General features: G+C 32.1%; 4 protein-coding genes and 1 long non-coding RNA gene across 5 annotated transcripts; 4 read left to right on the top strand and 1 right to left on the bottom strand.

Moving 5' to 3' along the window:
* The first annotated feature begins 1,311 nt into the window (after positions 1-1,311).
* On the top strand, positions 1,312-3,071 carry LOC109119473 (ubiquitin domain-containing protein DSK2b-like). Its single transcript, XM_069294331.1, has 5 exons — positions 1,312-1,360; positions 1,411-2,136; positions 2,586-2,773; positions 2,923-3,012; positions 3,063-3,071. Exons 1-5 carry the CDS (start codon positions 1,312-1,314, stop codon positions 3,069-3,071), a joined length of 1,062 nt encoding a protein of 353 aa, XP_069150432.1.
* A 7,781-nt stretch (positions 3,072-10,852) lies between these two features.
* Positions 10,853-13,576, top strand: LOC109119476 (ubiquitin domain-containing protein DSK2b-like). Its single transcript, XM_069294641.1, has 2 exons — positions 10,853-11,344; positions 12,610-13,576. Exons 1-2 carry the CDS (start codon positions 11,098-11,100, stop codon positions 13,362-13,364), a joined length of 1,002 nt encoding a protein of 333 aa, XP_069150742.1. The 5' UTR covers positions 10,853-11,097; the 3' UTR covers positions 13,365-13,576.
* Positions 13,577-20,318: 6,742 nt separating this feature from the next.
* Positions 20,319-35,401, top strand: LOC109119475 (ubiquitin domain-containing protein DSK2b-like). The gene is made up of 3 exons (XM_069294330.1): positions 20,319-20,500; positions 32,398-32,549; positions 33,828-35,401. The coding sequence occupies exons 1-3, from the start codon at positions 20,319-20,321 to the stop codon at positions 34,580-34,582; spliced, it is 1,089 nt and encodes a 362-aa protein (XP_069150431.1). The 3' UTR covers positions 34,583-35,401.
* Positions 35,402-37,072: 1,671 nt separating this feature from the next.
* LOC138342305 (uncharacterized) lies at positions 37,073-39,583 on the top strand. Its single transcript, XR_011215154.1, has 4 exons — positions 37,073-37,130; positions 37,447-37,478; positions 38,967-39,059; positions 39,148-39,583. It is a non-coding gene; the product is annotated as an uncharacterized lncRNA (long non-coding RNA).
* Positions 39,584-49,420: 9,837 nt separating this feature from the next.
* On the bottom strand, positions 49,421-51,590 carry LOC138342138 (G2/mitotic-specific cyclin-1-like). The gene is made up of 4 exons (XM_069294329.1): positions 50,617-51,590; positions 49,839-49,928; positions 49,523-49,744; positions 49,421-49,444 (listed from the first exon to the last, which is right to left on the bottom strand). Exons 1-4 carry the CDS (start codon positions 50,728-50,730, stop codon positions 49,421-49,423), a joined length of 450 nt encoding a protein of 149 aa, XP_069150430.1. The 5' UTR covers positions 50,731-51,590.
* Between the last annotated feature and the right edge of the window lie 14,930 nt (positions 51,591-66,520).

Genomic DNA, 66,520 nt, shown 5'->3' with positions numbered 1-66,520 from the left:
CTCGAGTAGTGGACTTCACATTTAGTTAACATTTATAATTTACAAGTTCCAAACCTATGACCTAGATAAAAGTAAAAATATATTTGATCTCTTTTTCAATCATTGTGTAATTTTAAGAAAATCGAAAGAACTAATTAATTAAAATTGAAATAGAAGAAACAATTTTATCTTAGTGTATTTTGGTTTATAATTTTGATAAATCAACATATTAGGTTTAATTATTTTTAATGAAATACCAAATCATTCCAACCTGTGATTTTACAAAAAATATATTGTTATAATGAATTCTATTTTATGTTATAGGTAGAATGTTATTATACGAAAATAAATAATATAAAAAAAATATTACTTTTTGAAGAAAATCAGTCCATTATAAAAAAAATCACCTTAAAAAATAATCGACCCTCATACAGTTCTGAATGTAGAGAACTGTACTTCGGTTGGCTTGGGATTGTATGCTAATGCATTTTCCTGTTCGGAGGAGTAATTTGAATTATTTGTTCATTGTGGAAAATAATGCATTGAGAACTGTTTTAACAAGAAAAAGAAATAATGCATATATAAGTTGTTTCCTGAAATGGAGGAGAATCTGGTTTTGGAAAATAATTTATTGGAACTATTAGTGGGTGTTGAGATTGTGGATATTCTTAGAATGTAGAAGTATCTTCTTTGATGGTTGTGAAGGAAATATCCTGAAATTGAAGGGAGTAGTAATTTTTGAAAGCCTACATTTGACTCCTACGTACAATACTTGACGTCATGAGCTCATTCGCTCCATCTTGATAGGTAGGATTACGTTGACAAAATATTCCTTAATTTCTCGATTTAGAAGTGCAAATTTAATATCTGTGTGCAAATTTAACCTCTTTATTTGTGTTCTTTCCAGAATAGATGGAAATAATCGATAAGTTGTGTGTTAATGCATTAGGACCAAATTTCGATTCTAATAGATTTAAAGTCTTTCTTATTTGTTACAATATACTCCCTAATCTGGCATGTTTTGTCTTGGGATAAGAAATAGGAAAAGGTCAATAAGTGGAAAAAAGTAATATAGAGGAATGATGCAGTGGTATTGGGGTTTATTTTGCTTTTATTAGAGTATGAAGCTGTGTACGTGGATCTGCAATAGCAGGGAATCTGCATATTTGTTGCAGTTCAGTTTCCATTTTACTACGTAGATTTGATTTAGCATGTATTCTCTTGTCTTTAACATGATGCTACTTAATGCCAATTATGTTGATCTGATTCATGATTGATTACTTATAACCACATAACATTCTGCATTGAGCTTTGGAATCTTATACTATCAAGATGCATGGAGCTTCTATTTTATCTGCTCTCTTGTTGCTTGTTATTAGCTGTCAGAATAAGAATCATAGTAAATTTAATTTTAATATTTGTGGCGAGCAGGTCTGGAGGCAGACCACACAGTTCATCTTATTCGAGGTTCTGTCGCAGCTGCTTCTGCTAGTGCAACCAATGTTGTAAATCCAAATGCTAATCAGGATGCTCCCAGGGTTGTTATTCCCACTACAGGGGGGCTGTTTGTCAGAGTCAGTGGAGGTCCACTCTTTTCTGGACTTGGAAGTAGAGGTGCTTCGTTTGGAGCTGGACTTCCAGATTTTGAGCAGGTCCCGCAACATGACTCCAACATGATGAGAGAGAAATGGAATATGCCTCTAGTTCAGGATCTAGTGAATGACCCAGAAATCATCTGCAACTTTATCGTGAACAGTCCTCAAATGCGAGAGTATGTGAATCTTAATCCTGAGCTCCCACACATATTCAATGACCCTGCTATATTTCTCCAGACATGGGAGGCTGCACGTAATGAACTCATGCATGAGACGATAAGAACTATTCAATGGTCATTGAGCCACACTGAATCGTCTCCTGAGGAATTTAACATGCTAAGGAACATGTATGAGAATGTCCAAGAGCCATTTCTGAATGCAACAAGCATGGCTGGAGATACAAGAAATGATTTAGGGACAAACCCGTTCGTGGCTTTTTTGGGAGCCCAGGAACAAGGCAGAAACCGGTCAACTAACCCTCCAGCTACTGGTTCTGACACAACTGCTAATCCTCCTGCTCCAAACTCGAACCCACTGTCGGATCCTTGGGCATCGGCTGACTGTAAGTTTCTAGCAAGTTTGTGGATCTAATTCTATTTGCCGCTAGATTTAACCTTGTTACTTCATCTCCTATCTTGTTCACCAGGGTCTTCTGCATATTAAAAGAAACTTTTTATCTCTTTCCTATTTCTCGTTCTGGAGATGCTTTCATGCATCTTCACTGCTTGGGTGCCATCGAGTCATCATACTTATGCAATTTGTGCTTAGAACTTGAACATTTGAACACCTGTTCTCTGTAGCTACTTTTTTTCTTTGTTTTTCTCTGGTAAAAATATTTCAAAGTTTAGCATAATTTTGTCAAGATTTCTTAAAAACAATTTTATACTTTTAACTATATAAGCTAATGTCTTATGTATGTAGCATTCATTATCTTGCTTCCCTCCCTCCCCTTCCCCCTTTTTCAGCTACTTTTGATAAGCGGGGTATTGTCTTTTTTCTCTTTTTTTGCAGTTGGAGGTGCCCAAATGAATACCGCTCCCAGATCAAATGCTTCTAGGAATATTTGGGGACCCTCTCCTGGTGGTTTGGATGACATAGCAGATTTGCAGCGAATGCTAGGTGGCATACCTGACGCCTCTTTTGAAAATCAGTTAATAGGATACCCATCCATCTCGCAGATAATGCAACACATAAACCAGGTATTTATTTATTTACTTTGTATTAAAGCTTACAAACAGTCATCGAGTTTAAGGTTTTATTCTTTTTTCTCCTGGTTTTCTTTTTTTTGTTGTTTGTGATGGAGAATTTCTTGTCAAGCTTCTCATTTCTTGAGTATCTTGGTGGTTAGATTATGGAGCTCGACCCCAACTCTCATCCTGGGGATATGATGCCAAATCCTGAATTAATTCATCAGTTGATGTCCTCTGAGAGGATGCAGGTAAAGAATTTTTGCATGCTGTCTTTAAGTTTTGCTTGTTGGAATTGTAGAATGTGTAAGTGGTGCATGCAGTGTGGCAAATCTAGAAAATCGGGTATCACTCTCTTTTTGATACATAAAGGTTAATGATAACTTAGAACTCAATGAGGTAAAAGTTATGTTAGAAATATGTTTAGAGCCTGTTTGGATTGGCTCTGGGCTTTTAGCTTATAAGCCAAAAGTCATACTATTTTTGCCACACTGCATGTACCACTTAATAGCACTTTTTTGTTTTACACATACTACAAAAGTGCTTTAAAAATATTTTGGCTTAAAAATACTTAAAATAAGTCAATCCAAACGGGCACTTAGTAGATTTGTCGCAAACTTACACCTAGAGGTAAATAAGTTAAATTACAGATTAAAAAGGTAAAAGTATGGCTCCTACAATTTTTCAATTTATTTGTTTGGTTTTGACTTGGCATGAAGTTGTAGAAAGTAAAGAAGACGTTTGTGTGGTCTTAAACTAAAGATAGGTAGAATTCCATAACATCCTTTAATCTTGTGGTCTTGTTGTCTTGAACATGTGAATAGTTACAACTAAAAGAGTTGTCATAACATGAAAAAGACATTCTTTTTTAAATAGACTAACAAAGAAAGTAGGACAAACAAATTGAAATTCAGGGAGTATTAGAAATTTGCTTAGTAGAATTAGTCCAGAAAGAGCTTTTGCAAATTGATCTAGTGAGAACTTGAATCAGATTGTTTTAGAGAGATTGTCAAAGATGCACCAAGAGGTCACAGGCTAATCAATTGAGTTTATAAAATGTAGTGTCTCTATGTGTTGAAAATGTAGATGCGGTCTTTAGTGGCTTAGTGTAACCATTCTCATTAGTGGTCGTACTGATTACTGAAATGTCACTAAATATTAATGCTGGGCATCTGTAAGGAAAAAGAATAAAAACATTTACTATGAAAAACAAAGGGGAAAATAGCAACAGAAAAAATCAAACAAAAAAAATATTGTCTATTCGTTATTCGTTTCTCTTATTGGACACCATTGAACTACTTTCAACCCTTGCAATTGCTTTTTTAGATTCATTTTCTTACTAATCTAAATAAGCTAAGCTCCGACAATGTTAATTTATCAAAAATAAACTTTACAGATTTTAGTGTCAAGTATGACATGATAGACACTGTCCTTCAGATTTTATTATTTCAATACAGAACTATACTTCAGATTTTATTATTTATGTGTCTACAGACTTTATTTATCATTGAAACTGTTTTCATCATCATTTCATTAAATATTAGAATATTAATATGTTTTCTGAGCACAATATAAGACATTCCGGATTGAACATTTTTCATCTATATAATTTAAAAGTCATTATATTGCCCATTTGGAGGTACCAAGGGTTTAAAAGAGAATCCTTTTGATATGTGTCTGGAAATAATTGTTTTTTTTTTGAAAAAAAATTGTGTTTTATTCATCTTCAACAAAAAGACGCGTGATTTTATTCATATGTTTCTGGACATAGATCATGATGTGTGCATAATTCTTCGGGTATGTTCTTCCTTCATTCCTTTCAATTTTTTTACAATCGTTCTTTTTCCTTTTAGGAATATCTAGTACAACAAGGGCTATTTCCTTACCTTGATCAGCCGCAATCAAACCAGTAAGTATGGACATATATCTATGGATTTTCACTTGGCTGGAGAATCTCACACCTCCTGATTCAGCTGATATGATGATATGCATCACCTTGTCTCATTATTACTCATTGTTTCTTGTCCTACAAGTCACCAAAGGAAAAAGAAATATTACTTAGATTCATATTTCACTTGCCAAAAAATAGTCTAAGCCTTTATAATTAGGTTGGATAAAAGATAAACTTGTGAGTGGCTCGAGATTTTTACTCTGATTATTTGGATCAATGGGGTAATTTTCTGATCTCATTCTCTATATTTCCCAATTTGATATCCTTGTAACTGTAAATATACCCTTAGGTTTGGAGGGAATGATCTCTTGATTTAGGAGCAAATAAATCCTCTTACAATATTTTCCAAATGTTACTTAAGTCTAGTATTTTAATGCAAAACTGGCCTATTAGGAACAATACACTTTATATTTTTTTGATGCACATTATTTGTGATGTTTCATATAAATGGACAACTTCTTTGTATTGTTACATCGTATATGAAATTTGAGATTTTACAAGGGCGACAGAACTGATTTGGATTTATACCTGTTAGGAGTTTATTTTTTTGTTAAAAATATTGATTGAAATTTATAGGTTGAGAATGCGGGTTTGGTGGGGATATAGAAGACACAAATTCAGATAAAATATATAAACGTCAGAAATGAACTGTATAAAAGAGTGATATTATTATGAAAATAACGAGATGAGATACAAATTTGTATCCGGAAAAGGTGGTTTATTGTGGGGATCTGTATAATAGTATTTTACACTTATGAATAAGCTAAAGAAAGGTTGGATGATGAATGCTTATTTTAGATGATACACTTTAATTGGTGAAATTAGCGAGAAAGTCAACTGAGGTTGGAACAGTTGGAACTGTGACGAAGAACTCTAGTTTTAGCCTTTTATTTAGGTCAATTAGAAATAAAACAAACTACCTATAAAAAGTAGAAATTTGACAAACTATGTTCACTGCAAGTTATAATAAGATCAGTCGAATGAGATCACTAGATGAGATAGTGGTGCCCAAATGTAGAGAGTGGAAATATTTGCTCTCATATTTGAGGAGAATGATATGATTGATGAAGATGTTACACAAGCTAAAAGAGGATTGTGGAAACGGATGAGTGCTAAGACAGTTGTGTTATACGTGAACGCTTAACAAAGTCAAACATAAGTTGTATGCAAGGGCAGCGAGATCAGAGATGTTATATGGGAGTGATTGCGAGTAATGTAAATCCATGTGTTTCCACAAGATGAATTTCCTAAAAATTGTGTGGATATATAGTCATACGGGGTCATTAAGATTAGAATTATCACATCTGACCCAAAAAACACATGATAAGAAGAGAGTCTGGCTTTCTATGTCCTATGTAGACCTCCACATGCATTGGTCAGTATGTGCGAAAACATGATGATTGAAGGTGATAAAAGAAGAGAGGGATAGAAAGTTGTATTTGAGAGACTTGTAGATCTCGACATCAATATGAATTTAATGTCATATCATAATACAATAGAATCAAAGAATCTATACATGAGTTACTCTTTTATCAGGTCAAGTCTTTTGTAGGAATCTCTTTTTGTTGTTGGATACTTGTTTGTTCGACTAACGGGATTAAGAGAGTCTAGTTCTAGGCAAAAATCTTAGTGTTTATTTTTTAGAGTTAGGGAATCTAATAATTGTGGGTGATTTTAACTCACATCAACTGTGGGTGACTTTAATAATTGCAGAATATCAGAATGGGGCAATGGAAGTGGCGAGGAACGTGGTTTATAGTACTCTAGAGAGGGCAAGTTTGCATGAATTCCCCGGATTAAATAATTGTTAGTTTATTCTCATCTTTCTCATTCTCTCTCTATATATCTCGGACTTAACTCGGATGATCATATTCCTGTTGACATCTTATTGCAGTAGGCCCAGAGGAATTATATGCTATGCTGTTTCTCCAGGTCGTTAGACTACATCGGATTCTTCGACAGTGAATGGCGTCCATACTAATTCTTCAATGGGAGGACTAACTACTAACTCAACTTAACCCGTCATGAGTAGTTATGAAAATCAAATTATGAAAGAAACAACTAAAAGCAATTTAAAATTGGGTTGAGTTTTCATAAACTCAAACAATAGTTAAAATATTGCAAAATTTAAGCACTTGAAACGGAAAGTGGAAGTACAAAACTTTAATTAGTCAATAATGAGGATGCAACCGCGAAAGCTAGAAAACACAAGCTAATAGTTTAATGTATGTGTCTTAAGATATGGATAAGAAGATGTCAGAAGAATCCATGACAACCTTAAAAGTAGTTCATCCTTGAATTTGAAGATCACGCTTCCTTCAAGTGAGGTCTCGTATCAATCGTCTGAATATATCTTGCACTCTATAAGAAAAAAGCAAGTGAAATATCAATAAAGGTCATATTATACTTGTAGGATTACATCTCTAGTTTCAAGCATACGTAATTATAATATAATATTAGTATAACTTACATAAATCCTATATTATAAGATTAAAATTATATCCTATCCTTACTCTTTTCAATATGTTGCGCTAAAACAGGAAATAAATCTGAAAATCTAATCAAATTTCATAAATTACGCTTACGTATCTTCTTTATCAATTAGACAGATGTTAATCCTAACAAAACAGAGAAATTTAAAATTCAAATTCCTTCCCTTTTCTTTGTTAAAGAAACCTTTCAAAGTGATGAAGAGATACAATATTTTGATGTGTGCAATTGTGTGTGTTGAAGATAGAAAAAGGGACCATTCTCTTAACGTATATACTTGAATCAAGAATTGATAATTCATGTTACATACAAATAACAATATATATAGTTGATTCAAACAATTTAAATGTGAAGGTGAAGCAAATGTACATGGATAAAGCTAATTTAATGGTTGTAATGACAAAATACAAAATAGATCATAGCTTGAATTTTTGAGTTATAATATCTGATAACAAAAGGTATGTGACCAGAATTATTGTTTTGTAATACACTCTTTTTTTTACTTTTTGAATATTTAAGTATTAAACATTGTTAGTTACAAGTTGATACATCACTAGTTTGCTGCCTATGTGTTGGCTTCTTAGATCTATGTATCAATTGTGGTTATTATAAAGAACCATGTACATGTTTATTCGTTCTTCTTATTATTTGTAATCTATCATTATAGAGGCATGAATAATTAAGACACATATTTTTTTTAATGTATTTGTTAGTATATTAATCATGATACACTTCTAGTTAGAACTTGATATATTACGAATTCGTCGCAACTGTGTTGATTTTTAGATTTGTGTATCAATGTGTGGTTATTATAAAGTATCGAGTACATGTTAATTTGTTCTTCTTATTTTCTGCAATGCATCATTATAGAGGCATGAGTAATTAAGGCACACAATTTTTTGTTTTTTAAATATATTTATTAATATATTATTCATGATACATTCTAGTTACAACCTTATACATTACTACTTTTTCGCATATGTGTTGAATTTTAGATCTATGTATCAATTTATGGTTATTATAAAATATCATGTACATATGCCAATTCATTCTTATTATATTTTTGTAATGTATCATTATGGAGCCATGTGTAATTAAGTCATACGCTTTTTTTTTTGAGTGTGTTTATTAATATATTTGTCATGATACATTGTTAGTTACAACTTGATACGTTACTAGTTTGTCGCATATGTGTTCGATTTTTTTAGATCTATGTATCAATGTGTGGTTATTATAAAGTATCAGGTATACATTAATTCGTTCATCTTATTTTTTTGTAATGTATCATTATAGATGCATGAGTAATTAAGTCACAAAGATATGAAAAGTTTATATAAGTCAGTTGATGTATATCTGACACATAAGATTTGTTGTGAACAATAATATGTTAGCCCCTAGGTTGTATTTATGGTCTATTACGAATACTGTTAATAATGTATCTTGAACTTTTTTTTTAGTTTTGTTTTTTATTGAAAATGATACATGAAACAATGCTTCTTTTTACTATACATGGTACACATAAAGCTATATATTAGTTTATTTTTTTGAAGATTGTTGTTGGAGATTGAAGACATCTGTTAAAAAAAATTGGATATATTTAAATTGAGGTACTACAATCGTGAACATAAAAGAATCAATGCCAGATAAGGACGATTTATCAGTTCCAGAATGCATTTTTGAAGAAATTTTCTTGCCACAAAGATGTAAAAGGATGTCTGGACGACCAAGAAAAAGAAGAAAGAAAAATTCAGATGAATAGCTAACACAAAGTGTTGTGGACATTGTAAATAAGAAGATCACAATCGAAGAACTTGTACTTTCTTTTTCGAAATATAGTTGAGGAAGTTTTTATTTAGAATATTGTGATGTTTCAGAATAATAATTTTCAAATAATAATCGTTCAATTTATAAATTTTTCATTGTTACAAATATATACATTACAAAGTATTGTTAGCTTATTAATTTCTGATACAATAAATTGAAATGTTACAATTTTCAGTTTTATCTATATTTCTAATTGGTAATAATTTGTTCACATGGTAAAATTATATAAAATTTTAAGAATTTGATACAAGCTATTATGTTTCAAATACATTATTTATATAATGTATGATTTTATTTTTGATACTAATGTATCTGATATAGAGTGATCGCAAAGTGTTATGTGTAAATATGATAAAGTGTAGTTATTCATGTATCACAACAAAAAAGAATTAAGTTATAAAGATAATACGTGTTTAAAATAAATATTGTAGTGATTAAATATTTAATACAATATTCAATATATTGAGCAATCTCAATACTAAAAGAATATTTATATATTTATCAAAAATTTATAGATGAAAAATAAGTACCATGGACAAATTAAAAAAAAATCAGAAAAAATGGAAAAAACGATGAAAAAAACCCAACAAAGTTAAGATGATAAAACAATTTAAAATTAATTTTCTGGAGAGATAAATCTTTTAAATTCAAATTAGGATGAAGTGATAAACATAATGGAGAAATTAATTGAAAAGATCACAATAATAAAAAAATGAGAGAGATTTGTGGAGTGAGATTAGAATGTGATAAACATGGAGGATATGGGGAGTGAGAATTATGTATCTAGAAATATTTGTGCTCAAAATAAGGGATTTTGAAATTTTTTTAAAATAGTAGGGAATAATGAAAATTATGAAAACAAAATGTGTGTATATATATGTAATTTTTCCATAATTTTATTCTTTTTATGCATAATTTTCTTAATTGTTATCTTCGTTGCTAATATATTTTAAATTAGTTTATACTTTTCAATGTTTAGATATATTATTTTATTTGGACTTGTAAATATTTATGAATTTTTTTTATTTTGTAGTCGAACAGAAGTCACAGTTACATTAGGTCGAAAATTTTATCAATTTACTTTGTAAATATCTTAATTTGCATCCAAATAACTATAGCCTTGAATCTTATCAGATTGAATATATTGATATTTCAATAAAAATATTTTGTACTCATGTAAAATTAACCGCTCAATTTGAAGATGGTTAGCTAAACACATGAAAATCAAATACAATATGATGACTTTCTCTTCTAAAGGCGGGGGTGAAGACTCCATTGCGGCATTAAGTAAGGAATTTGAGGAAATCAAGGCGCATCCACTTCGTCATCTCAGCCTATTTATATGCAATAGGTAGAAAAGATTCTGCCCTTCTAGCCTCGAGTAGTGGACTTCACATTTAGTTAACATTTATAATTTACAAGTTCCAAACCTATGACCTAGATAAAAGTAAAAATATATTTGATATCTTTTTCAATCATTGTGTAATTTTAAGAAAATCGAAAGAACTAATTAATTAAAATTGAAATAGAAGAATCAATTTTATCTTAGTGTATTTTTGTTTATAATTTTGATAAATCAACATATATGGTTTAATTATTTTTAATGAAATACCAAATCATTCCTACCTGTGATTTTACAAAAAATATATTGTTATAATGAATTCTATTTTATGTTATAGGTAAAATGTTATTATACGAAAATAAATAATATAAAAAAAATATTACTTTTTGAAGAAAATCAGTCCATTATAAAAAAAATCACCTTAAAAAATAATCGACCCTCATAGAAAGATTTAAAGAAAGAGAAAAATAAATTAAAATAACTTTAATCAAGTGAATTAACTAAAATAAATTAACAAATATGACATATGAAATGAACACGTGGAAGTAGTGTAATGTTTTTGTTCTTATATAAACACCAAAACAATTTAAGTTACTTCACTCTTTTGGCTCTTTCCGTCTAAGTGTGAAATGCACTGAGCTAAGCTACCTCTTCAATTTCTTCTACTCTCATTCTCACCGATTCAATCCACATTTTTCATACTTGTTGCTGAGGAGACGTAATTTCAGTATGGACGGAGGTGATACTTATCAAACGGTGAAAGACGATTCCGTCGACATCGCCGGCGGTGGTGAAACGGTCACCATCAACATCCGATGTGTTAACGACTCCAAATTATCTGTTCAAGTCAGCCTCGATTCCACCGTCGGATTATTCAAGTCCATCCTTTCCCAGCCGACTGATATCCCTGCTGAGGAGCAGAAAGTTATCTATAACGGCCGGATCTTAAAGGATGATCAAACCCTAAAAAGCTGTGGTAATAATTAATTTCTCTTATCTAAATATTTTTTTTCTACTTTATTAGTAATGCTGAATTATTTGTGTTTACTTTTTATTACTCATGTTGCTGATCAATCAATCAAATGTACCTCAATTACGAACTTTTTAGGGCTTGTGATATTAATGTTGTAAACATTGTTAAAAAATAATTATTTAAAAGAATATTTGTATGTTTTGTAACTTGTATGTTATATAGAGGTGCATGTTAAATATTTGACAGTTCAGATTTTTTTTGGGCTTTAACTACTGAATGTAGAGAACTGTACTTCGGTTGGCTTGGGATTGTATGCTAATGCATTTTCCTGTTCGGAGGAGTAATTTGAATTATTTGTTCATTGTGGAAATAATGCATTGAGAAGTGTTTTAACAAGAAAAAGAAATAATGCATATAGAAGTTGTTTCCTGAAATGGAGGAGAATCTGGTTTTGGAAAATAATTCATTGGAACTATTAGTGGGTGTTGAGATTGTGGATATTCTCAGAATGTAGAAGTATCTTCTTTGACTGTTATGTGAAGGAGATATCCTGCAATTGAAGGGAGTAGTAATTTTTGAAAGCCTACATTCGACTCCTACGTACAATACTTGACGTCATGAGCTCATTCGCTCCATATTGATAGGTAGGATTACATTGACAAAATATTCCTTAATTTCTTGATTTAGAAGTGCAAATTTAATATCTGTGTGCAAATTTAACCTCTTTGTTTGTGTTCTTTCCAGAATAGATGGAAATAATCGATAAGTTGTGTGTTAACGCATCAGGACCAAATTTTGATTCTAATAGATTTAAAGTCTTGCTTATTTGTTACAATATACTCCCTAATCTGGCATGTTTTGTCTTGGGATAAGAAATAGGTAAAGGTCAATAAGTGGAAAAAAGTAATATAAAGGAATGATGCAGTGGTATTGGGGTTTATTGGGCTTTTATTAGAGTATGAAGTTGTGTACGTGGATCTCCAATAGCAGGTAATCTGCATATTTGTTGCAGTTCAGTTTCCATTTTACTACGTAGATTTGATTTAGCATGTATTCTCTTGTCTTTAACATGATGCTACTTAATTCCAATTATGTTGATCTGATTCATGATTGATTACTTACAACCACATAACATTTTGTATTGAGCTTTGGAATCTTATACTATCAAGATGCATGGAGCTTCTATTTTATCTGCTCTCTTGTTGCATGTTATCAGCTGTCAGAATAAGAATCATAGTAAATTTAATTTTAATATTTGTGGCGAGCAGGTCTGGAGGCAGACCACACAGTTCATCTTATTCGAGGTTCTGCTACAGCTGCTTTTGCTAGTGCAACCAATGTTGTAAATCCAAATGCTAATCAGGATGCTCCCAGGGTTGTTGTTCCCACTACAGGGGGGCTGTTTGTCAGAGTCGGTGGAGGTCCACTCTTTTCTAGACTTGGAAGTAGAGGTGGTTCGTTTAGAGCTGGACTTCCAGATTTTGAGCAGGTCCAGCAACATGACTCCAACATGATGAGAGAGATATTGAATATGCCTCTAGTTCAGGATCTAGTGAATGAACCAGAAATCATCTGCAACTTTATCGTGAACAGTCCTCAAATGCGAGAGTATGTGAATCTTAATCCTGAGCTCCCACACATATTCAATGACCCTGCTATATTTCTCCAGATATGGGAGGCTGCACGTAATGAACTCATGCATGAGACGATAAGAACTATTCAATGGTCATTGAGCCACACTGAATCGTCTCCTGAGGAATTTAACATGCTAAGGCACATGTATGAGAATGTCGAAGATCCATTTCTGAATGCAACAAGCATGGCTGGAGATACAAGAAATGATTCAGGGACAAACCCGTTCGTGGATCTTTTGGGAGCCCAGGAACAAGGTAGAAACCGGTCAACTAACCCTCCAGCTACTGGTTCTGATACAACTGCTAATCCTCATGCTCCAAACTCGAACCCTCTTTCGGATCCTTGGGCATCAGCTGACTGTAAGTTTCTTGCAAGTTTGTGGATCTAATTCTATTTGCCGCTAGATTTAACCTTGTTACTTCATCTCCTATCTTGTTCACAGGGTCTTCTGCATATTAAAAGAAAATTTTTATCTCTTTCCTATTTCTCGTTCTGGAGATGCTTTCATGCATCTTCACAGCTTGGGTGCCATGAAGTAATCATACTCATGCAATTTGTACTTAGAACTTGAACATTTGAACACCTGTTCTCTATAGCTACTTTTTTTCTTTGTTTTTCTCTGGTAAAAATATTTCAAAGTTTAGCATAATTTTGTCAGGATTTCTTAGAAACAATTTTATACTTTTAACTATATCAGCTAATGTCTTATGTATGTAGCATTCATTATCTTGCTTCCCCCCCCCCCCCCCCCTTCCCCCTTTTTCAACTACTTTTGATAAGCGGGGTATTGTCTTTTTACTCTATTTTGCAGTTGGAGGTGCCCAAATGAATACCGCTCCCAGATCAAATACTTCTAGGAATATTTGGGGACCCTCTCCTGGTGGTTTGGATGACATAGCAGATTTGCAGCGAATGCTAGGTGGCATACCTGGCGCCTCTTCTGAAAATCAGTTAATAGGATACCCATCCATCTCACAGATAATGCAGCACATAAACCAGGTATTTATTTATTTAATTTGTACTAAAGCTTACAAACAGTAATCGAGTTTAAGGTTTTATTCTTTTCTCTCCTGGTTTTCTTTTTTTGTTGTTTGTGATGGAGAATTTCTTGTCAAGCTTCTTATTTCTTGAGTATCTTTGTGGTTAGATTATGAGGATCGACCCCAACTCTTATCCTGGGGATATGATGCCAAATACTGAATTAATTCATCAGTTGATGTCCTCTGAGAGGATGCAGGTAAAGAATTTTTGCATGCTGTCTTTAAGTTTTGCTTGTTGGAATTGTAGAATCTGTAAGTGGTGCATGCAGTGTGGCAAATCTAGAAAATCGGGTATCACTCTCTTTTTGATATATAAAGGTTTATGATAACTTAGAACTCAATGAGGTAAAAGTTATGTTAGAAATATGTTTAGAGCCTGTTTGGATTGGCTCTGGGCTTAGTGTAACCATTCTCATTAGTGGTCGTACTGATTACTGAAATGGCACTAAATATGAATGCTGGACATCTGTAAGGAAAAAGAATAAAAACATTTACTATGAAAAACAAAGGGGAAAATAGCAACAGAAAAAATCAAACAAAAAAATATTGTCTATTTGTTATTCGTTTCTCTTATTGGACACCATTGAACTACTTTCAACCCTTGCAATTATTTTTTTAGATTCATTTTCTTACTAATCTAAATAAGCTAAGCTCCGACAATGTTAATTTATCAAAAATAAACTTTGCAGATTTTAGTGTCAAGTATGACATGATAGACATTGTCCTTCAGATTTTATTATTTCAATACAGAACTATACTTCAGATTTTATTATTTATGTGTCTACAGACTTTATTGTTCACTGAAACTGTTTTCATCATCATTTCATTAAATATTAGAATATTAATATGTCTATTTATTTCTCTTGAACATGATGTATGTTTTTATGTCAGATTACTGTTAAGTGTCACTGACATGTTTTCTGATCACAATATAAGACATTTCGGATTGGACATTTTTCATCTATATAATTTAAAAGTCATTATATTGCCCATTTGGAGGTACCAAGGGTTTAAAAGAGAATCCTTTTGATATGTGTCTGGAAATAATTGTTTTTTTTTTTGAAATTTTTTTTGCCTTTTATTCATCTTCAACAAAAAGACGCGTGATTTTATTCATATGTTTCTGGACATAGAGCATGATGTGTGCATAATTCTTCGGGTATGTTCTTCCATCATTCCTTTCTATTTTTTTACAATCGTTCTTTTTCCTTTTAGGAATATCTGGTAAACCAAGGGCTATTTCCTTACCTTGATCAGCCGCAATCAAACCAGTAAGTATGGACATATATCTATGGATTTTCACTTGGCTGGAGAATCTCACACCTCCTGATTCAGCTGATATGATGATATGCATCTCCTTGTCTCATTATTACTCATTGTTTCTTGTCCTACAAGTCACCAAAGGAAAAAGAAATATTACTTAGATTCATATTTCACTTGCCAAAAAATAGTCTAAGCCTTTCTAATTAGGTTGGATAAAAGATAAACTTGTGAGTGGCTCGAGATTTTTACTCTGATTATTTGGATCAATGGGGTAATTTTCCTCCTTGCGTCTATCACTTCTGACAAAGTATCTTTTCCGCATGCAGAGAACAAGATCAGGACGAAGCTGACGAAACAGGTAATATCATTCTATATATTTCCCAATTTGATATCCTTGTAACTGTAAATATACCCTTAGGTTTGGAGGGAATGATCTCTTGATTTAGGAGCAAATAAATCCTCTTACAATATTTTACAAATGTTACTTAAGTATAGTATTTTAATGCAAAACTAGCCTATAAGGAGCAATACACTTAATATTTTTGTGATGCACATTATTTGTGATGTTTCATATAAATGGACAACTTCTTTGTATTGTTACATGGTATATGAAATTTGAGATTTTACAAGGGCGACAGAACTGATTTGGATTTATACCTGTTAGGAGTTTATTTTTTTGTTAAAAATATTGATTGAAATTTATAGGTTGAGAATGCGGGTTTGGTGGGAATATAGAAGACACAATTTCAGATAAAATATATAAATGTCAGAAATGAACTGTACAAAAGAGTGATATTAGTATGAGAATAACGAGATGAGATATAAATTTGTATCCGGAAAAGGTGGTTTATTGTGGAGATCTGTATAATACTATTTTACACTTATGAATAAGCTGAAGAAAGGTTGGATGATGAATGCTTATTTTAGATGATACTCTTTAATTGGTGATATTAGCGAGAAAGTCAACTGAGGTTGGAACAGTTGGAACTGTGATGAAGAACTCTGGTGTTAGCCTTTTATTTAGGTTAATTAGAAATAAAACAAACTACCTATAAAAAGTAGAAATTTGACAAACTATGTTCACTGTAAGTTATAATAAGATCACTCGAATGAGATCACTAGATGAGATAGTGGTGCCCAAATGTAGAGAGTGGAAATATTTGCTCTCATATTTGAGGAGAATGATATGATTGATGAAGATGTTACACAAGCTAAAAGAGGATTGTGGAAACGGAGGAGTGCTAAGACAGTTGTGTTATACGTGAACGCTTAAACACAAGTTGTATGCAACGGCAGCGAGATCAGAGATGTTATATGGGAGTGATTATGAGTAATGTAAATCCATGTGTATCCACAAGATAAATTTCCTAAAAATTGCGTGGATATATAGTCATACGGGGTCATTAAGATTAGAATTATCACATCTGACCCAAAAAAACACATGATAAGATGAGAGTCTGGCTTTCTATGTCCTATGTAGACCTCCACATGCATTGGTCAGTATGTGCGAAAACATGATGATTGAAGGTGATAAAAGAAGAGAGGGATAGAAAGTTGTATTTGAGAGACTTGTAGATCTCGACATCAATATGAATTTAATGTCAGATCATAATACAATAGAAGCAAAGAATCTATACATGAGTTACTCTTTTATCAGGTCAAGTCTTTGGTAGGAATCTCTTTTTGTTGTTGGATACTTGTTTGTTCGACTAACGGGATTTAGAGAAAGTCTAGTTCTAGGCAAAAATCTTAGTGTTTATTTTTTAGAGTTAGGGAATCTAATAATTGTGGGTGATTTTAACTCACATCAACTGTGGGTGACTTTAATAATTGCAGAATATCAGAACGGGGCAATGGAAGTGGCGAGGAACGTGGTTGATAGTACTCTAGAGAGGCCAAGTTTGCATGAATTCCCCGGATTAAATAATTGTTAGTTTATTTTTCGTCTTTCTCATTCTCTCTCTATATATCTCGGACTTAACTCGGATGCTCATATTCCTGTTGACATCTTATTGCAGTAGGCCCAGAGGAATTATATGCTATGCTGTTTCTCCAGGTCGTTAGATTACATCGGATTCTTTGACAGTGAAGAAGCACTTATTGCCGTGGAGGAACTTGAAATTGTTGATGTAGACAGATGAAAAGGAGATTGGCGGAGGAACTAGTTCTTCAGTTCATTGTACATGCTATGTTAAATTGTTCATTATCATATGATTTTATTGCCTACTTTCCTGTAGCATTTTGTTTTTGCTTTGCTAGGTGGATTCAATTTGATCATAGCTATGCTTCGAAAAAGGGTCAAAAATACCTCTAACCTACCCAAAAACCCTCACAAACATTTTTATCTAAAAATACTGTCAATTACTCATTATTTTTGGTGCAAATATACTCCTCTTCCCCTCCCCCCCTTTGATTAAAAAATGCCTTTATAATATTAATAATGTTGTATCTAGAATTCAGTAATTTTCCTTCTACAATCTATATATCCATAGTCCAAATCCTCAATTTTCCTATTAATCAAAAGTGATAAAAAGATTTACATCACCTTTTAATTCTTAGATTGTTATTAATGTTAAATGTCTTGTTTTAAAACCTAGTTAATTTTGATTCTTATATTTCATAATTGTGGCCGGCAATTGCATTATTACAGTTGATATTTGGTTGCATAGGATTTCTAAGAAATTGTAGGTACTTGATGATACATAAGGAGGTGAACCTTCACTAATACTAATTAGTCTAATTAAGAATTGGAGGCACAAAATATCGAGCAAAATATTTCACTTAGCTTCTATAATTAGAGCTATGTATGTACTCTTGTTTTGTATCTCTAATTTTTGTTGTTGTGATTGAATAAGTTTATACCTACTCTACATAAAACGTCTCATCTCGCGCATTTACCTCTCAAAACATTTTGTTCAAGTCCGTCCATAATAGTTTTATTTGGACTTTGTTGAAACATTGTTACTTTTGAATTGTACTATCAATCACCAAATAGACACTTTATGAATCTTAAACATCTCTCTAAAAACATACATCAAAAGGGACGTTCGCCCATTTATGAGGTAACTATAACACTGTCATTTCCATTAACCCTCAGTCACTTCATCCAAAATAATATATTACGTCAACTTTAAAAGTAGTCCGCGCCCTACAATTCTTTTTATATCTTTCTCAATTTTAAATGCATTATGAAGTTTTTTCAATAATAAAAATATGAAAAAACTTGAGCCTTTGTTTTCATAAAATAAAATTTTCTATTATTTGCTTGCAGCAGTAGTAATAAACTAACAATACTAATAGTAATACTAATAGTTATAGTAATTTTCAAAAAATAAATGTTGCGGTTCATTCAAATACGGGCGTACTCTATTATATTCTTTTAGGATAATTAAAACCAACTAAATAAGGCAAAACGACTTCGTTTTTTTTATGAGCATGTTTTATCCCAAAAAAAAAATCGATTGACCATTTTCCTGAAATAATAAAACAAGAAAACCAGTTAATATCCAAAGAACTTGAAGTGAACAACATAATATGGTACCTTTGAAAGTGCACAACTCCAAAACTTATGGCCATAATTTCTTGGAGTCCTTAATGTTTTCATTTTGCAAAATACTCTTTGCTTTTACAAATATCTAATCCAATTGAATATCTAGACTTTTCGAATTATTAAAATATAACTGTTAATTTTGAAAAATTAAACTATATATATAGTATAAAAAAGTAAAAGTTGAATGAGAAAATGTGGAGCAAATAATACATATTTATTATTGAAGAAAGGAATAAAACTTCACATGAGGAAGAAAAATATGTAGGTTAAAGTAAGGAAATAATATAAAGAAATTATAGTTCCCCTATTTTAAAGTTTGTGAATATTTTTTTGCATGGATCCGGAGTTAACAAGGATGATCAATATTAAAGATGATAGTTATAGCTCGTCCATTTATGAATGAACTGTCCATTTTGGTGTGTTATAAGAGCTTCTCTTGATGTTTAGGGTTCAAGAAATGTCAATTTTATTGCTGGACTTGCTACATGCATGCATACTATCCTTAGAGAAATATGATAAGCTGTATTGTCAAATGATCAATGAGTGTGGATTGAGAATTTTGTTGTGGTCTAGTGATTAATAAATTAAGGGGGTTGAGAATTACGATATCTTAATATTAAAATACAATAAAAGCAAAAATAATAGGTTATTTTTCCCTAATTGTCCCTAATATTGATGGGGAAAAAATACATGATATCATATTGTTGATGGAAGATAACAATTATCCTATAAAATTAATCAAGATAATCAAATACTACGATATAAAAACAATATACATTTTTCTAAATTGCAGGCTTTAGTCAGGATCGAAAATTAAAGGCCGGTAGTTAAAAATGAGTTTTCAACTTTTAACCTAATCCAAGCCTCCTCTAACAGTTTAGCGGCCATCAAAATTCTACTATGTTATTTTAATAATTATAATTAGTTTATGTAAATAGATTTTGGTCAGGGAGGTTATAGTAATCTTAAGAATTTACTGCGTGTTTTAAATTAATATTTAACTATTATTTTTAAGCACTATCCCGCTTACATTGTGCTAAAATGTTAAAATATTTACATTGATATATTTAGGACAAGAAATCAATCCTTCAAAAAATCAGCAATTTAGGACAGCACATTAAATCCTTGAAAACAACAAATTAGGACAACAAATAAATCCTTAAAACTACATTTTAGGACAAATGTAAATCCTTAAAAAACAGCAATTTAGGACAAGGCATGAAATATGAATCCTTAAAAGAAACAATTTAGGACAAGAAATAAATCTTTAAAAGAACAATTTAGTACAAGAAATAAATCCTTAAAAAAAATTAGGACAAAAATAAATCCTTAAAAAATCAATTTTGGAAGAGGGGGAGGCCTGACACTATCATAGTGCGTCTGAAGAATCTGTTTGGAGAATTCAAGTCAAGGTGGAGATTTGTTGAATGCCTTGAATCGGACCCGTTACAGCAGAAAGAACGGGGGTCTCGCTGATATTCCAGAATCTATGCCATCAGATATCCATCGGAGTATAGCTCAAGATCGGCCAATGAGGGTTGGAGTTTGGCCACCTACGAGGTATGATTTTGAGGACATGGTGGTTCATGCACTGCAGGTTGCTGAAGAGGTAGATACATCTGAGCCGTCTACTTACAGAGAAGCTATTTTAAGTCCTGATTCTGAAAAATGGTTTGTCTGCTATGGGAGATGAGATGGAGTCCCTACACAAGAATCAAACATGGGATTTGGTCATACAGCCTTCGGGGAGAAAGATTATTACTTGCAAATGGGTTTTCAAGAAGAAGGAAGGGATATCACCAGCAGAAGGAGTCAAGTATAAAGCCAGGGTTGTTGCCAGAGGTTTCAACCAAAGAGAGGGAGTGGACTACAATGAGATCTTCTCACCAGTGGTCAGACATACTTCCATCCGAGTGTCACTAGCGATAGTTACACATCAGAATCTGGAGCTTGAACAACTTGATGTGAAGACAGCGTTTCTACATGGAGAGTTGGAGGAAGAGATATACATGACTCAGTCGGATGGTTTCCAAGTTCTAGGGAAAAATCACGTCTGCAAGTTGAAGAAGTCCTTATATGGACTTAAGCAGTCTCCAAGGCAGTGGTACAAAAGGTTTGACAGCCATATGGTGAAGTTGGGATATATTCGGAGCTCATATGATTGTTGTGTCTACTACAATAGGCTCAAGGATGATTCATTCATCTATCTGGTGCTTTATGTAGATGATATGCTGATAGCTGCAAAGAAGAAGTATGACATTCAGAAGCTGAAGGGTTTACTTAGAGCTGAGTTTGAGATAAAGGATCTGGGAGCCGCTCGGAAGATTCTAGGGATGGAGATCATTAGAGACAGAGAGAGAAGGAAACTTTTCTTGTCACAGAGAAGCTACATTCAGAAGGTCTTGGGGAGGTTTGGCATGTCTTCATCTAAGCCTATTGATACCCCCGGTGCTGCCAATATCCATCTCACTGTCATGTTCGCTCCACAGTCAGAAGAAGAGAAGGAGTATATGTCACGAGTCCCTTATGCCAGTGCCGTAGGAAGTTTGATGTATGCTATGGTCTGTACAAGGCCTGATTTAGCACATGCAGTCAGTTTAGTGAGCAGATTCATGGGACAACCAGGGAGAGAACATTGGCAGGCTGTGAAGAGAATTTTCCGGTACCTTAGAGGTACATCTGACGTTGGTCTCATTTATGGAGGTGATACTCAGTGCTTGGTTACTGGCTATTCTGATTCTGACTATGCTGGAGATGTTGACGCAAGAAGATCGATGACTGGCTATGTATTTACCCTTAGAGGATCTGTCGTCAGTTGGAAGGCAACTTTGCAACCTACAGTGACTTTGTCTACTACGGAAGCGGACTACATGGCCTTGACAGAGGCTGCAAAAGAAGGGATTTGGCTGAAAGGGCTGGTTAGTGATCTTGGTCTGCATCATGATCAGGCTACGGTGTATTGTGACAGTTTGAGCCAATTTGTCTAGCCAAGGATCAAGTCCATCATGAGAGAACCAAGCATATTGACGTGAGGTATCATTCTCTGAGAAGTGAGAAGAGAATCAAGGTGAAGAAAGTAGGAACTGCTGATAATCCTGCTGATATGTTCACAAAGCCGGTTCCACAGAGCAAGTTTTAACACTGTTTGGACTTGCTCAACATCAGAAGCTGTTAATTGCCCTGCGGGGCAATTCTGAGGAATAGGGGGAGGCCTGGCACTATCATAGTGCGTCTGAAGATTCTGTTTGGAGAATTCAAGTCAAGGTGGAGATTTGTTGAATGCCTTGAATCGGACCCGTTACAGCAGAAAAAACGGGGGTCTCGCTGCCCGATCAGCGAGTCGGGGGGTCCAAGGGGGCGACGTGCCCCCTGGCCTGGGGGTCCGGGGGGCGGAGTCGCCCCCGGCCCGACGGTATACAATGTTGTTGTATTGAGCTCTTAATTATCTGTCAATTCTGTATTTTGGGCCCAAGCCTGTTAGGGTGTAGCTTAGCACTATATATAGACGCTATGGCAAACCCTATTCTGTATTCTGTTCTTGCCTCTCCATAATAAAATACTCCCCCTCTTCCCCGTGGACGTAGCCAATTTATTGGTGAACCACGTAAATCTGTTGTCTTGTTTTTCGCGTTTATATTTTATCGTATTATCTCGAATTCAGTATATCACCTTTCCAACAGTTTCGAAAAGTAAGCACTTATAAATTATTATCAAACTTATTTATGTCTAAAGGAATTATCATTACTATTTTAATTTGTTACACATATTCTAACAAGTGAAAACTCTCAATTTTTTCTTATATGTATTATTTTACTAGTTTCCGTGCACGCGCATTGCGCGTGTTTCTAATGAATAATATTTTAAAACTTACATAGATAGTTTGAAAATAAAAATAGCAAAATTTTGCAACTAAGATTATTTTTGAAGAATTAAAATAAATAATTGTTCATCCTATTGATTAATCTCTCTCTCTCTCTCTCTCTCTCTCTCTCTATATATATATATATATATATATATATATATATATATATATATATCCGACTATTTAAGTGAAGATCCCTATATCTTGTAGTAGCTAAAATAGTTTTTATCAAAATGAAAGAACATTTTCCTTTTAAAAGTTTGATGCTATATTTATATATGATGCATATACTCCTAATTCTTTTGTAAAATAAGTTGGTATAAATTAGTAAGATACATATAAAGAAACATTACAAAATACAAAAAAATCACAATATAATTTTTTCAATACCAATCACGTGATGCCATGAAGGCATACTACAAGATATCATATTATAACTCCATCCAAATACACAAATAACATAGCATTTTATCTATACTCGCAAGCAACTATAATTACAGTACATTATAAGAATAAAATCAATTAATGAAAATTCTAAAATCAGTATTCCAAAGAAATCAACTTCCTCCTTTTCATAGCTCATGAATTTCTGCTAGCACTCCTTACGTACATAGTAATCTTCATATATCATTCAATGAATGTTGAGTGTTGCATGTAAATTGATATGACAATTATTTAATTTAAACATTTAACAACTCTACATGTTTCTCCATTTCTCATTTTCTTTAGTTCACGTAAAATCATGCAAAAGAAAAAATTTAAGGGAAAAGAAAGAAACTTAGAAGGGAGGTTAGATGTTTAACTAAAGAAACAAAACTTGAAGGAAATGGAAATCATTTGTTACCTTTATACAGTGTTTTTTTATGTTATTTCAAATTCCTTTTGACATAATACTAATTAACTTACACTTAAATACTTAATGAACTATTCAAATTCTACTGATGTTTATTAACAAAGATTGGTTACTAATTTAAAAGTGTTAAAATTTGATGAGTCAAATTAAGAAAATGAGAAGACAAATTATAGGAATTGTAAGAATTTGGTAAAGTAATACATGATGTGTTAATTTAAAGCAATTAATCATGTATGACTATGGGCATAAAACAACCACTTTTCCACTTCCAAATCCCATTCAATTTATGAAACTGAAAAATTAATTAATTGAATTTTATTTAACTTATACTTAAGGTATGCAAAATAAGATTTTTATCATAATTATTATTAATAATAATAATTCAATTGTGAGAGGTTAATACATATTAAATATTGTAATTATAGGTTGCATAAAAATTCGATTATGAATACAAATATATATTAGAAAAAACTTATTGAGAATTCTAATATTTGACTAATTAAATATTTTATAACATTTTAACTTATAGTAGGGGTAAAATGGTAATCAATTTTGAAGCTAAAAGCTTTTCACTTTTAATAATAATACTAATAATAATAATAATAATAATAATAATAATAATAATAATAATAATAATAATATCTGGAATTAATCTAAGAAAATTCAAAAGTTATTACTTAATTAAGCTAATTATAACATTTTAATTTATAGGAGGGTAAAATCGTAATTCAATTTTTGACTTGAGTTCTTCCCACTTATAATAATATATGATTTTATTTCAGTATAATTAAACATGAGTTATTGACAAAATGTAAAACAATAAAAATGGATGCTTATTCTTTTTAGGGATCTATAAGCAATGAATTATCAAAATATTATCTTAGCTACGAAAAATGCAACAACATTCAACTATTTACTATTAATTTTCTATTTTAATTTTCGACTTTCAAATTCTTTTATTTAAGGTCAGGTCCTTTGTAAGTCGATACTATATCACTTTGGTTTATTCACCTCCTTCCGATTCTTGTTTGGCCTATATCTTTACCTCTTCTAACTTTTGTTATAGTCAACTTCTTACGCTTCCCTACTAACGTATCCACACATTTTCTCTTCATATTTTCGAACTATCTCAATGTTGCGTCTTTATCTTATCTGTCATGGAGTCACTTCCACCTTTTCATATATAAACTCCGTTTCTAATCATTTCTTTTAGTATGTCTAGCTAGTCGTCCTCATCTACGCTAGCTACATTCATCTGTTGCATGTGTTTGTCTTTATTGGACAACACTCTGCCTCTTATAACAACAATGTTAGTCTAATTAGCCCCAGCACACCACTATGTATAACTTACATTTAATCGTCTATAGGGAAGTACTGATTGCTATAGGAAGTACCAAAATTGGTCAAATATACCATTTGTAAAACTCTCAATTGAAATATACACCTTTTATTATACTTTGATACATATACATGTCCCTATTTTTAACGGAGGAACACATATCAATTTAAGAACAAATAACTCACTTTAATTTTAAATACTCATTTCCTTTAAAATTCACTTATTTTACTCATTTCCTCAGTTGACCCACCTTTAAACAATCTCAATTTCATAACTCATCTTCTCTATCTAAAACTTTTATTAAAATTATCTTAAACCACTATAAAAGTTTAATGTGAAACTTCAATGTAATTTTATTTACGCAAAAGGATTAAAATTGCTTCTAAACTATTTGAAATAGATTATTTATACCCTTCGTAACATTTTGAGATAAAAAAATGCCACTACTATTATCCTAAGAGACCACAAATACCCTCGAGAGTTAACACACCAAATCTTTATTGATGTGACAAGTCATGTGGGACTAACCTTCCACCTAAGTGTTGTCAACTAGGATTTGCTACAAAAGAACTAGACCTTTAGCGGCGACAATAGTTGCCATAAAAGCCCAGAAAATCTTCACTAAATGTTTTTAACATTAAATTCTAATTTTGTGTTTTTTTCATTATTTTATAAAAAACAAAATCGATTAAGTAGGAGTTTGAAGACACTGTATGTTTTGTTTTTATGTCATATTTAAATGTATAAAATGTACAATGATGCATTATATAGTAGGAGATGAAATTGAGAAGTAATTTTGATGATTTTTCGTAATTATATTGGATGTTTTTAATATTGATATTGCAAATTATTTATTTTTAGAAAACAATTGAAAATTAATTATCATATTTTTTTGTTAAAAAATGGTTTTACTAGCGAATGATTGTTGAAGTCTTAGTCGCCACTAAAAATCACTCATAACCTTTAGTATCAATTTTTTGAGATTTTGTGACGACAAAGGTAAAGTTCTTTTAGTGAATTTTAGTTGGCAACGCTTAGGTGGTGGTATCAAGCTCATGTGGCTTGCCACGTCACTAAAAAATTGGGGTGTTAATTCTTGAGAGTATTTAGGTCTCCAAATATAACGCCGATGGTATTTTTAATCCCAAAATGTAATAAAGAGTATAAGTAATCTATTTCACATAATTCAGAGGCAATTTTGATCATTTTCCATTTTATTTATAACAACAGAATTCGGGGTAAGTGAAAACTGTGAAATATAGAAGCTTAATGCAACCTCAACACCATCTCCTTTTAACTGTAATTTTCGATTATAAGCTTTAATATTTGCAACTTTCCTTAAAAGAGTATTTATATCAATTCTGTCAAAGAAAAATTGTTGACTTCATATTATGCAATGCTCTTGCTGGTTATTGATTGCCGGAAGTTAAGGATCTAATTTAAATGGTATGAACTTTTCACTTTCTCCTTGAGTTTCACAGTGAGTTTTCGTGGCAGTTTGAGGACTGATTTTAATAGAAATTTTATATCACGATTTAAATTATCATGAATGGTGCCCACACTAATTCTTTAATGGGAGGACTAACTACTAACTCAACTTAACCCGTCATGAGTAGTTATGAAAATCAAATTATGAAAGAAACAACTAAAAGCAATTTAAAATTTGGTTGAGTTTCATAAACTCAATCAATAGTTAAAATATTGCAAAATTTAAGCACTTGAAACGGAAAGTGGAAGTACAAAACTTTAATTAGTCAATAATGAGGATGCAACCGCGAAAGCTAGAAAACACAAGCTAATAGTTTAATGTATCTGTCTTAAGATATGGACAAGAAGATGATGAAGAATCCATGACAACCTTAAAAGTAGTTCATCCTTGAATTTGAAGATCACGCTTCCTTCAAATGAGGTCTTGTATCAATCGTCTGAATATGTCTTGCACTCTATAAGAAAAAAGCAAGTGAAATATCAATAAAAACCATATTATACTTGTTGGAGATTAAATATCTAGTTTCAAGCATACATAATTATAATATAATTTTAGTATAACTTACATAAATCATATAGTATAAGATTAAAATTACATTATATCCCTACTCTTTTCAATATGTTGCGCTAACAAAGGAAACAAATCTGAAAATCTAATTAAATTTCATAAATTACGCTTACGTATCTTCTTTATCAATTAGACATATGCTAATGCTAACAAAACAAAGAAATTTAAAATTCAAATCCCTTCCCTTTTCTTTGTTGAAGAAACCTTTCAAAGTGATGAAGGGATACAATGTTTTGATGTGTGCAATTGTGTGTGTTGAAGATAGAAAAAGGGACCATTCTCTTAATGTATATACTTGAATTAAGAATTGATAATTTATGTTACATACAAATAACAATATATATAGTTATTTCAAACAATTTAAATGTGAAGGTGAAGCAAATGTACATGGATAAAGCTAATTTAATGGTTGTAATGACAAAATACAAAATAGATCATAGCTTGAATTTTTGAGTTATAATATCTGATAACAAAAGGTATGTGACCATAATTATTGTGTTGTAATACACTCTTTTTTTACTTTTTGAATATTTAAGTGTTAAACATTGTTAGTTACAAGTTGATACATCACTAGTTTGGTACCTATGTGTTGGCTTCTTAGATCTGTGTATCAATTTGTGGTTATTATAAAGAACCATGTACATGTTTATTCGTTCTTCTTATTATTTGTAATCTATCATTATAGAGGCATGAATAATTAAGACACATACTTTTTTTAATGTATTTGTTAGTATATTAATCATGATACACTTCTAGTTAGAACTTGATATATTACGAGTTCGTCGCAATTGTGTTGATTTTTAGATTTGTGTATCAATGTGTGGTTATTATAAAGTAACAGGTACATGTTAATTTGTTCTTCTTATTTTCTGCAATGCATCATTATAGAGGCATAAGTAATTAAGACGCACATTGTTTTTAAAATATTTTTATTAATATATTAATCATGATACATTCTAGTTACTTTTTCGCATATTTGTTGAATTTTAGATCTATGTATCAATTTATGGTTATTATAAAGTATCATGTACATATGCCAATTCATTCTTCTTATATTTTTGTAATGTATCATTATGGAGCCATGTGTAATTAAGTCACACTTTTTTTTTGTTTTTTGAGTGTGTTTATTAATATATTTGTCATAATACGTTGTTAGTTACAACTTGATACTTTACTAGTTTGTCGCATATGTGTTCAATTTTTTAGCTCTATGTATGAATGTGTGGTTATTTTAAAGTATCAGGTACATATTAATTCGTTCATCTTATTTTTCTTTGTAATGTATCATTATAGATGCATGAGTAATTAAGTCAAAAAGATAGAAAAGTTTATATAAGTCAGTTAATGTGTATCTGACACATAAGATTTGTTGTGAATAATAATGTGTTAGCCCCTAGGTGTATTTATGGTCTATTACGAATACCGTTAATAATGTATTTTGAACTTTTTTTTTTTTTTTGAAAATAATACATGAAACAATGCTTCTTTTTAATGTACATGGTACACATAAAGCTATATATTAGTTTATTTTTTTGAAGATTGTTCTTGGAGATTGAAGACATCTGTTAGAAAAAATCAGATATATTTAAATTGAGGTACTTCAATCGTGAACATAAAAGAATCAATGCCGGATAAGAACGATTTGTCAGTTTTAAAATGCATTTTTGAAGAAATTTTCTTACCACAAAGATGTAAAAGGATGTTTGGACGACCAAGAAAAAGAAGAAAGAAAAATTCAAATGAAAAGCTAACCACAAACACAAAGTGTTGTGGACATTGTAAATAAGAAGGTCACAATCGAAGAATTTATACTTTTTTTTTTCGAAATATAGTTGAGAAAGTTTTTATTTAGAATATTGTGAATAATTTTCAAATTGTAATAGTTCAATTTATAATTCTTCATTGTTACAAATATATACATTACAAAGTAATGTTAGCTTATTAATTTCTGATACAATAAATTGAAATGTTACAATTTTCAATTTTGTCTATATTTCTAATTGGTAATAATTTGTTCACACGGTAAAATTATATAAAATTTTAAGAATTTGATACAAGCTATTATGTTTCAAATAGATTATATATATAATGTATGACTTTATGTTTGATAATAATGTATCTGATATAGAGTGATCACAAAATTTTATGTGTAAATATGATAAAGCGTAGTTATTAATGTATCACAACAAAAAAGAATCAAGTTATAAAGATGATACATGTTTAAGATAAATATTGTAGTGATTATATATTAAATACGATTTTCGATATATTGAGCAATCTCAATACTAAAAGAATTTATATATATATATATATATATATATATAATTTATAGATGAAAAATAAGAACCATTGACAAATTAAAAAAAAAAGATACAGAAGAAATGAAAAAAAACGATGAAAAAAAAACAACAAACTTAAGATAATAAAACAATTTAAAATTAATTTTCTAGAGAGATAAACCTTTTATATTCAAATTAGGATGAAGTGATAAACATAGAGAAATTAATTGAAAAATTACAATAATAAAAAATGAGAGAGATTTGTGGAGTGAAATTAGGATGTGTTAAACATGGATATGAGAAGTGAGAATTATATATCCAGAAATTCTGTGTTGCGCTCAAAATAAGGGATTTTGAAAAAAAAAATTAAATAGTAGGGAATAATGAAAATTATGAAAACAAAAGATGTGTACATAGGTAATTTTTCCATAATTTTATTATTTCTATTCATAATTTTCTTAATTGTTATCTTCGTTGCTAATATATTTTAAATTAGTTTATACTTTTCAATGTTTAGATATATTATTTGATTTGGACTTGTAAACATTTATGAAGTTTTTGTTTTGTAGTCGAACGGAAGTCACAATTACATCAGGTCGGAAATTTTGACAATTTACTTTGCAAATATCTTAATTTGTATCCAAATAACTATAGCCTTGAATCTTATCAGACTGAATATATTGATATTTCAATAAAAATATTTTGTACTCATGTAAAATTAACCGCTCAATATGAAGATGGTTAGCTTAACACATGAAAATCAAATAAAATATGGTGATATTTTTAAAGCACTCCATTTCAGCACTTTTTTGTTTTACACATATACTAAAAAAGTGCTTTAAAAATATTTTGGCTTAAAAATACTTAAAATAAGTCAATCTAAATGGGCACTTAGTAGATTTGTCGCAAACTTACACCTAGAGGTAAATAAGTTAAATTACAGCTTAAAAAGGTAAAAGTATGACTCCTTCCATTTTCAATTTATTTGTTTGGTTTTGACTTAGCATGAAGTTGTAGAAAGTAAAGAAGACCTTTGTGTGGTCCTAAACTAAAGATAGGTAGAATTCCATAACATCCTTTAATCTTGTGGTCTTGTGGTCTTGAACATGTGAAAAGTTAGAACTAAAAGAGTTGTCATAACATGAAAAATACAGTCTGTTTTAAATAGACTAACAAAGAAAGTAGGACAAACAAATTGAAATTCTGGGAGTATTAGAAATTTGCTTAGTAGAATTGTTGCAGAAAGAGCTTTTGCAGATTGATCTAGTGAGAACTTGAATCAGATTGTTTTAGAGAGATTGTTCATTTCATATTGTGCAATGCTCTTGCTGGTTATTGATTGCCGGAAGTTAAGGATCTAATTTAGATGGTATGAACTTTTCACTTTCTCCTTGAGTTTCACTGTGAGCTTTCGCGGCAGTTTGAGGACTGACTTTAATAGAAATTTTATATCACGATTTAAATTATAATGAATGGCGCTCACACTAATTCTTTAATGGGAGGACTAACTACTAACTCAACTTAACCCGTCATGAGTAGTTGTGAAAATCAAATTATGAAAGAAACAACTAAAAGCAATTTAAAATTTGTTTGAATTTTCATAAACTCAATCAATAATTAAAACATTGCAAAATTTAAGCACTTGAAACGGAAAGTGGAAGTACAAAACTTTAATTAGCCAATAATGAGGATGCAACCGCGAAAGCTAGACAACACAAGCTAATAGTTTAATGTATGTGCCTTAAGATATGGACAAGAAGATGTAGAAGAATCCATGACAACCTAAAAGTAGTTCATTCTTGAATTTGAAGATCACACTTTCTTCAAGTCTCGCATCAATCGCCTGAATATGTCTTGCACTCTCTAAGAAAAAACAAGCGCAATATTAATAAAGACCATATTATACTTGTAGGATTACATATTTAGTTTCAAGCATACAAAATTATAATATAATTTTATTCTTTCTAGGCATAAATTTCTTAATTGTTATCTTCGGTGCTGATATATTTTAAATTAGTTTATGCTTTTCAATGACATATATGAATTTTTTTTTATTTTGAAGTCGAACGGAAGTCACAGTTACACCAAGTCAAAAAATTTAACAATTTACTTTATAAATATCTTAATTTGTATCCAAATAACTATAGGCTTGAATTTTATCAGACTGAATATATTGATATTTCAATAAAAATACTTTATACTAATATAAAATTAACCGCGCAATTTGAAGATAGTTAGCTTAACACATGAAAATCAAATACAATATGATGACTTTCTCTTCTAATGGCAGGGGTGAAGACTCCATTGCGACATTAAGTAAGGAATTTGAGGAAATCAAGGCACATCCTTCGTCATCTCAACCTATTTATATGCAATAGGTAGAAAAGATTCCGCCTTTCTAGCCTCGAGTAGTGGACTTCACATTTAGTTAACATTTATAATTTACAACTTTCAAACATGTGACCTAGGTAAAAGTAAAAATATATTTGATCTCTTTTTTAATTATTGTGTAATTTTAAGAAAATCGAAAAAACTAATTTATTGAAATTGAAATAGAAGAATCAATTTTATCTTAGTGTATTTTTGTTTATAAATTTGATAAACCAACATATTAGGTTTAATTATTTTTAATGAAATACCAAATCAATCCAACATATGATTTTACAAAGAATATACTGTTATAATTAATTCTATCGTTGTTATAGGTTTAATGTTATTATACAAAAATAAATAATATAAAAAAATAATTACTTTTTGAAGAAAATCAGTTCATTATAAAAAAAATATCACCCTAAAAAAATCACCGTCATAAAGAGATTTAAAAAAATAAAAATAACTTGAATTAAATGAGTTGATTAAAATAAATAAATAAATATGACATATGATATGAACACGTGGAAGTAGTGTAATGTTTTTGTTCTTATATAAACACCAAAACAATTTCAGTTACTTCACTCTTCTGGCTCTTTCCGCCTAAGTGTGAAATGCACTGAGCTAAGCTACCTCTTCAATTTCTTCTACTCTCATTCTCACCGGTTTAATCCACATTTTTCATACTTGTTGCTGAGGAGACGGAATTTCAGTATGGACGGAGGTGATGCTACTCAAACAGTGAAAGACGATTCCGGCGACATCGCCGGCGGTGGTGAAACGGTCACCATCAACATCTGATGTGTCAGCGACTCTAAGTTATCTGTTCAAGTCAGCCTCGATTCCACCGTCGGATTATTCAAGTCCATCCTTTCCCAGCCGACTGATATCCCTGCTGAGGAGCAGAAAGTTATCTATAACGGCCGGATCTTAAAGGATGATCAAACCCTAAAAAGCTGTGGTAATAATTAATTACTCTTATCTAAATATTTTTGTGCTACTTTATTAGTAATGCTGAATTATCTGAGTTTACTTTTTATTACTCATGTATCTGATCAGTCAATCAAATGTACCTCAATTACGAACTTGTTAGGGTTTGTGATATTAATGTTGTAAACATTGTTCTTTATTTGGAGTTAAAAAATAATTATTTAAAAGAATATTTGTATGTTTTGTAACTTGTATGTTAAATAGAGGTGCATGTTAAATATCTGAAAGTTCAGATTTTTTTTGGGCTTTAACTACTGAATGTAGAGAACTGTACTTCGGTTGGCTTGGGATTGTATGCTAATGCATTTTCTTGTTCTGAGGAGTTATTTGAATTATTTGTTCATTGGGGAAAATAATGCATTGCGAACTGTTTTAACAAGAAAAAGAAATAATGCATATAGAAGTTGTTTCCTTAAATGGAGGAGAATCTGGTTTTGGAAAATAATTCATTGGAACTATTAGCGGGTGTTCAGATTGTGGATATTCTTAGAATGTAGAAGTATCTTCTTTGACGGTTGTGAAGGAGATATCCTGCAATTGAAGGGAGTAGTAATTTTTGAAAGCCTACATTCGACTCATACGTACAATACTTGACGTCATGAGCTCATTCGCTCCATCTTGATAGGTAGGATTACGTTGACAAAATATTCCTTAATTTCTCGATTTAGAAGTGCAAATTTAATCTCTGTGTGCAAATTTAACCTCTTTGTTTGTGTTCTTTCCAGAATAGATGGAAATAATCGATAAATTGTGTGTTAATACATTAGGACCAAATTTTGATTCTAATAGATTTAAAGTCTTGCTTATTTGTTACAATATACTCCCTAATCTGGCATGTTTTGTTTTGGGATAAGAAATAGTTAAAGGTCAATAAGTAGAAAAAAGTAATATAGAGGAATGATGCAGTGGTATTGGGGTTTATTGGGCTTTTATTAGAGTATGAAGTTGTGTACGTGGATCTGCAATAGCAGGGAATCTGCATATTTGTTGCAATTCAGTTTCCATTTTACTACATAGATTTGATTTAGCATGTATTCTCTTGTCTTTAACATGATGCTACTTAATGCCAATTATGTTGATCTGATTCATGATTGATTACTTATAACCACATAAAAATCTGGATTGAGCTTTGGAATCTTATACTATCAAGATGCATGGAGCTTCTATTTTATCTGCTCTCTTGTTGCATGTTATCAACTGTCAGAATAAGAATTACAGTAAATTTAATTTTAATATTTGTGGCGAGCAGGTCTGGAGGCAGACCACACAGTTCATCTTATTCGAGGTTCTGCCGCAGCTGCTTCTGCTAGTGCAACCAATGTTGTGAATCCAAATGCTAATCAGGATGCTCCCAGTGTTGCTGTTCCCACTACAGGGGGGCTGTTTCTCAGAGTAGGTGGAGGTCCACTCTTTTCTGGACTTGGAAGTAGAGGTGGTTCGTTTGGAGCTGGACTTCCAGATTTTGAGCAGGTCCAGCAACATGACTCCAACATGATGAGAGAGATATTGAATATGCCTCTAGTTCAGGATCTAGTGAATGACCCAGAAATCATCTGCAACTTTGTCGTGAACAGTCCTCAAATGCGAAAGTATGTGAATCTTAATCCCGAGCTCCCACACATATTCAATGACCCTGCTATATTTCTCCAGACATGGGAGGCTGCACGTAATGAACTCATGCATGAGACGATAAGAACTATTCAATGGTCATTGAGCCACACTGAATCGTCTCCTGAAGAATTTAACATGCTAAGGCACATGTATGAGAATGTCCAAGAGCCATTTCTGAATGCAACAAGCATGGCTGGAGATACAAGAAATGATTTAGGGACAAACCCGTTCGTGGCTTTTTTGGGAGCCCAGGAACAAGGCAGAAACCGGTCAACTAACCCTCCAGCTACTGGTTCTGACACAACTGCTAATCCTCCTGCTCCAAACTCGAACCCACTGTCGGATCCTTGGGCATCGGCTAATCCTCCTGCTCCAAATTCTATTTGCTGCTAGACTTAACCTTGTTACTTCATCTCCTATGTTGTTCACCAGGGTCTTCTGCATATTAAAAGAAACTTTTTATCTCTTTCCTATTTCTCGTTCTGGAGATGCTTTCATGCATCTTCACTGCTTGGGTGCCATGAAGTCATCATACTCATGCAATTTGTGCTTAGACCTTGAACATTTGAACACCTGTTCTCTGTAGCTACTTTTTTTCTTTGTTTTTCTCTGGTAAAAATATTTCAAAGTTTAGCATAATTTTGTCAGGATTTCTTAAAAACAATTTTATACTTTTAACTATATCAGCTAATGTCTTATGTATGTAGCATTCATTATCTTGCTTCCCCCCCTTCCCCCTTGTTCAACTACTTTTGATAAGCGGGGTATTGTCTTTTTTCTCTATTTTGCAGTTGGAGGTGCCCAAATGAATACCGCTCCCATATCAAATGCTTCTAGGAATATTTGGGGACCCTCTCCTGGTGGTTTGGATGACATAGCAGATTTGCAGCGAATGCTAGGTGGCATACCTGGCGCCTCTTTTGAAAATCAGTTAATAGGATACCCATCCATCTCACAGATATTGCAGCACATAAACCAGGTATTTATTTATTTAATTTGTACTAAAGCTTACAAACAGTCATCGAGTTTAAGGTTTTATTCTTTTTTCTCCTGGTTTTCTTTTTTTGTTGTTTGTGATGGAGAATTTCTTGTCAAGCTTCTCATTTCTTGAGTATCTTGGTGGTTAGATAATGGGGCTCGACCCCAACTCTCATCCTGGGGATATGATGCCAAATCCTGAATTAATTCATCAATTGATGTCCTCTGAGAGGATGCAGGTAAAGAATTTTTGCATGCTGTCTTTAAGTTTTACTTGTTGGAATTGTAGAATGTGTAAGTGGTGCATGCAGTGTGGCAAATCTAAAAAATCGGGTATCACTCTCTTTTTGATACATAAAGGTTAATGATGACTTAGAACTCAATGAAGTAAAAGTTATGTTAGAAATATGTTTAGAGCTTGTTTGGATTGGCTCTGGGCTTTTAGCTTATAAGCCAAAAGTCATACTATTTTTGCCACACTACATGCACCACTTAATAGCACTTTTTTGTTTTACACATTTACTAAAAAAGTGCTTTAAAAATATTTTGGCTTAAAAATACTTAAAATAAGTCAATCCAAACGGGCACTTAGTATATTTGTCGCAAACTTACACCTAGAGGTAAATAAGTTAAATTACAGCTTAAAAAGGTAAAAGTATGACTCCTTCAATTTTCAATTTATTTGTTTGGTTTTGACTTGGCATGAAGTTGTAGAAAGTAAAGAAGTCCTTTGTGTGGTCTTAAACTAAAGATAGGTAGAATTCCATAACATCCTTTAATCTTGTGGTCTTGTGGTCTTGAACATTTGAAAAGTTAGAACTAAAAGAGTTGTCATAACATGAAAAAGACATTCTTTTTTAAATAGACTAACAAAGAAAGTAGGATAAACAAATTAAAATTCAGGGAGTATTAGAAATTTGCTTAGTAGAATTGGTGCAGAAAGAGCTTTTGCTGATTGATCTAACTTGAATCAGATTGTTTTAGAGAGATTGTCAAAGATGCACCAAGAGGTCACAGGCTAATCAATTGAGTTTATAAATATAGTGTCTCTATGTGTTGAAAATGTAGATGCGGTCTTAGTGGCTTAGTGTAACCATTCTCATTAGTGGTCGTACTGATTACTGAAATGGCACTAAATATTAATGCTGGGCATCTGTAAGGAAAAAGAATAAAAACATTTACTATAAAAAACAAAGGGGAAAATAGCAACAGAAAAAATCAAACAAAAAAATATTGTCTATTTGTTATTCGTTTCTCTTATTGGACACCATTGAACTACTTTCAACCCTTACAATTACTTTTTTAGATTCATTTTCTTGCTAATCTAAATAAGCTAAGCTCCGACAATGTTAATTTATCAAAAATAAACTTTACAGATTTTAGTGTCAAGTATGACATGATAGACACTGTCCTTCAGATTTTATTATGTCAATACAGAAATATACTTCAGATTTTATTATCTATGTGTCTACAGACTTTATTGTTCATTGAAATGTTTTCATCATCATTTCATTAAATATTAGAATATTAATATGTCTATTTATTTCTCTTGAACATGATGTATGTTTTTATATCATATTACTGGTAAGTGTCACTGATTCATCAAACATGTTTTCTGGGCACAATATAAGATATTCCGGATTGAACATTTTTCATCTATATAATTTAAAAGTCATTATCTTACCCATTTGGAGGTACCAAGGGTGTAAAAAGAATCCTTTTGATATGTGTCGGGAAATAATTGTTTTTTTTAAAAAAAAAAGATTGTGTTTTATTCATCTTCAACAAAAAGACGCGTGATTTTATCATATGTTTCTGGACATAGAGCATGATGTGTGCATAATTCTTCGGGTATATGCTTCTTTCATTCCTTTCTATTTTTTTACAATCACTCTTTTTCCTTTTAGGAATATCTTGTACAACAAGGGCTATTTCCTCACTTTGATCAGCCGCAATCAAACCAGTAAGTCTGGACATATATCTATGGATTTTCACTTGGCTGGAGAATCTCACACCTCCTGATTCAGCTGATATGATGATATGCATCTCCTTGTCTCATTATTACTCATTGTTTCTTGTCCTACAAGTCACCAAAGGAAAAAGAAATATTACTTAGATTCATATTTCACTTGCCAAAAAATAGTCTATGCCTTTCTAATTAGGTGGGATAAAAGATAAACTTGTGAGTGGCTCGAGATTTTTACTCTTATTATTTGGATCAATGGGGTAATTTTCTACCTTGCGTCTATCACTTCTGACAGTATCTTTTCCGCATGCAGAGAACAAGATCAGGACGAAGCTGACAAAACAGGTAATATTTCATTCTCTATATTTCCCAGTTTGATATCCTTGTAACTGTAAATATACCCTTAGGTTTGGAGGGAATGATCTCTTGATTTAGGAGCAAATAAATCCTCTTACAATATTTTCCAAATGTTACTTAAGTCTAGTATTTTAATGCAAAACTGGCCTATTAGGAGCAATACACTTAATATTTTTGTGATGCACATAATTTGTGATGTTTCATATAAATGGACAACTTCTTTGTATTGTTACATGGTATATGAAATTTGAGATTTTACAAGGGCGACAGAACTGATTTGGATTTATACCTGTTAGGAGTTTATTTTTTTTGTTAAAAATATTGATTGAAATTTATAGGTTGGGAATGCGGGTTTGGTGGGGATATAGAAGACACAAATTCAGATAAAATATATAAATGTCAGAAATGAACTGTACAAAAGAGTGATATTAGTATGAAAATAACGAGATGAGATATAAATTTGTATCCGGAAAAGGTGGTTTATTGTGGGGATCTGTATAATACTATTTTACACTTATGAATAAGCTAAAGAAAGGTTGGATGATGAATGCTTATTTTAGATGATACTCTTTAATTGGTGAAATTAGCGAGAAAGCCAACTGAGGTTGGAACAGTTGGAACTATGACGAAGAACTCTCGTTTTAGCCTTTTATTTAGGTTAATTAGAAATAAAACAAACTACCTATAAAAAGTAGAAATTTGACAAACTATGTTCACTGCAAGTTATAATAGGATCAGTCGAATGAGATCACTAGATGAGATAGTGGTGCCCAAATGTAGAGAGTGGAAATATTTGCTCTCATATTTGAGGAGAATGATATGATTGATGAAGATGTTGCACAAGCTAAAAGAGGATTGTGGAAACGGATGAGTGCTAAGACAGTTGTGTTATACGTGAACGCTTAACAAAGTGAAACACAAGTTGTATGCAACGGCAGCGAGATCAGAGATGTTATATGGGAGTGATTGCGAGTAATGTAAATCCATGTGTATCCACAAGATAAATTTCCTAAAAATTGCGTGGATATATATTCATACGGGGTCATTAAGATTAGAATTATCACATCTGACCCAAAAAAACACATGATAAGATGAGAGTGTGGCTTTCTATGTCCTATGTAGACCTCCACATGCATTGGTCAGTATGTGCGAAAACATGATGATTGAAGGTGATAAAAGAAGAGAGGGATAGAAAGTTGTATTTGAGAGACTTGTAGATCTCGACATCAATATGAATTTAATGTCAGATCATAATACAATAGAAGCAAAGAATCTATACATGAGTTACTCTTTTATCAGGTCAAGTCTTTGGTAGGAATCTCTTTTTGTTGTTGGATACTTGTTTGTTCGACTAACGGGATTAAGAGAGTCTAGTTGTAGGCAAAAATATTAGTGTTTATTTTTTAGAGTTAGGGAATCTAATAATTGTGGGTGATTTTAACTCACATCAATTGTGGGTGACTTTAATAATTGCAGAATATCAGAACGGGGCAATGGAAGTGGCGAGGAACGTCGTTGATAGTACTCTAGAGAGGGCAAGTTTGCATGAATTCCCCGGATTAAATAATTGTTAGTTTATTCTCGTCTTTCTCATTCTCTCTCTATATATCTCGGGCTTAACTCGGATGCTCATATTCCTGTTGACATCTTATTGCAGTAGGCCCAGAGGAATTATATGCTATGCTGTTTCTCCAGGTCGTTAGACTACATCGGATTCTTTGACAGTGAAGAAGCACTTATTGTCGTGGAGGAACTTGAAGAAGACAGTGGAGAGTAGTGTATGTATATTCTCTTTTTATGACTATATATATAGAGAGAGAGAGAACCAGATGAAATTGTTGATGTAGACAGAAGAAAAGGAGATTGGTGGAGGAACTAGTTCTTCAGTTCATTGTACATGCTATGTTAAATTGTTCATTATCATATGATTTTATTGCCTACTTTCCTGTAGCATTTTGTTTTTGCTTTGCTAGGTGGATTCAATTTGATAGAGTTTCCATGCAACGACTATGCTTCGAAAAAGGGTCAAAAATACCTCTAACCTACCCTAAAAACCTCACAAACATTTTTATCTAAAAATACTGTCAATTACTCATTATTTTTGGTGCAAATATACTCCTCTTCCCCCCCCCCCCCCCCCCCCCTTTTATTAAAAAATGTCTTTATAATATTAATAATGTTGTATCTAGAATTCAGTAGTCCAAATCCTCAATTTTCCTATTAATCAAAAGTGATAAAAAGATTTACATAACCTTTTAATTCTTAGATTGTTATTAATATTAAATATTTCTTGTTTTAAAAATCTGGTTAATTTTGATTCTTATATTTCATAATTGTCGCCGGCAATTGCATTATTACAGTTGATATTTGGTTCCATAGGATTTCTAAGAAATTGTAGGTACTTGATGATACATAAGGAGGTGAACCTTCACTAATACTAATTAGTCTAATTAAGAATTGGAGGCACAAAATATCGAGCAAAATATCACTTAGCTTCTATAATATAGAGCTATGTATGTACTCTTGTTTTATATCTCTAATTTTTGTTGTTGTGATTGAATAAGTTTAAACCTACTCTACATAAAACATCTCATCTCGCGCATTTGCCTCTCAAAACATTGTGTTCAAGTCCGTCCATAATAATTTTATTTGGACTTTGTTGGAACATTGTTACTTTTTGAATTGTATTATAAATATGTTCAGCTGCCAAAATAGACACTTTATGAATCTTAAACATCAAAAGTGATTCTCTCTAAAAACATACGTCAAAACGGACGTTTGCCCATTATGAGCTAACTATAACTGTGATTCTTTAACACTGTCATTCCCATTAACCCTCACTCACTTCATCCAAAATAATAAATTACGTCAACTTTAAAAGAAGTCCGCGCCCTACAATTCTTTTTATATCTTTCTCAATTTTAAATGCATTATGAAGTTTTTTCAATACATAAAATCATGACTGTTTTTTTCAATAATAAAAATATGAAAAAACTTGAGCATTTGTTTTCATAAAATAAAATTTTCTATTATTTGCTTGCAGCAGTAGTAATAAACTAACAATACTAATAGTAATACTAATAGTTATAGTAATTTTCAAAAAATAAATGTTGCGGTTCATTCAAATACGGGCGTACTCTATTATATTCTTTTAGGATAATTAAAACCAACTAAATAAGGCAAAACGACTTCGTTTTTTTTTATGAGGATATGCTTTATCACCACAAAAAATAATCGCATTCACTATTTTTCTGAACTAATAAAACAAGAAAACCAGTAAATATCCAAAGAACTTGAAGTGAACAGCATAATATGTTTTGTACCTTTGAAAGTGCAAAACTCCAAAACTTATGGCCATAATTTCTTGGAGTCCTTAATGTTTTCATTTTGCAAAATACTCTTTGCTTTTACAAATATCTAGTCCAATTGAATATCTAGACATTTCGAATTATTAAAATATAACTATTAAATTTAAAAAATTAAACTATATATATAGTATAAAAAAGTAAAAGCTAAATGAGAAAATGTGGAGCAAATAATACATATTTATTATTGAAAGGAATAAAACTTCACATGAGGAAGAAAAATATGTAGATTAAAGTAAAGAAATAATAAAAAGAAATTATAGTTCCCCTATTTTAAAGGTTGTGAATATTTTTTTGCATGGATTCGGAGTTAATAAAGATGATCAATATTAAAGATGATAGTTATAGCTCGTTCATTTATGAATGAACTGTCCATTTTGGTGTGTTATAAGAGCTTCTCTTGATGTTTAGGGTTCAAGAAATGTCAATTTTAATGCTGGACTTGCTACATGCATGCATGCTATCCTTAGAAAAATATGATAAGTTGTATTGTCAAATGATCAATGAGTGTGGATTGAGAATTTTTGTGGTCTAGTGATTAATAAATTAAATGGGTCGAGAATTATGATACTTTAATTTTAAAATACAATAAAAGTAAAAATAATAGGTTATTTTTCCCTAATAGTCCCTAATATTGATGGGGAAAAAAAATACATAATATCATATTGTTGATGGAAGATAACAAACATCCTATAAAATTAATCAAGATAATCAAATACTACGATATAAAAACAATATACATTTTTCTAAATTGCAGGCTTTAGTCAGGATTGAAAATTAAAGGCCAATAGTTAAAAATGAGTTTTCAGCTTTTAACCTCATCCAAGCCTCCTTTAACAATTTAGCGGCCATCAAAATTCTACTATGTTATTTTAATAATTATAATTGGTTTATGTAAATTGATTTTGGTCAGGGAGGTTATAGTAATCTTAAGAATTTACTGCATGTTTTAAATTAGTATTTAACTATTATTTTTAAGCACTATCCCGCTTATATTGTGCTAAAATTTTAAAATATTTACATTGATATATTTAGGATAAAGAAATCAATCCTTTAAAAAATCAGAAATTTAGGACAGCACATTAAATCCTTGAAAACAACAAATTAGGACAAGAAATAAATCCTTTAAACTACAATTTAGGACAAGAAATAAATCCTATTAAAACTACATTTTAGGACAAATGTAAATCCTTAAAAAACAGCAATTTAGGACAAGGCATGATTTATGAATCCTTAAAAGGAAACAATTTAGGACAAGAAATAAATCTTTAAAAGAACAATTTAATACAAGAAATAAATCCTTAAAAAAAAATTAGGACAAAAAATAAATCCTTAAAATATCAATTTTGGACAAGAAGTAAATCCTTAAAACAACAATTTTAGGACAAAATATAAATCTTTAAAAAATTCCATTTGACAAAATATCTTAACATCAACAGTGTATCAAAATTTTATTTGATTATGCTATTAATTTAATTAATAAGGAATCCTTTCCAACAGTTTCGAAAAGTAAGCATTTATGTCTAAAGGAATTGTCATTACTATTTTAATTTGTTACACATATTCTAACAAGTGAAAACTCTCAATTTTTTTTTATATGTATTATTTTATTTTATTTCAGTATAAATTAAACATGAGTTATTGACAAAATGTAAAACAATAAAAATGGATGCTTATTCTTTTTAGGGATCTATAAGCAATGAATTATCAAAATATTATCTTAGCTACGAAAAATGCAACAACATTCAACTATTTACTGTTAATTTTCTATTTTAATTTTCGACTTTCAAATTTTTTTATTTAAGGTGAGGTCCTTTGTAAGTTGATACTATATCACTTTGTATTTATTCACCTCCTTCCGGTTCTTGTTTGGCTTATATCTTTACCTCTTCTAACTTTTGTTATAATCAACTTCTTACGCTTCCCTACTAACGCATTCACACATTTCCTTCTCATATTTTCGAACTATCTCAATGTTGCGTCTTTATCTTATGTGTCATGGAATCACTTCCACCTTTTCATATATAAACTCCGTTTCTAATCATTTCTCTTAGTATGTAGCTACATTCATCTTTTGCATGTGTTTGTCTTTATTGGACAACACTCTGCCTCTTATAACAATGTTGGTCTAAGTAGCCCCAGCACACCACTATGTATAACTTACATTTAATCATCTATAGGGACACATTTTTATCGCATAGAATAAAGAATGTATGCCTCAATTTCATCCGCCCACTTCAATACCGTGTGTGACATCATTACTTTTCCAGTTATATTGAATTATATATGGACCCATAAACTTAAATATGAATTTTGTATTTATCTTCACTTATACTTTCGTTTCATATATTATGTCACTAAACTTTTGACTTCAGTTCTACTTAAATCTAAAACATTTAGACTACAAGGCATGTCTTCGAACATCCAGCTTATTATCATTAACTCCATCAAACGCATCTCTTCAAGTCATGTCATTTGCAAAAAACATAAAATACACCGTAAAACCTTTTTTTTAATATGTCGTGTCAATTCATACATCTCCAAAGAAAAAAAGAGGTAATGATTGATCCCCGATACAACCAATCACGACCGAGAAGTGTTCAAAATCACCCTCACCCATTCTAACTCAAGTCTTTGACTCCATTCCACTTGTCCTTTATTTCTGACACCTCTAAACTCCTAATATCTCAAAAGAACCTCCTTATAAGGACTTAATCAACATCATAAAAGGATTATTATATACTTATAATATTTTGTTCAATAACGTTCTACTTAATCCTAAAGTTAAAAAATTCATATACACCTAGGTTAAACATAAAATATAATATTATAACATAAAAAAGGTAAATAGCACAAAAATGATGGTTGAGTAAACGAAATATTATATTACTACGTAAGATAACAGCATAAGAAGGTTTGTGTGTTTTTTTTTTGTTTTTTTTGTGTGTGTGTGTGTGGGGGGGGGGGGGGGGGGGGGGTTGTATTTATATTCAAAGCATCAAAATCTACAAAATGATGATCTATATATAGTTTTGCAAATTCATTTATTGTCTTTTCATTTAGGACATCTCAATTTCTTTCACAAACCAAAAATGTATTATTTATCTTGTTCATGTATATCTATTTCTCACATGATTAACTAACATAGAAAATATATTTTATTTAATTTTATTTAGTACTTTAGAAGTTGAATACTGTATTAAAATCCATCTAAACTAAGTTCAAAATTTATATTCTTTTTTCATTACATGTACCCAAGAAAATTTGACTATCTTATAAGAACTATTTATCTTTCTTGTGTACTGTACTATTTATAAGATTATTACATAAAAGTTGTTTATTTAGTTGTGTGAGTTCAATATCTGAGTAAATTATCTCTTTTAATCGAAACTACCTTATAAAAATGTTATTTCAACTTTTTTTGATCTCCACTGTATTCACACAAAAAAAGAAATCGAAAAATTGATTTTAATAATCCGTAAATTATGTGAGATTGAATAAAATGTCCTCAATTCATAATTTGATTAAAAAATGTTCATGTTGAATAGTTTTATCCACAATACACCTCTCTCTCTATATATATAACACATTCTTTTCCTAATTATGATTAGAAAATGCTTATAATATTTCAGAAATTTTTTGTCAATATATAATTGAAAATTAATGATGAGGTTACTATATATATGTGGGTGTGAGAGAGAGCCTCATATTATCAGTTAGGGTATTCATGGTTCGATTTAGGTATTAGTTAAAATCAAATCAATTTAGTTATTTTTCAAATTTTCAAAATCAAATCAAACGAAAAAATAATTGTTGGTTTGGTTGTTTTCAGTTTTATTCGACTTTTTTGCATTATTTGATTTGAAAGTAATACATTTGTTGAGGACATACATATCTTGATAGACACATGCACCTAGTACATGTTATTACACGAACAAAATGATTCAATTAAGAGAAAGTGCAACTATTTAATGTGATGTATGGTAGATAAAAATTAAAGTCATGAATTTTGATGAACTTGGACTTAGGATTTTAATAGTTGGATTAAAATTTGAGTGTCAGGCTTGAGGAAATGATAAATTTTGAAACTTCAGTTAATTAAAACAAAAGAATAATTTATATCTTATTTTCAAAGAATTAGAAATTGTATATACTAGTATGTAATTTCTTGGTTCGATTTGGTTATTCTTGCGATTTTCTTTAGTAAAATAAAAATGAGACCAAATATTATCAATTTTCAAAATTTTAAACCAAACCTAACAAAGCCAAATCAAATATCTATTGTTAATTGATTTGCTTCTAATTGCGGTTGGATTTGATTTTTAAAGCATAATCATGAACAACCCTAATTATAAGTTAAACACACGAACTTATTCTATTTTGATTGTTAAAATGATTTTAAGAAGAAACAAAGATTATTTTCTACTTATTTATCAGGTAAAGTGATTTTAAAAGAAAAGAACTAAAAATAAGTTTCTAGAAGTAATACTTTTATTAAAAATAAAATATATTTATTAAAAAAAACTAATATACTTATATTAATAAAAGGGTTTTTGACTCATTAATTAACAGGTGCATTTCCCGATCCAACTATTAGACTAACTAGGCCAAAACATGAAGTTGTTTGACAAAGATATATTTGGACCAAATGTATTAACTAATGATATTTTGATTCATTTTTGCCTAGTTTAAAACATATTTTTAACTCTTTCTAAAACATAAAATATGGTCAAAATAGGCAATTAATTTTAACGAACATTCAATATATGCCCTTGTTCTTAGGTGGGAAATGAAAAGCTTTAAATCTTAAATTTTTCTAATTTTTCACTATATATACGACACTATTCTTAACCATTTTATTCACACAGAAAAGAAAACCTCATTTATCTTTTTTTCTCTATGGCCAACTCTCTTGAGAATGTCTCTCCTCTCTCTTCCCCTCCTCCCTCCCCTCCTCAAGTTTGCGACGAGGAGTCTACACCACCAGCTGGAACTGAGGTCCCCTCAGTCGGTGCTCTTCCTCGAAAGAGGGGACTCATGGTGATCGGAGGGGAAGGGACGTCGGAGGACAGGGCCAAAAGGGCAAATGTGGAACCACCAGTACTAGCTCCAGCACCAGCACCAGAACCACCGGTGTTAGAAAGAACCTACTTTTCATGTGATATGGTGTTTGACACGATGATATTATTTCTCCGGCACATGCAGTCGCATCAGGTGCTGGAGACTTCCTATGTTCCTGACTTGAACAAGGACCAGGTTCCGAACTGGACACCACCATATGAACCAATTGCATCACCTGATGATGACAACTCCAGTGACATTAGTGTTGATGATGATACCACTGATGCTGATGCTGGTGCTGATGCTGATGTTCCTGCTGCTCCGAGGGAGCCGGTGTATCTGTTGCCAGATTTGAATCTCCCAGCACCAGAAGAGGATGAGGATGACGATGAGGATGATGATGAGGATGAGGATGGTGATGAGTAGTAGTACTGAATCGTGTTTATTATGAACCGATTCATGTTTGTTTCGTTTAATTATGTATGTTTTATTTTTAATAATAATAATTCATCGATATATGGATTGATCATTTAGGATAAAGAGAGTGGTTTAAGAGTTGTTTAATAATAATAATTCATCGATGAGATTTTTTAAATTAGTGGAGGAAGAGAAAGAAGAGTTGTATCTGGGGTGTAAGAATTTTTCTAAGTTGAGTTTTACCATCTGATTATACTTGTTTAAATGCATTCACAAGTTGACTGATATGACCTTACAAGGCAAAAAAGGTCATAAAAGATTTGGGTCTTCATTATGAGAAAATTCATGCTTGCACTAACAATTGCATGTTATTTTGGAATGACAATGCAAAGTTAGATAATTGCTCTGTGTGTGGAGCTTCAAGATGGAAGAATATTCGTAATGACTTAACTAATAAGGTCAATTAAATCCCAATAAAGGTTTTAAGGTACTTTTCTTTAAAGCCTAGACTTCAGAGGATATTCATGTGTTCTAAAACATCTGTAGCTATGAGATGACATGATACTGAACGACTTAAAGATGGAAATTTAAGTCAATTTTTAACATTTGGAGGTGTTTGACAAATATATATTAAAAAAACTTAAAATATGCCGGGAAGTGTTTGACAAGGACAATTATTATTTAAATAAGTTCAAAATGACTTGAAATAAGTCAAGAATCAAAAGTAGGTCTCGCCCTACTTTCTATTTTTTGACTTAAAAATCATTTCATTTTGTCTTTTTATTATTAACTTAAAAGCTACTTTTTAAATCAATCCAAATTAAATGAGCTCTAAGTCATTAAAATAAAGACGTTGAAAATATTTGATGATATAAATACGGATAAATGAATTTTAGTTCTAGCTTAAAATATTGAGATGCAATAATATGATTTTTTTTTAAAAAAATTAATATTTGATGATGTAAATATGGATAAATGAATTTTAGTTTTTGCTTAAAATATTGATATACGATAATATGATATTTTTAAAAATAAATTTAACTTTTAGTTATTTTCTTTTCAAAATGGTGACTTCGTGGAAAGTTGGTGAAATGCCCTCCAACACATACTATGAAGTAATTAAAACATTTACTACTTGTATTTGGCGTATATATCAAAAATTTAATCACATGTATCTAATAACATTGTGAAGTAAGTAACAAAGTCATATTTATTTTAAGATTTATTATAACAAGATTTGTCAAAGCAATAAATAATTTGTTGATTTTATCAAATTGCTTCATAATTAAATTTCATCGTTAATTAATATTTAGCAGAGAAAAACATGTGAACTACATCACATAATTATTTTAAGATGACAGGTAAAAAATAAAATTGATTGAACTGAAAATATTGTAAAGATTAATTCTGCCAATATACATATTTGAAAACGTATCTATTATATATATATATATATATATATATATATATATATATATATATATCTTTTACTGAGAGCTAATGATACTAGTATATAAGTTTATCTTTTATCACTAAATAACAATGTAAAACATTAACTACTTGAAAATATGAAGTGTTGGACCCGTGTTTACAAGGGACATGCTCATATAGTATATAATATGGGGAAATAATGTGCTAAACGAATGAAGTTTTTTTTCTTTGCATATTTAAATTGTGTGACTTATGAAAAATGCATAAAAAATAAAGAGATATCTCTTCATAATATTCTAAATCAAATCAAATAAATTAAAATAAAGGACGTAACAAATACGAAAGATGTATCGATAAAATTAAAGAAGGAAAAAAAGCAATTAAGTAATGACATAAGAACTCATACCATGCTTTGCTTGGAAATAATCCTTCATGAAGGCTACCAATTGATTATTATAAAGACTTTTTGAATTCTGAAAAGGAGCACTATAGTCTATATATATACTTTCTTTTTATTTGCACAAATGCCCTACAACACCCTCCAAATCGTTTCTTCTTCTTCACTGTTATAATTTAGATAAAACGTCAAAGTTAACTATTATTAAACAAATCTTGATATTTTAAAGTGAGTTTAAAAATTCAAATTTGATATTATATCAATTGAAATTGTTGAAAATCAGAATATTAGAATATTGAATACAAAACATTTTTGAGATCACATCGTTGCTAAAATATTATCAAAACATGATTTAAATATCTATAATAGACATATTTCATAATGTTTGAAATGTATCTTTGAGATGTTTCAAAGAAAAAACGTGCGGACAATCAAATGAAAGAATATTTTTACTACCAAATTAAAAATCTAAATATCAAATGATATACTTTAGAAAAAGAAATAAATTTTTTCCATAAATTATATAACCTGATTAAATTATAGCCACGTATGTTTCCAAATTGAACATGAATAAAACAAGTCATGAGTTTTTCAAGAAAAAATAAAATAAATAGTACTAACAAAATCCACCACTAGGGCAACAAACAGTTACTAGTAACTTCTTTCATGTCATTAACTCGAACTTGCACAAGATATATCCTGTTGTTTAATGATGTTATCGCGTAACGTTTGTTCCTCAAGAGTCTTGGACCAGAAAATATGCCGGCTCAACTTTTGCTACATACCCAAATTTGGATGCGTTATACTTATTATGCACCCTTATTAGTCCCCCTGTTTTTGCCTTATCGTGATACATCACTATCAATTTTGCGCATTTCCTAAATTAAAAAGAAGCGAAATAATTAGAATAAGTAGTAAAAGAGAAAATTACAATATAGAAAAACAAAATAATTAATTAGTATACTTGATGTACTCACATAAGTGATTCTTGTGAATACCCTGTATGCCATTCACAAGTTGTACTCCATTCCTTGACGCCATAGAGCGTGCATTGAGCTGTATAGATTTCCGCGGCAGCCATAAATGATGATGAATTCATCAGCATCTCATATTCCACGAGACAAAGCTCGATTAAAAAGAAAGACAATTCCTCTAGCTGGTACATAATAATTACAACAAAGTAATTCAGATACTATATATGAAAAATGAATAAAATAAAATACGAAATAACTATTTTTTGTGCTATTATAACCTTTTTATCAGCTTGAGTAGCTTTCAGAAATCTTCTCATAAAAACGTATGCAGTTGGAATTTATTAAATATAAAAAAATAACTGAGATAACTGCGATGATTATTTTTACCATTTCAATAACGTCTTTTTTGTTGTAGGTTTCATACGAAATAATCACCAATTCATGCACAAGAGGGGGTAAAATCTCCTCGTATTTGCCTGCTATTAGAAAGGCAACGAGACCAACAAGCTGCAGTTTGTTTTTGGCAACAACTTGTTTCTCTAAAAATCGGTCTAACAAATTAACAGTAAGAAATAATGTCTCTTCCTTGAGCTCGAACTTGTCATGTACCTGTTAGTTTAGTAGAATAATTATAAGAAAGTTAAGTTACAATTATACCTTTAATTAATTCTGATTATTTCCAAATATTCAATTTAATAATTACCTCAATGATCCAGTCTATGAGTACACCTCTCATATTCCCATTGATCTCAGATTGTTGTTCCATATAGTTTGTTAAAACACAACTATAAACCTGAAATACAATAGCCAGCATTACTTGTAATTACAAAAAAAAAAAAAAAGGTAAAAACTCTATTTCAATTTAATTCTCCTGATTTGACTTGGTACAGAGTTTATTAAGATACTAAATCTTCTGTTGTCATATACATGGAATGTTTTAAAATGTCATTTACATGATTTTAAATATGTTATGTGAAAAGTTGAAATTAAAGAATTGTCAAAAAAGAAAAAAAAGACATTTTTATTAACAAATTGAGTGATATATTCGTAAGGTACTTATTAAATTACATCTAATGTGTATGTGTTATGTTAATCAAGGAAAGAAAGTAATTGATATTAAAAGTTTTAACTGAACATAAGGTTGATAATTTAAGAAGACATGATAAATTTATAGTCTTGTAATTAAACAATCCATCAATAGTGAAAGAATAGTTATTGTAGTCTTGTTATAAAAGCTTCTAATCAACCTTGCACCACTAACCCTAAAAAAATTCTCGATTTGAAAAAAAAAAATATGTTTTCATTTGAAACTCAATTAACAATCAAATAATTGAATAAAGACTAGAATTTCTGCCCACTAACAAAATATTTATGCTTATAATACTATCAAATTAAGTTGATCAACAACATATAACTTTACAACATGTAAAGATTATCCGCGCTATATATAACTTAGATCCTTCTAATGAAACTAGACTAACCTCCATTTTCCTGTAGTAGGCATACAAATCTCCCACATATTCAACTCCAGCAAGAGGGTTTTTTGCATCATCGTTGTCAATATCTATTAAAGCCTCCTCAAACACATCCTCCATTTCAATCTCCACCTCCTGAATTTGTAATCGCGCATATATAGAACATCAACACAAATTAATACCACTAGAAAGTAAAATTAAAAATAAATTTTCTAATAATTTGTGTGACCTTGTCATTTGAGAATGATTCAGGTTGTTCCAAACACATAGGAACTGGTTGAGCTTCATTTGTGTCATGTTCCTCCCATATCGTAAAATCTCCAATAGTTTGTTTTGGTTTCTTGGTTTCCTGTTCAAAATCATTTGAGTACACTTAGAAAGAATTAAAAAAAAAATTAACTTTTACATTTTAACTTTTCATGTGATATGAGATCGAAATTATTTACCTCAAGGTAATGTTGGCGTAAGGTACCAATTTGTGTAGCACCAAATTTCCTTCATTTAAAAGTTTATACTTTATGTATCAGCTAACTAACCAAAAATATAATTAAGCAATAGTGACATTGACATTACTAAAATCTATATACAAAATTAAAAAAAAATAAATTAAAATTTATCGTTTATGGTCTAACCTCCCGTTTGTTCTAAAATCACGAAAAAGAAAACCCCAAATAAATTATATAAAACGAAAAACCATCAAAAAATAATAATTAAAGATTGAAACAAGGATTACTCTGATAATTCGCGCTTATTAACAACGCAAGGATATCGATGAGCTCCGACTAAATTCTGGTTAATAACACTAAGTGCTCTTCTATTTTGTGTCCTCTCCCCTCCAATCTTGACAATTTGTGCGTTACCACCTTTCATTCATATATCAAAAAAAAAAGTCTTTAATTAAACAAAAATTTTGTATACCAAAAATCAAATTAAAAAAAAAGTGAACAACGAAATTCCAAATAGTTACCTTGCACGTTTGTGAATTTATTCTGGTCCATTTTTTTTTTTTGTTGTTGTTGAACAAATGAACAAATGAAAAGAAAAGAAGGGAGAAAATAATGTATTGTATATTATGTCTTTGTGAAACATAATTAGATGTGACATTGCTTTATATACTACCAAAAAAAAATAAAATATGACCGTTGTGACAAATTAATCCAAACATGGTAGACTGCTATGTTACTTTCTATAGTTTCTTGATTTAACTGGATTTGAGTCATATATATTCTATACTATGAGATTGTCACTTAATTAACTTGTCATATTTGCTTCATCTTTTTGTAAAAAAAATTATAATTGCTATTTATAGGCAATTAAGTGTATAGTTGACCGCTAGTCACTGCATAAGCTATATTCTAATTACACAAAAGTCTTCACGTAATACATAGCCGTTGGAAAAATATATCAAAATTGTTATTTGTAGTTTTGATGATTTGACAAACTTAGAGACCTCATATAGGTACCGGGTTTTCTACTTGAGTATTGCAGGTGTATTGTTCGAAGTATTGCAGATGAAACAAAACTCAGGGACCTAGTAGAGGTACCAGGCTCTCATGATAACGAGTTAGTCAACTGCCAGCTGGAAATGGTGCAGAAAGTAGGTGCACACTTCCCGATGGCGTCAGAAAGTGTGACCTTTCCCGCCAATGGCAAAGAAGTTTAGGAAAGTGACTTGCCCATATAAAAGGCACTTTCCTAAACAATTTTCTTTAGTTTTTGCAACTTGATAAACACTTTTCAAGAACTCTTGCAAAGGCTAATAGAAAGCAAAGGCAAAATCATTCCAAAACAACAGCAACATCTGGAGCATTTTGTCTAGTTGTTTAGGAATTTATTCTCTTGTTCTTATATTGTAAACCACTCCTAAATCTATAAAGGACTTGGTGTGGTGTGTTGAAGTCTAGGCTGTCCAAGGGGGATAGTTTAGTGGGTAGATTGTTTTCTACTTAGGCTTGTTGAGCAATAGAGGACTATTGTTCAACGGTAAGACTGATAACTCATTCTTACGTTTGGTGTAATCGTGTTTTACTTTTGCTTTTGAAGATTAGTGAAAACGATTGAAAATCCTGTGGAACAGGTCGTGGTTTTACTCCTTTAAGCTAGGAGGTTTCCACGTAAAATCATTGTGTTGATTTTACTGCATTTAATTTTCTAGAAATTTTCTGAAGTGTAGCAAGGGACCTGGTCCATTACTTGTTAAGTGAAGGCATACATTCTATCAAGTGGTATCAGAGCCGGCACTACCTATTTGGTTAACACCAAGGAAGTGATTTTGCTCCAAGAATGGCAACTCCACTTAACCTCGAAGAAGGTCAGTCGTCACACAGACCTCCTCGTTTCAATGGACATTTCTACAGTTGGTGGAAAGTTAGAATGCACGATTAACTTATGGATGAAGATAGCGAGCTATGGGACATTATACTAGATGGACCCTTTGTTCCCGTGATGGAAGAAAAGGATGGAGAAAAGACCATTACTATTCCAAAGCCCAGGCAGAAATATGATGATGCTGACAGGAAAAAGATTGAAAAAGGTTTTAGAGCTAAAACTCTTCTGGTCTGTGGGATAGGACCTGATGAGTACAACAGAGTGTCGGCCTGTGAGTCTGCTAAAGAGATTTGGGATAGCTTGTTGACTGCACATGAAGGAACTGAACAAGTCAAAGAATCTAAGATTGACATGCTCACTTCATGATATGAGAACTTCAAAATGAAGGAAGGAGAAACAATACATGAGATGTTGAGATGTTCACCAAGTTTTCTTCCATTACAAATGAGCTGCGAAGTCTGGGTGAACCCATAAGCATGACCAAACAAGTCAGGAAAGTGCTTAGAATTCTTCCAAAGTCTTGGGAGAGCAAAGTTGATGCCATTACAGAAGCCAAGGACTTGAAAGTGCTGACCATGGATGCTTTGATTGGAAATCTTAAAACACATGAGGTGAATCGAACCTATGACTTGTCAAAAAGGGAAGCCAAGAAGGACAAGTCTCTGATGTTGAAGTATAAATCAGAAGAAGATTCAAGTGATGATGATGATATGGCATATCTCATCAGTAGATTTCAAAAGGTTGTGAGAAAAAACAAAATGTATAAAAGAGGAACAAATGGGATTCGAAATGCTGCTCAAGGTGATACTCGATACAAGTGTGGAAAATCTAGGCACTTCATCAGAGAGTGTCCTTTGCTCAAGACTGAAAACAAGGAATATCAAAAACACAGGGGTGACAAAGAAAACAGAAGGGACCTGGTACTTGGAAACAGAGATCGTAAAGCTGCTACTGATATGGTTGTAAAAAGGGCTCTTGCTGCATGGGGGGATTCTTCAAGTGATTCAGAAGATCCCGATGAGCCAAAAGATGTGTCTATGGTTGCTGTGCATGAGGAGGAAACTGTCTTCAATGAAATGTTTGCTCTCATGGCACACAGAAAATGAAGAAGAGGACAATCAGGTAACTCTTCTTGACATGAAAATTGACTTGGATAAATATTCTCTTAAGAAATTAAGAACCTTGGCAAAAGTCATGCTAGATTCTGTGATAGATTTAACATCTGAAAGAGATGCCATGAATGCTGAACATGAAATTTTAACTGAAAACAAAGTCCAATTTGAAGAGACAATGGCAAGAATGGTGTCTCTAGAGTTAAATAATTCTGAACTTAAGAATCAGTTGTGTCAGTTTACTGAAGAAGCTGAAAAGCTGAATGGAAAGCCAAACAGTTTGCAAGCTGACATTCAAGAAAAACTGAAAAACTCTGAGACAAATCTCAGATTGTCACTTGAAAAGAATAACAAATTAGAACAGGATGTTGTGAAACTTAAGGAGGAACTTGAAAAATCTCTTAAGTGGACCAAATCCTCAAAGTTGCTATCGAATGTGACAAATCAGAGTAATTTTAATAAGAAAGGACTAGGAAGCCTGAGCATAACTCCTCCTTATAATCCTCACAGTAAGTATGTGTTTGTGTCTGACAATCTGTTGTGTCTGCATTGTGGTAAGAATGGACATTTGAAGAATGAGTGTGTTAGCTGGAAAAACTCATGTGAAAGATACTCTAATTATGCTGAAAGACTGAATGTACCAAATGAGAGACCTGGTCCTAAAGAACCTGTCTCAACTCACAGATTTACAAAGAAAAAATCTGTTCCTGCTCTTAGGTCCTTTGTTAGAAAGATTCAAAGTCTACCATATTGGGCCAAGTACAATCTGATCACTCCCTTGTCTGCCTACTGGGAACTCAAGCTGAAATGGGTTCCCAAGCTTAATAAGTGATTTTTGGTGCAGGTGAGTGAGAGGAGCAACAGTCAGTGTTGGTACATGGATAGTGGCTGCTCTAAACATATGACTGGTGATGTAAAGAACTTCCTCTCACTCAAGACCCTCTAAGGAGGAGGAGTCTCTTTTGGTGATGGCAAAAAGGGGTACATTTTGGGAGTTGGGAAAGTAGGAAGATCTCTTGAAGATTCAATTGACAATGTTTACCATGTGGATGGGTTGAAGTACAATTTGTTAAGTGTGTCACAAATTTGTGATAAAGGAAATGAGGTAAAGTTTACTTCTGAGAAATGCACTGTGGTGAGTTTAACTACAAACAAGGTAATTCTCACTGCACACAGAAGTAAAAATATGTATGTGGCAAACTTGGAAATCTCTCATGGAGATGACTTAACATGTCTCAGTGCTCAAAATGAAAATGCTGATCTCTGGCATCGTAGGCTGGGACATGTGAGTTCATCTTTATTGAATAAGTTGATTTCAAAGGACCTGGTCCGAGGGTTGCCCAAGATGAAGTTTGCTGAAAATAAAATATGTGAAGCTTGTGTTAAAAGAAAGCAGATCAGATCATCATTCAAGCCCAAGAATCAGGTAACATCATCAAGAACCTTAGAGCTGCTTCATATGGATCTTTGTGGACCCTTGAAGATTCAAAGCAGAAATGACAAGAAGTACATTTTGGTGATTATTGATGACTATTCAAGATATACCTGGACGAGATTTTTGAGATCAAAGGCAGATACAGCTGATAAGCTGGTGGTATTCTTCAAAATGATTCAAACCAAATTAAATCAAGTTGTTTGCAGCATTAGATCTGATCATTGGACAGAGTTTGAAAACTCAACTCTCGATAGATTCTGTATGGAAAATGGTACAAGCCACAACTTCTCTGCTCCAAGAACTCCTCAACAAAATGGAGTAGTGGAGAGAAAGAACAGAACCTTGGTGAATATTGCCAGAACTATGATTATTGAATCAAATCTTCCTCAAAGTTTCTGGGCTGAAGCTGTTAACACAGCATGTCATGTTACCAACAGGTGTCTAATAAGAGTTGTGCTGAACAAAACTCCATACGAACTGCTCAACAACAAGAAGCTAATGCTGAATTACCTTAGAGCCTTTTGATGCAGATGTTTTGTGCTGAACAATGGGAAGGATGATCTGGGAAAATTTGATCCCAGAAGTGATGAAGGAGTATTTGTTGGATATTCTTCATCCAGCAAAGTCTACAGAATATTCAACAAACGAACACAATGCATTGAAGAAAGCATTCATGTTGTTTTTGATGAAAATGGAAGCTTGAAGAATGATGGATCAAATGATGATGATGATGTGTTAAAAATGCTAACATTCAAGAAGATTGAAGGTGCTGAAACAGATGCAGATCAACAACTGAAAAATGATTGTGATGATCAGAATCACAGTCTACCTGAAGAGGATGCTGAGGTTGAACAGGATGATAGGGTACCTGGTACTACTCAAAACTCCAGCCAGAGTACATCAGACTCCCCAGAAGATGATGTCGCTCCTGATGAAGAAGATCATGATAGTCTGCCAAATCAGTCTGCTGCAAGGTCAGGATGGAAGCATAGTTCATCACATCCTCTTGATAATCTCATTTCTCCCTTGAATTCTGGAATTCAAACTAGATCAAAAACAAGAAATCTAGTTGCATTCTCAGCATTCATATCATCCATTGAGCCTAAGAATGTTAAAGAAGCATTAGGTGATGCAGACTGGATCAATTCTATGCAAGAAGAACTTCATCAGTTTGAAAGAAGTAAGGTATGGTACCTGGTTCCTCGACCTGAAGGCAGAACAATAATAGGAACCAGGTGGGTATTCAGAAACAAACTTGATGAAAGTGGAGCTATTACTAGAAATAAATCCAGGTTGGTGGTGCAAGGATACAATCAAGAAGAAGGAATTGACTATGATGAGACTTTTGCACCTGCTGCCAGAATGGAAGCTATTAGAATCTTAATAGCTTTTGCTGCCTTTATGGGATTCAAGCTGTATCAAATGGATGTGAAGAGTGCATTTCTGAACGGAGATCTCAAAGAGGAGGTATATGTCAAGCAACCTCCTGGTTTTGAAGATGCAGAGCTACCAAATCATGTGTTCAGATTGAATAAGGCACTATATGGTCTGAAACAAGCTCCAAGAGCATGGTATGAAAGGTTGTCAAAGTTTCTGCTGAAGAATGGTTTCAAAAGAGGCAAGATAGACAATACTTTGTTCTTATTAAAAAGAGAACAAGAATTGCTTATCATTCAAGTTTATGTGGATGACATAATTTTTGGAGCTACTTCAGAATACTCTGTGAAGAATTCTCATCACTGATGGGAAGGGAGTTTGAAATGAGCATGATGGGTGAGTTGACATTCTTCCTAGGGCTGCAAATCAAGCAATCATCAAATGGAATTTCAATATGTCAGGAGAAGTACATCAAAGAGCTGCTGAAGAAATTCAATATGTTTGATTCCAAACCTATTGACACTCCTATGGGAACAAATTCCAAGATGATAGTAGAAGAAACTGATTCCCTTGTGAATCAGACAATGTACAGAGGAATCATTGGCTCCTTGCTATATCTGACTGCTAGCAGGCCTGATATTGTTTACAGTGTTGAAATGTGTGCCAGGTTTCAAGCATGTCCTCGTGATTCACACCTGAAGGCTGCAAAACGCATTCTTAGATACCTGAAGAAAACAGGGGACCTGGTTCTCTTTTATCCTGCAGGTGATACTTTTGATCTGGTTGGTTTTGCAGATGCTGATTTTGCAGGTTATCAAGTTGACAGGAAAAGCACCTCTGGAATGGCTCATTTCCTTGGATCATCACTTATCTCTTGGGGCACTAAGAAGCAGAACTCTGTGGCTCTTTCAACTGCTGAAGCTGAATACGTAGCTGCTGCAGCTTGTTGTTCTCGATTATTGTGGATCAGGCAACACTTAGAAGATTTTGGGATCCACATCAAAGCAATTCCTCTAATGTGTGACAACACTAGTGCTGTGAGTATGGGAAAAAACCCAGTTCATCATAAGAGAACAAAGCACATTGATGTTAGACATCATTTTTTGAGAGATCATGTTGAGAAAGGAAATATTGTGCTCACATACTGTCCAACGGAGGAACAGATTGCAGACATCTTCACCAAGGCTCTCAGCAAGGAACAATTTGAGAGAAATCGGCTGAAGTTGGGGATGTTGATCTCCAAGTGATGTTTTTAGCTTCCAACAGTAGAACTCCCTTGATGGTTAGAATTGCTGTGCAGGTATCCTTTGTGTGAATTTTAAATATTTGTTCAAGATCTTTTTTTGTACCTTTCGTAGGTATACTCTCAATACGGACCTGCTCAGCAAAAGAAGAGGCTAGAACAATTAAGGAATGAAGTTAAACTCTATCATGGTTCCTGGTACCTGTCCAGGTTAGCATTTTTACATTAAATTTAAACTAATTTGACCGTTGAAAATGCCACGTGTCAGTCATCGGTTACTCTGACCGATCAGTCCAATCGTTTCTCTCTCAAACGACGCATCTAATCAAGGACCTGACACCTTTTCACTTCTTTTAAAAAGGGGTCTTTTCTTCTTGAAACTCTCATCCGTCTCTTAACTTTATCTCTCTCATTTATCACAAAGGCCTCTCACATTCAAAGGCAAATCTGTCTTCATCTTCTTTTTGTTCTTCAACGACCCCTTCCAGTATCACCAATATGTCTTCTTCTTCATCTTCCTCCAAGCAAATGCTGGACGTACTTAGTGAAATTGCGCCCCTTGCATTCTATTCTCCAACCCCTGCTCAAGCCAGCATTCCTCCCCCACCCAGTCCTCTACAAAATACTCCAGATAACCCCTTCTTCTCCATCGATCTAAACACTTCTACAGTACCTGGTACATGTGAAGACATGTTGCCTGACAACATGTTTGAGGGAGATCTACCAAAACACAGGGCTTCAGATTCAAATATCCTGGCAGCGAGTGAGGAACTCGTGATTGAGAGCCTGGCAATGATGAGAGAAGAGGCCAGAACAGAACACACTGATGCCCTGGAAAGAGAAGAGGTAAGGCCTTCTCAACCCATTTTTGATAAAACCCCAGATTTAGGGCGGTACTCTTCTTCCTCGTCATCTGAATCTGCAAGTGAGAAAGAACCATTAAAATGGAAGGAGGAGAGTAGAAAGGGGAAGGAAAAGGTTGTGGAGGAGTCTCCTAAGAGAAGACCTAATACAAGGTCTATTGCACAAAAATTGATGGGGGATGCCTTGAAGGCAAGTGCACGATCTGCTGCTGCAGTCAGAAGTGCACGAACTTTCAAGGTATCAAATTTTAAGATACCTAAAGAAAAATTGGTTGAGTTGTCTGGAGAAGAGGTTGAAAAGAAAAATAACAAGAAGAAGTCAGAAAAGAAAAGGGAAAGGGTTACAAAGAAGGTTGAAAAGTCACAGTCAAAAGGGAAGAAAACTGAAAGGAAGAGGAAGCGGACACAGGAGCCTGGTTCTCAAGCCAGGAAAGTTGAGAATGTCAACATGCAGGAAGTAGTTGACAGTCTGAGGAACCAAGCAGTTCTTGCTGGAAGAGTGTTTGATATGGGGATTATCACTCTTCCGGGCATGGACTCTCTGCATGACATGGTGGAGATCCAGTCTTGGTTGCACCTATTCAACAAGAAATCCCCCATCCTCCATGAAGAAGAGGTTCGTGAATTCTATTACAATGTTCAATTTCTGGAAGATGGGAGTCTCCTCACACGTGTGAACAATGTTACCATTTCTTTGAATGAGGAGGTGTTGGGCAAAATCCTCTGAGTGCCTACAGAGGGGACCCGGTCCGTGCAGGGAAAAACTTGCTCTTCAGAATTCGCATCACTGATTTCAAAGACTCCCACAACCAAGGTTGCTGGGATCTATAAGAAAATTATGAAGAGTGAGTATCAGCTGGTCTTCGAGTTCGTCAACAAAGTGGTTCTCCCTCGCACTGAAAAGAGAACACTTGCTACTGCTGCTGACTTGTACGTCATGGAGATGCTGTGCAGCTTTGCAGCTCTGAGCCTTCCTGGTCTTATGATTGAACACATTCACAAAACAGTTATCGAGAGGAAAGGAGTACATGGAATGGGGTATGGATACTTTCTCACTAAAGTATTCAAGCACTTTCAGATTCCTCTTGGTATTGGAAAGGTGGGGACAGTTAAACAAACCATCTCTGAGCACACCTTGTTTGAATGTGAGTGTATTGAAGGCAGAGGCTTACCAAAAAGCAAGATGGCTCAACTTCTTGAGGACCTGGATCAGCTTAAACATGAGACTGAAGAACTCACTGTGCGGTTGAGTAGTAAAGAGGCTGAAATTGCTGTACTCAAAGCAGAGCTGCTTACTGCACAGAGTGACGGACCTGGTTCTTCAGTTATGCAAGCCCTGGAGAAAGAGAACAATGAGTTGAAGGCGAAGATAACTGCCCTGCAAGAAAAGGCCATTAAGGATAATGATGCTGCCAATGCACGACTCACTCTTGTTATCCAGTCCCTGTCCAAAACTCCCCCCTCTTCCTAAACTGTCAATCAATCCTTCCCTGTGTCTTTTTTTGTTGTGTGTCTAATCATCGCGTTAATGGATTTTTAGTTTGTTTTTAATGTATTTATATTATAATGGCATGTTGGTTACTTTATTCCTTTGCTGTTCTTCCTATGTTCTTTTGTGAATGCTTTTCCTCTACTGTTTGATTGCTGATTCGCTCTGATCTTGTTCAGTATTTATGTTGACTCAATGGTTTACTGCATATCTTTTTTATGATGCCAAAAGGGGGAAGTAAACTGTAAGTAGCTAAATAAGGGGGAACATACTTTAAGGGGGAATACACAGTCAGGGGGAACGTGGAAGATTTTTTTTTCTTCAGATCATATCATTGTTTGTCATCATCAAAAAGGGGGAAAATGTTATTTGTAGTTTTGATGATTTGACAAACTTAGGGACCTCATATAGGTACCGGGTTTTCTACTTGAGTATTGCAGGTGTATTGTTCGAAGTATTGCAGATGAAACAAAACTCAGGGACCTAGTAGAGGTACTGGACTCTCATGATAACGAGCTAGTCAACTGCCAGCTGGAAATGGTGCAGAAAGTAGGTGCACACTTCCCGATGGCGTCAGAAAGTGTGACCTTTCCAGCCAATGGCAAAGAAGTTTAGGAAAGTGACTTGCCCATATAAAAGGCACTTTCCTAAACAATTTTCTTTAGTTTTTGCAACTTGATAAACACTTTTCAAGAACTCTTGCAAAGGCTAATAGAAAGCAAAGGCAGAATCATTCCAAAACAACAGCAACATCTGGAGCATTTTGTCTAGTTGTTTAGGAATTTATTCTCTTGTTCTTATATTGTAAACCACTCCTAAATCTATAAAGGACTTGGTGTGTTGTGTTGAAGTCTAGGCTGTCCAAGGGGGATAGTTTAGTGGGTAGATTGTTTTCTACTTAGGCTTGTTGAGCAATAGAGGACAATTGTTCAACGGTAAGACTGATAACTCATTCTTACGTTTGGTGTAATCGTGTTTTACTTTTTATTTTGAAGATTAGTGAAAACGATTGAAAATCCTGTGGAACAGGTCGTGGTTTTACTCCTTTAAGCAAGGAGGTTTCCACATAAAATCATTGTGTTGATTTTACTGCATTTAATTTTCTGAAAATTTTCTGAAGTGTAGCAAGGGACCTGGTCCATTACTTGTTAAGTGAAGGCATACATTCTATCAAAAATTATAAATAAAAATAAATTAAAAAAAGTATCCTATGATGAAACATAATTTTCTTAATTATTTATATCATATTATATGTCACACGACTCAAAAATGGACGTAATTACATTCATCTTATCTCATGAAGACAAGTCAATCTAAAACCCAACTAATATAGTGAATGCGGAATTAAAACATGAATAAAAGTCTAATACTATAAAATGCTGTGAAAAATAAGGTCAACTTGATTAAACTTCAAAAACCTGATTGTCACGTGTACAAACCTCTGAAGTATTACAAATGAATCAAAAGAAAAATACAAGTCTCATATGACATTGTTTCTAGAGTACAACAAGATCATAAATATGGGTAAGAAGGTCCGCATAAATGACAAGCAACCACCTCATAAATCTCCATAAAAGTCTCGTACAAGGAGAAGAGAAAATATCACGTACAAATGTTCATGCTAATAACCTATAAAAAATTGTAGAAGATTACCAAATTATACGATACTCAGCAAGTAAACATCCGAACACAAGCTAAAAGGATAAAATACAGGTACTCTTACACCCCAAACGAACCTCCACAACTACAAATTGCATAAACCAACTCAACCTAACATTTCACCATCTACAAGCACATATCTCAACAACATTCTAACAATCACATATTCTCAACAACAAGCTCAATATTCATCAATTACAACCTCCACAAAAAGGCACTCACAATTTTAGCAATACACAGATCAAGTTCATTGAATAGAGGTAACAAAATATCAAGTACTTTCCAACCACCAGTAAAATATATAATCATAAAAAATGAAGGATGTTATGGGATGCAATCCAATATGACACCATGAAATGATATGCCTAAAAGTACCAATTGTACTCTCTTAATTGTATATACATGATACTCCTCGAAAACATATTGAGAGTTCATGACTTATGGGGAACTCGCGAGATCCATATACCGACACGGACGATCTCCACGTGTCTGTGCTGACAATCTCAACGCACTATCATAAATTAAATAACTTTCGTACAGACTATATTCACGTGCCCAAATTATAATCATAACTTCTCCGTCTCAGAGACGATCTCCACGTAGCAAAATAATCATAGCTCGATCTCAACACGAACGATTTTCACGTGTTAGACCTTTACTCATATTCAATATCATGTCAATGCATGTGCACAATATGATATCAAATAAAGATGATGATGAAACATCTCAATACATTAAATGTCGCTATGACATATAATCATCTCAATTATCACAATAATATGTGTTCAGTAAAGAATATAATCACACATAATAAATAAAGTCAATAATATATCGACTAATGCCCATATGCTTTGGCATTCTCGGATTACAATCCACATTCTATAGTAATAAACTTTGCATTTATAACATTGGTACTCGTACCATTCCCAATCCATCACACACAAACAATTAATCACGTTACCTTTATCATCCCTTTTCATCATTAGAATTAATCAAGGTGGACAAGTCAACCCTTCATCAAATCCTATTTTTCCCAAACACATACCACAAGAAATACGCGAATTTCATACACTTAATAAGGGTTTAGAAAATTCACTTGCCCGATCAATCATAAATTCACTCCGAAACTTGAGCCTTTCCCTTTTGGTTAATTTCCAACTCAAAGCAATCTATTCAAATAAATAGCAACAATAAGATTCAAAACTCACAACACTCATATTACTATGTGTTTATCCTTGATCAAAAAATACACCCAAGTTTATGATTAAGTTCCTAAATCTTGATGTCAATTAACATTTCAACTACCATATTTTTCATACTTCAAGTGGTTAAGTTCCAATTTTTCCAAATATACATCGTAATAGTTTCCATATAATATAATATCACTAATATTTAATTGCACATAATAATAATAATAATACCTACACTTGATATTTTGTTAAATAATTATAACAATAAAATAAAAGAAAGACCCAAATTATTATTAAGTTACATACAATATATATTGAATGGAGAAAACGTAAAAAACATACGTAAAAACCACCTGGGCACCTTTCCATACATAAAAACCACCTGTGCATTTTTTTATTTCTTCAAATTTCAACCTCTCAAATGTGAAAGGAATTTGATCATCAACTAATGACGACTTTCAGATTTTATCCCCACCCAAACTTCCAAAACAAACCACCACACTCCTTCCGATTTCCTTATTTAACGAGCATATTATAATAAATAATATTAGATTAGCTACTTATCAATTTAAATAAACGTAGCAACAAATTCTTATCGAAGAGCATTTATTGCTCACGCTTTTTTTGTTATTCTTTTTCTCACACAACTCAATCAACTGGATAACGATAATATGATGTCATTTATATGGTTTAGTATAAAGATTTAAAAGTGATTAATATAATTACATTACAATAAATATGATATATAACTATGATATCAAATTCGTCACTAATTATTCGTTTTAGTGATAAAAGTTTACTTTTCGTGCTTAAATATATGAGAAACATACTTTTAATGACCAAACATAAAAATACATAGCATAGTTTTGTCCACTAAAATTTTCCACCAAAAAATTAATTGACTTCATTTGTTTGGTAGTGTTAGTAACGAATTTAAAGCAATCTGTGACACATTATTTTAATCACTAATAATGTATCTAATTCATAAAAAATATGTTGTCTTATAATTTATTAAATTTTGATTGAAAAAATTCATCTAAAAAAACATGTTGCTATAATATCGACAAATTAGAATTTGCAGTTAAATATTATAAATTTTAGCGATGAAAATTAAAATTTAATTATGACATTTATTTCACATAATTCAGAAGCAATTTTAACCCTTTTCCATTTATTTATAACAACAGAATTCGGGGGTAAGTGAAATTTAGAAGCTTACTGCAACCTCAACACCATCTCCTTTAACTGTAATTTTCGATTATAAGCTTTAATATTTGCAACTTTCTTTAAAAGAGTATTTGTATCAATTCTGTCAAGAAAAGTTGCTCATTTCATATTGTGCAATGCTCTTGCTGGTTATTGATTGCCGGAAGTTAAGGATCTAATTTAGATGGTATGAACTTTTCACTTTCTCCTTGAGTTTCACAGTGAGCTTTTGTGGCAGTTGAGGACTGATTTTAATAGAAATTTTATGTCATGATTTATATTATCGTGAATGGCGTCCATACTAATTCTTCAATGGGAGGACTAACTACTAACTCCACTTAACCCGTCATGGTAGTTATGAAAATCAAATTATGAAAGAAACAACTAAAAGCAATTTAAAATTTGTTTGAGTTTTCATAAACTCAATCAATAGTTAAAACATTGTAAAATTTAAGCACTTGAAACGGAAAGTGGAAGTACAAAACTTTAATTAGTCAATAATGAGGATTCAACCGCGAAAGCTAGAAAACACAAGCTAATAGTTTAATGTATGTGTCTTAAGATATGGACAAGAAGATGTCGAAGAATCCATGACAACCTTAAAAGTAGTTCATCCTTGAATTTGAAGATCACGCTTCCTTCAAGTGAGGTCTTGTATCAATCGTCGGAATATGCCTTGCACTCTAAGAAAAAAGCAAGTGAAATATCAATAAAAACCATATTATACTTGTAGGAGATTACATATCTACTTTCAAGCATACATAATTATAATATAATTTTAGTATAACTTACATAAATCATATAGTATAAGATTAAAATTACATTATATCCCTACTCTTTTCAATATGTCGCGCTAAAAAAGGAAACAAATCTGACAATCTAATCAAATTTCATAAATTACGCTTACGTATCTTCTTTATCAATTAGACAGATGCTAATGCTAGCAAAACAAAGAAATTTAAAATTCAAATCCCTTCCCTTTTCTTTGTTGAAGAAACCTTTCAAAGTGATGAAGAGATACAATGTTTTGATGTGTGCAATTTTGTGTGTTGAAGATAGAAAAAGGGACCATTCTCTTAACGTAATACTTGAATCAAGAATTGATAATTCATGTTACATACAAAAAACAATATATAGAGTTGATTCAAACAATTTAAATGTGAAGGTGAAGCAAATGTACATGGATAAAGCTAATTTAATGGTTGTAATGACAAAATACAAAATAGATCATAGCTTGAATTTTTGAGTTATAATATCTGATAACAAAAGGTATGTGACCAGAATTATTGTGTTGTAATACACTCTTTTTTTACTTTTTGAATATTTAAGTGTTAAACATTGTTAGTTACAAGTTGATACATCACTAGTATGCTGCTTATGTGTTGACTTCTTAGGTCTGTGTATCAATTTGTGGTTATTATAAAGAACCATGTACATGTTTATTCGTTCTTCTTATTATTTTTAATCTATCATTATAGAGGCATGAATAATTAAGACACATACTTTTTTTTAAATGTATTTGTTAGTATATTAATCATGATACACTTCTATTTTGAACTTGATATATTACGAGTTTGTGGCAACTGTGTTGATTATAAGATTTGTGTATCAATGTGTGGTTATTATAAAGTAACAGGTACATGTTAATTTGTTCTTATTTTCTGCAATGCATAATTATAGAGGCATGAGTAATTAAGACACACATTTTTTTGTTTTTTTTAAATATCTTTATTAATATATTAATCATGATACATTCTAGTTACAACTTTATACATTACTACTTTTTCGCATATGTGTTGAATTTTAGATTTATGTATCAATTTATGGTTATTATAAAATATCATGTACATATGCCTATTCATTCTTCTTATATTTTGTAATGTATCATTATGGAGCCATGTGTAATTAAGTCATACACCTTTTTTTTGTTTGTTTTTTGAGTGTGTTTATTAATATATTTGTTATGATACATTGTTAGTTACAACTTGATACGTTACTAGTTTGTCGC

Source organism: Solanum lycopersicum, chromosome 2 (assembly GCF_036512215.1).
Source record: "Solanum lycopersicum chromosome 2, SLM_r2.1".
NCBI classification, from domain to species: domain Eukaryota; kingdom Viridiplantae; phylum Streptophyta; class Magnoliopsida; order Solanales; family Solanaceae; genus Solanum; species Solanum lycopersicum.
This window is presented reverse-complemented; position numbering and strand designations above follow the sequence as displayed.

Excerpts from the sequence above, each read along its gene's own strand:
- LOC109119473 (XM_069294331.1), top strand. The coding sequence starts at position 1,312 with ATGCATGGAGCTTCTATTTTATCTGCTCTCTTGTTGCTTGTTATTAGC. Across the intron at positions 2,137-2,585 it reads TCCTTGGGCATCGGCTGACT|TTGGAGGTGCCCAAATGAAT; the intron begins GTAAGTTTCTAG and ends CTTTTTTTGCAG. Across the intron at positions 2,774-2,922 it reads TAATGCAACACATAAACCAG|ATTATGGAGCTCGACCCCAA; the intron begins GTATTTATTTAT and ends CTTGGTGGTTAG.
- LOC109119476 (XM_069294641.1), top strand. The coding sequence starts at position 11,098 with ATGGACGGAGGTGATACTTATCAAACGGTGAAAGACGATTCCGTCGAC. Across the intron at positions 11,345-12,609 it reads TCAAACCCTAAAAAGCTGTG|GTCTGGAGGCAGACCACACA; the intron begins GTAATAATTAAT and ends TGTGGCGAGCAG.
- LOC109119475 (XM_069294330.1), top strand. The coding sequence starts at position 20,319 with ATGCCATCAGATATCCATCGGAGTATAGCTCAAGATCGGCCAATGAGG. Across the intron at positions 20,501-32,397 it reads AGTCCTGATTCTGAAAAATG|CGACTCTAAGTTATCTGTTC; the intron begins GTTTGTCTGCTA and ends CTGATGTGTCAG. Across the intron at positions 32,550-33,827 it reads TCAAACCCTAAAAAGCTGTG|GTCTGGAGGCAGACCACACA; the intron begins GTAATAATTAAT and ends TGTGGCGAGCAG.
- LOC138342138 (XM_069294329.1), bottom strand. The coding sequence starts at position 50,730 with ATGGAGGATGTGTTTGAGGAGGCTTTAATAGATATTGACAACGATGAT. Across the intron at positions 49,745-49,838 it reads TCATAGACTGGATCATTGAG|GTACATGACAAGTTCGAGCT; the intron begins GTAATTATTAAA and ends CTAAACTAACAG. Across the intron at positions 49,445-49,522 it reads AAAAAGACGTTATTGAAATG|ATTTCTGAAAGCTACTCAAG; the intron begins GTAAAAATAATC and ends TTTTATGAGAAG.